Source organism: Diadema antillarum, unplaced genomic scaffold (genome assembly GCF_040938485.1).
Source record: "Diadema antillarum isolate AM-2024a unplaced genomic scaffold, OU_Dant_1.0 seq00000382_RagTag, whole genome shotgun sequence".
In the NCBI taxonomy this organism is placed as follows: domain Eukaryota; kingdom Metazoa; phylum Echinodermata; class Echinoidea; order Diadematoida; family Diadematidae; genus Diadema; species Diadema antillarum.
Window position 1 is genome coordinate 1,641,145 of NW_027271380.1, and position 72,089 is coordinate 1,713,233.

At 39.1% G+C, this 72,089-nt stretch overlaps 4 protein-coding genes across 4 annotated transcripts in view; 3 read left to right on the forward strand and 1 right to left on the reverse strand.

The window, feature by feature from the left end:
- Positions 1-11,392: 11,392 nt before the first annotated feature.
- Positions 11,393-13,419, reverse strand: LOC139731667 (methyltransferase-like protein 27). The gene is made up of 4 exons (XM_071642556.1): positions 13,402-13,419; positions 12,878-13,013; positions 11,808-11,900; positions 11,393-11,580 (listed from the first exon to the last, which is right to left on the reverse strand). Exons 1-4 carry the CDS (start codon positions 13,417-13,419, stop codon positions 11,393-11,395), a joined length of 435 nt encoding a protein of 144 aa, XP_071498657.1.
- A 4,507-nt stretch (positions 13,420-17,926) lies between these two features.
- Positions 17,927-20,202, forward strand: LOC139731668 (uncharacterized). The gene is made up of 3 exons (XM_071642557.1): positions 17,927-18,783; positions 19,375-19,533; positions 20,060-20,202. Exons 1-3 carry the CDS (start codon positions 18,753-18,755, stop codon positions 20,200-20,202), a joined length of 333 nt encoding a protein of 110 aa, XP_071498658.1. The 5' UTR covers positions 17,927-18,752.
- Positions 20,203-21,828: 1,626 nt separating this feature from the next.
- Positions 21,829-25,834, forward strand: LOC139731690 (uncharacterized). The gene is made up of 5 exons (XM_071642578.1): positions 21,829-21,999; positions 22,466-22,594; positions 23,405-23,536; positions 24,560-24,753; positions 25,371-25,834. Exons 2-5 carry the CDS (start codon positions 22,468-22,470, stop codon positions 25,629-25,631), a joined length of 714 nt encoding a protein of 237 aa, XP_071498679.1. The 5' UTR covers positions 21,829-21,999; positions 22,466-22,467; the 3' UTR covers positions 25,632-25,834.
- A 43,602-nt stretch (positions 25,835-69,436) lies between these two features.
- LOC139731599 (single-strand DNA endonuclease ASTE1-like) overlaps positions 69,437-72,089 on the forward strand; it is a 22,353-nt gene continuing 19,700 nt past the window's right edge. The window contains exon 1 of the mRNA XM_071642488.1: positions 69,437-69,529. The gene's annotated coding sequence lies outside the window, so the exon portion shown is untranslated. The remainder of the gene's footprint in view (positions 69,530-72,089) is intronic.

A 72,089-nucleotide genomic window follows, 5' to 3' on the forward strand; every position in this document is an offset into this window, starting at 1 on the left:
TTCCATATTTCGTGATGGTAATATGCATGATATTATGTAGGCTATGTTTTCATATATATATATTGTAACAAAGTGGTGTCATGATAGTGCGTGTACGCACGTTGTCTTAGAGTGTATGGGTACGGACGGGGCGTGCGTTTACACGCGCGCGGTATGAATAAGAGTCTGTACGGGAAGTGACAAATGGGCAGTTGCGTTCTAGCCACGGCCGGGTAAGGACAGTGTGTGGTTAGTCCGTATACGAGCAGTTGGTGGGATTGTGAAGGGTCGTGGGCAACTCCGTGATATGCTTTCCTCCGTTTTATTCGTTCATCTCCGAGAATAAAGGCAAGTAAAATGCTTGTGCCATATACAATTTAATTACCGTGGCAATAACCGGTGTGTTTATTTGTGATTTCTGGTACGTACGAATGCGGTGAGATATGAGAGAGAATTGAGTCCTTTGTATGCCAAGACAGGAGAGTCCCGACATCGATACACAACGGTCCCGGTTGTGTTACATTTGGTGGCAGCGGTGGGATCTGTCAGGCATATTGAGGGATTTTGATTGTATTAGTTCATATCGTTTGCAAGATTTTCCGATCTTACTCAAATTTCGTTATTCACTTCATTTACACGACGCCTAAAGGCGCCGTCACCGACATGTGCAATCTACTGCGTTAACTACAAGTCGCCGTAAAGCCTAGTCACCTACGTAGTACGCAAAGGTGTCTTCACCTCTACATCGTATTAGACGTATTCCCGTGAGGCTCGCCTGGAGTCACTTCACCAATATGTCACCTGCAGGCGCCTCTTCACCTACACGCCACCTGCAGGCGCCTCTTCACCTACACGCCACCTCCAGGCGCCTCTTCACCTACACGCCACCTGCAGGCGCCTCTTCACCTACACGCCTCCTTCAGACGCCTCTTCACCTACACGCCACCTGCAGGCGCCTCTTCACCTACACGCCTCCTGCAGACGCCTCTTCACCTACACGCCACCTGCAGGCGCCTCTTCACCTACACGCCACCTGCAGACGCCTCTTCACCTACACGCCACCTGCAGGCGCCTCTTCACCTACACGCCTCCTGCAGACGCCTCTTCACCTACACGCCACCTGCAGGCGCCTCTTCACCTACACGCCTCCTGCAGGCGCCTCTTTCACCTACACGCCACCTGCAGGCGCCTCTTCACCTACACGCCACCTCCAGGCGCCTCTTCAACTACACACCACCTGCAGGCGCCTCTTCACCTACACGCCACCTGCAGGCGCCTCTTCACCTACACGCCTCCTGCAGACGCCTCTTCACCTACATGCCACCTGCAGACGCCTCTTCACCTACACGCCACCTGCAGGCGCCTCTTCAACTACACGCCACCTGCAGGCGCCTCTTCAACTACACGCCACCTGCAGGCGCCTCTTCACCTAAGCTGGAACGATTGGAATTGGAGCAATCAACCGTCGAATTTCCGAGGGTACGTGAACGAGAACGGACACGTACTGTGAGCATATTTGACGACGGTGTCCTAGCGGATGAGAGACTTATCTCACCGATGTTTGAACATCACCGAGGACCTGCCGTTTCTTCTCGTGAGTGGAAAAAGACATCGACAGGTTTAAGGATGCCGGCACATAGCAGACGACCGCAACCACGTCAAGGAGAAAAACCTCACCACATGGAAAGACAGGTTTCTGATGCAACAAGAGTAGTTGCACAAGAAAGAAAACTTGACGAACCACACTTCGCACACACAACACCTTCAAAACCTAATATAATTCCGGACAGATTCGATGGGAAAACTCCTTGGAATGAATATATCGGCCATTTTGAAGCATGTCGAATGGCAAATGCTTGGGATGATGCCCAGGCGAAAGTATTCTTCGTTGCCAGCCTTAGGGGGCCTGCCCTGAAAACCCTCGGCGGGAAGATCAGTGAAACATCAGGCTTTTCATATCACGAACTGGTGGGCCTTCTAGAAAAGCGTTTCGGTCCCGGACAGCTAGCCGAAAATTATCTACTTGAACTGCGATACCGCCGTCAAGGGCCAAGAGAGACAATTCAGGAGTTGGGCCAAGCGGTAAGATAATTGTCCATGCTCGCCTATCCTGAATTACTAGAGGAAGCACAGGATCGTCTTGCGAGAACCCATTTTACGGAAGCAATCGAGGATCAGTCTGTCAGCGAGGGAGTCTTCCGTTCCAAGCCTACTTCACTGGACGAAGCCATTCAGGCTGCACTGGCTACCGACAATTTCTAAATATTGGAGGAACAAAGAACTGGAAGGAGATATAAATAATCCAGAGTCCTGGAAAGGAACTCATTGACAGAGATAGTCGAGCTGAGACAGGAACTGAAGTGGATCAGAGAAAGACTAGAGTCCAAACCACAAGCAAACAGGGAGTGGACAGGACAGCCGGGATGGAGCACACCAAGAACAGATCGGAGGTGCTTTAAGTGCCATGAAAAAGGGCATTTCCAACGAGACTGCCCGCAAAAGACAAGAAACAAGCTGAAGGAAGAACAGGTCAAAAATTCGGGAAACGAGGATCAGCCGACTCAGAGGCCCGAGAGGAGGCTGGATCAGAATTAGGGGCCAACAAATACCGTGAAACAATGAATGAGTTGCCAACAGTCCCAGAGATACAACCAACTGTTCGAACACGACCCGACGTGGCTCGCAGTGGCCTTTTCGTTGAAGTGGAAGTACGGGGTATCAAGACTATGCTACTGGTAGACACTGGTGCTACCGACACGATATTGTCGTCCACGCTGTATCACCGTATTCTAGAGTAAAAAGGCCACATTTGAATACCAACATCTCAGGAGTTCGGAATGCAGATGGTAGTGAGCTTTCAACACTAGGAAGTGGTTGGATCGAGCTTCGAATTGGGGCTTGTATCTCGTCATTGCAAGTTGTTTTCGGTAACACTGGCCAAATTGATGGAATACTCGGTATGGATTTCCTCCTTCAAAACCAGACAGGTTTAGATTTGAAGTCCAAGGAATTGAACCTGAAGGGCGAGAGAATCAGATGCACCAACGGACAAGGAACATCGTTCTGTGCGAGGGTAGTAGTTTTGGAAACTACCAGAATACCTGCTGGACACGAGGCACTAATTTCAGGTCACGTGAGGTCTAGCAAGGTCAGGACAGGCCTTGGTCTGATTGAGCCTGCGCACAATGAACTAGCTCGGAAAGGAATATTAGTGGCACGTGTACTAGTTGAGGCCGACGATACGACCCTGCCTATCCGAGTCTACAACCCAAGTAACAAAGAATGCGTTGTTCAGCAGGGTACCCTTGCTGGATTCATCACTCTTGTGACTGATGTTGAAGAGAAACAGACAGAACCCACAGATGCCGGAATGATTGAAGAGGTGCCTGAGCATCTAAGAGACCTCTACGAACGGGCCAAACAAGGAGTCGAAGGAACACACCACAACGATATCGCAAAACTCTTATGTGAATATCAGGATGTGTTTGCAAAATCTGACGTAGACATCGATGCACGAACAAAGTGCGACATGGAATTAACACAGGGGATCAACCACCTCTCAAGGAACGCCGCAGAAGATTTCCTCCAAAGGAACAAAGGGAAATCGATCGTCAAATCAAACAATTGCTAGACACTGGCATGATCGAGCCTTCTGATAGCCCGTGGGCTTCCAATGTAGTATTGGTGAATAAGAAGGGTGGCACGAAAAGGTTTTGCATTGACTACTGGCGTCTAAACAAGATCACGATCAAAGATGCATATCCCATTCCAAGAATAGACGATTCGTTGGATGCCCTTGGAGGATCGAAATGGTTTTCAACCCTCGATCTTGCCTCGGGCTACTGGCAGGTCGAGCTTGACGATGACGCGAAGAAAAAGTCGGCATTCGTTGTGAGAGGAGGTCTGTATTGTTGGAACGTAATGCCCTTTGGCCTTACGAATGCGCCCTCCACTTTGAAAGGTTGATGGAGCGTGTCTTGTCCGGGCTACACTGGGATCTTCTCTTGGTCTATTTGGACGATATCATCGTATATGCCAAGACCGTCGAAGAGGAACTACATCGTTTGGCGACAGTCTTCCAGCGCTTGAGAGAGTCTGGTCTAAAACTCAAGGCAAAAAAGTGTCACTTGTTCCAGGAAAGCGTCGTTTCAGCCCAAGGAATAGCCACGGACCCAGAGAAGGTCAGAGCGGTTAAAGAATGGCCAACTCCCACTACTGTGAAGGAAGTTCAAAAAAATTTTGGGACTTGCGTCATATTACCGCCGATTCATCGCGGGATTCTCCAACATCGCTCGTCCTCTACACAGACTGACCGAGAAACGTCAACCGTTTACATGGACCGAAGCTTGCGAGGCTGCTTTCACAGAGTTGAAAGCACGATTACAAGAGGCACCAATTTTGGCGTACCCAATTCCTGACTGTGAGTACATCTTAGACACTGATGCTAGTAACGAGGGCATAGGAGCCGTGCTTTCGCAGGTAATCAATGGGAAGGAAAGAGTCATTTCCTATGCTAGCAGGGCCCTTAACAAAGCCGAGAAGAACTATTGTACAACACGTAAGGAATTACTGGCTGTCGTTGTCTTCCTGAAACAGTTCCGGCCATATGTTTATGGCCAACGGACAACAATCAGGACGGACCATGGAGCTCTCACCTGGCTTCTGAACTTCCGAGATGTCCAAGGCCAGATGGCTCCAAGTCATCTCAGAGTATGACCTTGACATTGTGCATTGTGCGGGGAGGTCACATGCGAACGCTGACAGTCTTTCCAGGCGGCCGTGCAAGGATTGTACTCAGTGCAATAACATCAAAGGGGATTGTCCACAGCCAAACACAAGACATAAGGAGAGCCCGGTAGCAAACTCAGAATTCCACCAGCAGGTAAAGGCAGTCCACGTGGAGCCCTCCATCACACTCTCTGATTTCAGAGAGGCACAACTTGCCGACGACACGATCAGATGGGTAGTCGAGTGTAAAGAAAAGGAGGGTATCCGACCAGACTGGCCCAATGTAGAATTGCAGTCAAACATCGCAAAGTCATACTGGCGTATGTGGGACCAATTGGGAATGATACGAGGCGTCCTCCATCGGCGTTGGGAATCCGACAGTGGAGATGTCGTACAGTGGAAGATTATTCTTCCAGAGAAGTACCGGAAGCAAGTAGTGGCGGAACTGCATGCTGGTCATACAGGAGGGCACTTGGGGACTAAGAAAACAATCGCAAAAGTTCGCCTGAGGTATCACTGGCCAAAAATGGATGCAGACGTAAGATCAATCATTCGTATGTGCAACACATGTGCCATCAAGAAGTCTCCTGTCAGAACAAGACGCGCACCTCTACAACAACGATCAGTCGGGATGCCCATGGAACGCGTTGCCTTGGACGTCGTTGGTCCCTTCCCAGAGACAGAGAGAGGCAACAATATCTGTTAGTTGTGGGGGACTACTTCACAAAATGGGTAGAAGTATATCCCATCCCGGATCAATCGGCTACGACAGTGGCTGAGAAATCTGTCCATGAATTTGTATGCAGATTCGGAGTGCCGGAAGTATTGCACTCAGACCAAGGACGAAATTTCGAATCTCAAGTGTTTGCAGAGATGTGCTCTATCCTGGGAATCGACAAAACTCGCACAACGCCGTACAACCCGAAATCTGACAGGTTCATAGAGAGGCTCAACCGTACGCTCATATCCATGGTGTCCATGATGATCGACCCGACCAGAAAGCAGCGTGACTGGGACGAACAAGTTCCTCTGGCCGTATTTGGCTATCGATCCTCACCCCAGGAATCAACAGGAGAGTCACCGAATATGTTGATGTTAGGGCGTGAGGTACGTCTCCCCATTGATCTTACTATGGAAGCGACCAGGGAAGACGAAGAAATTGACACCGAAATGAAGTCGGACTATGCGTACGAGCTGAGGAAGAAGATGAGAGCAGCACATCAAAGAGCTAGAGTGAATTTAGCTAAAGCAGCTAGACACCAGAAACGGACATATGACAAGAGAGCGGAAAAGGATGGCTTACAAGTAGGGAAATTCGTGTGGTATTTCAACCCCGCAAAGACAAAGGGATTGTCTCCGAAACTACAGCGAAGATGGAAAGGGCCATATCTCGTGACACATAAGCTCTCCGACGTCGTGTACAGACTTCAAATGAAACCCAATGGCAAAATGGTAGTTGTTCACTCAGACCGGTTGAAGCCTTATCAAGGGGAACCGTTGGAATCCTGGATCGAAGAGCCGGAAGTAGAAACAAGCTACCTTCCCGGCGAGAAGGATGAGACAGAGAAAGAGATCAGAGAGGATATTCCGACATCACCAGACACCGAATTGGAAACGATACCCCCTGACCAAGAATCCGAACCGGATATCCCCACCCCAGCACCTAGGCGAATGCCTATCCCGGCACCACGTCGAAACCCTCCAAGGCAGAGAATGGCCCCAAAACGATTGGGCTTTTGAAATGTGGTGAATAAATGCCATGTTTGTGTTCCCTTTAGCTTACAAGTATAATACGTAGGTTGGGTTTTTTAATTGAAGGAACCAGCCTTGTTCCTTTCTTTCTGTTTTGATGCAGGTTCCCACGTTTCACTATGGGTGGAAACTTCAAGTGTTACACGTGCCAACAGTACTTCGGCCACCACCGAAGTCTCCAGAGACACATCGAAAGTCAGCATAGGCTTCCGAGGCGTTTTGAGTGCCACGAATGCAAGCGAAGCTACGGAAGGATCGACAACCTCCGGGCCCATGAAAAGACACACCGCGACATGCCAGCAGAGAAGAGTCCAACGGGTAGAGGGAGGAGCCCCCATAGGAGAATTCCCCATAGGAGGACCCCTAGAAGCCGGAGTCCGCGGAGGAGAAGCAGCCCACTGCGGAAGACTCGCGAGACTGGGGAGCAGAGGAGACTGGGTCGGTCCACAGCGACCCCAAAGCCAACACGGGAGGAGTCAGGCACGAGGGAGCGGCCCTCGAACGTCGACCAAACCGGAGATGCCTGCCCGGATGACGGATGTGGAGACCAGCTTGTGATCGGAGTGTCGCCCATTACCCGGCAGTATGTCGAAGAGGGGGGCAAAACACCTCTGTCTGGCAAAGCCAGAGGGATGTGGGCTCTACGACAGGCGGAACAACGGGCGGCGGATAGTACATCCGAGGATGTTACGGAGTCAGATGGCCCCGGCGATGTGCTTCCTGTGCTCCAAACTGACATCAGACGCGTCCAGCTCGGGAAAGACATCGGGAGCCTTGAGGCGCATCGCATGTTGATGGGACTGCCTGTTAGAGTAAGGGAGAACAGTACCACCACATGGTACGGCGCCCGGGGCATGAAAGTATTCCAGGAAGAAAAGGAGAGGGAGTACCGAATGGTTACGCACAACTCCGTTGAAGGCAACCGGCAAACCAGTGGCGCCACCAAACTTCACAAAGTCAACCGGGGGGAAATAGATGTGCCACTCACCACAGACGACCTGGAAGAAGAATGCAAAGGGAGGGTGAAAAGCATCAAACAAACAGTGAAGAGGGAGACCTTTCGGGAGGGAATCCTCGTCTGCCAAGAGGAAACCATCACAGACTTCGAAGTCGACCTGGAGGCCAGATTCCTGACAAAGGAGTGCCATTAAGTTCAGCGTGTTATGAATTTAAAAAAGCTGTAGTTAATTTTACTCTACCTTATGATTTGTGAATAGAGAAAACAAGAGCCTCTTTCGAAGTAGCGAAATCAAGAATAAAGTATGTTTCAATTTGTGTATTTTCTCGGCCAAAGTGAGACAATATTTATAACATGTTCTATCATGACAGTATAGCAATGATAAGGATTGTTTAAGTCGTGAGTTCAGATAAAGGAAGAGTTGAAAACGTTGATTATTTGTAACATCGATGTTCATGCTGGCTAAGCATTGGAGGTCAGAGAGTTATGTCTTAAGATACCCTCTGTCACAGAATACTAGAGGTCTGAAGGAAAGAGTTGTAATTGTGTAGTGTTTTCTGGCTTTTAAGTTAGAATACTGATTGCAACAAAAAAACAACACAAGGGATAAGTGATTATCAACTGTTAATGAGTATGCATTCCATGTAATATGACTCTCAAAATTGGAAATAAGTACATTCCTGTGTAGTGGTTTTCTTTTTCATTGAAGTTTGGCGCAAGATGAAAATTATTAATAGAGTAAGAAGTTATAAACTCCATCTTGTTTCTTTAACTTTAAAGGCTGACTTCTTATTTGAATATGCGACTTTACACTGAGTCGTTACCAAATTTTGCCACAGGTATGAAAGCCATATATCAGGTGGTGGTTTTGATGTTTGTTATGTTTTGCACTTAGTAAGATAAGTGATGTGTTTAAGCTTGCTCAGTGTGTTTTCCCATTAATCATTGACTTCTAAAGAGCGAGTTAGTTTTTGAAGAAAGCATAACATCTTGTTTAGGGAAAGTTATGAATTATGTATAGTTATACAGAAAGAAGCCAGATATATGAGAAGGCTGTCAGATAAAAGTTGTTTCACTGACAGGAAAGTAGTTTCATACCATCGCTTCTGTTATCGTTGTTATTTCACCGTCAGAGTACTGATTTGTTTTAGAGGGGGGTAGTGTAACAAAGTGGTGTCATGATAGTGCGTGTACGCACGTTGTCTTAGAGTGTATGGGTACGGACGGGGCGTGCGTTTACACGCGCGCGGTATGAATAAGAGTCTGTACGGGAAGTGACAAATGGGCAGTTGCGTTCTAGCCACGGCCGGGTAAGGACAGTGTGTGGTTAATCCGTATACGAGCAGTTGGTGGGATTGTGAAGGGTCGTGGGCAACTCCGTGATATGCTTTCCTCCGTTTTATTCGTTCATCTCCGAGAATAAAGGCAAGTAAAGTGCTTGTGCCATGTACAATTCAATTACCGTGGCAATAACCGGTGTGTTTATTTGTGATTTCTGGTACGTACGAATGCGGTGAGATATGAGAGAGAATTGAGTCCTTTGTATGCCAAGACAGGAGAGTCCCGACATCGATACACAACGATCCCGGTTGTGTTACAATATATATTATATATATATATATATATATATATATATATATATATATATATGTATTCATATATTATATATATTATACATAATATATATATATATTATATATATATTCATATTATATATATATATATATATATTATATATATATATATTATATATACATTCATATATATGTATATATATATAAGATTCCCCCAAATTTGTTACATTTAAATACAAACTCAGAAAATATTTACTTTCCATACTTATAATCTTAGATAATTTAAGTTGTTTTGATTCATGCTTGAGCTTTCACCTGTCCTGATGTCGCAGCACTTGGCGTGTTCTGTGTGCAGACTCCTCTTCTTTCTTCTCTCCTCTTCCTTTCCTGTCTTTTTTTCTTCGTAGACTTGTATTGTTACCGTCTTCTCTCCTCTCGGTACTGTCTCGCGTCTTACAGTGTATATACGTGTGGGTAATCGAATGTGTGTACGAACGTGTTGTCTTTGTCATATTTTCCCGGTACACGTGGTTCAGTGAGCAGTGTCCGGGCACTAGCATTGGTATTCTATATTTTTTTTCCCAACCGGTGTATCTCAAAATAATTACATGTATATTGTTATAGAATAGTATATAATTTACTCATTATTCATCAGCGATCCACGTCCGACAAGCTTTGCTTTTTAGTTGATCACTATTTTCCATAATCGAATTTATTTTCCGCTCGCCCACGAAGTATTTATACAGTGTTTTTCCTAAATATTGTACATGTTATATGTTGTTCTATAATTTGTCTCGTATATATATTACATGAATCTTTTGCAAACGTTTGAACAATATTTCATCACATGTATACTTTGTACTATGTTTTTTGATTTTCGATGATTGGAAATAAACTATGATTGAATTGAATTGAACTGAATATATATATATATATATATACATACATACAATAGGAATGAAACAAAAACAAAAAGCCTTTTGTTTTTGTTATTGTTATTGTTGTCTCGGGAAGATAGAGGCGAGAATATAGGCACGTTATTAAAGTAAATTGCAAAAGAGACACATATCATCTGGTATAACGCAATTTTAATACACGTCATTGTAGTATTTATACAAATATGTAAATATTGAGAAGTATCTATTACATGAAAACGGCCATGAAATGAAACTTATCGTGATTGTCGATTACTTACGAGTGGGACCATTTTGGCAGCATGAGATTACTCGTGAATATCACCTTCCCTTCAGGACAAAATGTTTTATCTTAAAAAAAAAATGCCAAAACAGCAAACACAACAACTTTTAGAAATCATTCTTCTGAACTCGTGAGCAATGAAATCGTCGGATGTCTGTTCGTGCTTACGCAACAAAATTGTTTACGAAGTTTAACCTAACTTGTTCGTGAATTAACATTGCTTTGTTTGGTTGTATCTCTTCCCTTTCGCCTTATACATCATGTGACATGAGAATCACCCCTTTCCCATTGACCTGCCTCCTTGACGTCATACTATATTTTTACAGTTGAAAAGTTGAACAGTTTTTGATGTCTGGTGATGAACTGGATTCTTAAACGATACTTTGTCGTTACACACTATAAAGAATATTGCAGTATTCTAAAGTAAAAGTAAGGTAAGTAGTTTCACTTTTTTCTGAATACGCGGTTCTATACTCATTTCACAGGAAATTTCAGATCAGTACGTACGTGGATGACGCATATCAATATCTCTGTTTAAGCCTATGATGGGGGGGGGGGGGGAAATAGAGGATGATTTCCAGAAAAAGTAACCCATTTATTTTCAAACATGTTTATAGACATGATTTTACACACACACACACACACACACACACATACACCCTCACACATACACGTATACAAAACTTTAACAGACTTATGACACTGGGACAAAGAAATCAAATCTAAATGTACCGAGTGAAAAACAACTGCTAATTTTCAGTGTAAACACGGCACAGTCGTCTGGTTAAAAAACAAAAAACAAAACGGAACTTGGTGGAATCTTTTCAAACTTGTGAACATTATGAGGTCTTTATAAATGAGAATGAGCATGTAGTGCTTTGACTTTTTGCAACAACAAACAAATCACGATCATCGATTACTTACGTTTATAACTCATTTCACAGGAATTTATAGACCAGTCTTTATCAATATCCCTGTTCCAGCGTATGATGACAGGAGGAAAATATGAGATTAAATCTCAGTCATTTTAGACATAATTCTACATCAAAAGAAGAACAACTTGCAGACCTGTGACACCAAGACAAGGAAATCACGTGACATTCAAACGTACCGAGAGAAAAAAAATCCAACTGCTATATTTCATCATTATTTTTAACTATTACTCGGATTTAAACCTTGGGAAGCTTCAATGCTTTTCTTTGCCTCATTTGACGCGTAGCGCGAAGATGATCCCTGCAAAGTCTTGAATGAATCCAAGGTAACGAAGTCGATACAGGTAATCGAAGTAGTCGTCTTCTACGAATCGGACGATGGCAGAATCAAGCTGACCCCGTCGGTACTCGGGCGCAGTGTGAATGTATTTCTCCCTCATCGCTATGAGGATGATGCCACCTGGACATAAAAAATGGAAAGGGAGAGTCAGTAAGTTAATATTATTCAGCAAAATTTCACGTTTGCAAAGTTACAGGTAGTCTCAGTTATACAACTAACATCGTCCCGGTTGTGTGATTTAGGAAATAATTATTTAAGTGTTTGTCCAACTTGTACTTTACTTGTTAGTGTGGAAATGTGGAAATTAATTAGGCAATTTCTTGACGATTTAGTAGCCGATGTTTTACCTGGTTTGACGACACGACGGAATTCTGGAAAGACGGCTTGGTTCACGTGGGAAGGCATAAATCCGCCAACGCAGAGGAGCGCATCAAATGAGTCTGGGGGAACGTATATAAATACTTTCCATTAAAAACAATCTGTCAAACGTCTGGAGTGGAAAGTCGTATGGTACCAGCAGCTTTCCACACAACATGCAAATGAATTGACAAGGTGCATCTTTATTATCGAAAAGGTCCCTCATAATTTGTGGTGTGAGTATATAGCGTGCTTTAGATCTGCGACGCTTATCCTACGACGAGGCTATAGTTTTTGGCGAAAGAAAAGTTGTTTTACGCATGCTGCACGAGACAGGTTTTCTTGCTGTCCCAGCCTGTCCAACTCCGGACGAGGCGCCTCATAGACGTATAGCCCCGTAGACATAGAGCTCGCTGGTATCATAATGTGCTATATCGAGTGCATTTTGTTTCCCAGAAAAATACAACGTGAAGAGAAATCATAGAACACAAAACAACAAACGAAGGGACGCCCACACCTGGTTTGTGTTAGGCTAAGTTCAGGAGTGAATAACAATATATGGCATATTTTTATACACTGTACTGCAGAATATGAATCTGGAAAGCGAAACAAAAGTGTGTAAAACAGATATCCTAACTGTGACGATAAAAATATATTGAATAATGTTCTTTCGGATCTCTTGCAGTACAGCGATTACTCGTTATTCCTTTTCCTGTTCACGAACAAAATGTACTTGATTCAATGTCACGCAATGATTGCTCTTTTACAAATTGTTCCTCGCCACCCCCCCCCCCCGATGCTTGCCATACAACGTGAGGCTTAGAGGAATTTTTGTAAACGTACATTGCTTTTAACATGTCTACATGTCATGTGCCATTAAAGTTCACAGGGCTCACTGATCTCAGATTCATGTTTTCGTATTTTTCCTTCTATTTGATTATCCTAATCATTAAACTTCAATTTCAGTTTCAACATTAACTGAGATTAGATATGTCATTAGTAATCTTTGTTTTGATTTTGTTCCGGCGTCGAATTTACACCTCTGAAATATTCAACCCACCGTCATCAAAAGGCAGCTTGTCCTTCATGACGTCACAGTTGTGCAAGCTGTCGTACAGACCGGTGAGTTTGGCCAGCTCCAGAGACTTGTCAGAAATGTCCACGCCCACGATATTTGTGAAACCCAGTTTCTTCAGCTGTTAACGGTAAATTAAAGGTATCATGTAAGTATCACTCCTTCGTATCATCGATTGTACGATAAAACTCGCATACGATGACAAGTTTAGAGAGTGAATGATTTGATCTCAAAAAAAAATTTGATTTTCAAACATGCTAAAAGTAAGTCCATCATCAGACAAAGCAAAATAAAACCTTTCCAATCACATACTTCACATGTTGCAAACAAGAAATATTGAATAATATCCCACATGCTATTATCATTTTCTTAGTATTTGTTTAGCAGGTTTAATTGCAAATTGAAAAGAATGGATAGAGCTCGTTTTCCATTCAAACTCTTCAAGCGCAACAAAAGAGCAATTCTCTCTGATAAAAACTCTTAGAAAACAGTCGGGGTTTCTGTCAAACCATCAGGCAAAATGCCATTCTGTTCAAGAGGCACCTCAAACAATGTCAAAGCAGATGGCACAATAACATAAGTTACGTTTAGACCATGGGATGACCCTCAAAATTCTGACTTTTCGTTGTCCGTCAGAGAGCTTGACCTGATTTTTCTTTAACAATTTCGTTAAAAATATACTGCATCCAAAAAGTTGTTGGCTTTTTTGCGAAAGTTGCGTTTGACTTCAAAAATGATTTTTAAAAAGCCACAGAGGAGCTTTGAATCAACATGAACGAGTTCACCAAAGACGTGTGTGCAGTGACATGCCTGAGCGGTCAGCCGTGTGCATCGGTGCATATGTGTGTGTGCGTGTGTTTGTGTGTGTGTTTGTGTGTGTGTGTATGTGTGTGTGTGTGTAATGTACAGCAGTCAATGGGGTTCACATCCTCTTTCAGTGTGTTTCATATCTTCATGCACGTACACTGAGTGTGTATTACTACAGGGATTAGTGTTGTGTATCATGGACTAGACTTTTGATGCACAATGAATGTAGTTTTGAAGTGTATTCTCTTCAAGAGGCTTCTTTTCTGATGTAATGTGTGATATATGTTCTCTCAGCTTTGTAAACAAATATTTTCATAAGAATCCTTTGAGTTGTTCACAGTATACAAGCATGCTTTTCAGTGGGCCTCTCAAGCAGTTCCTTTTTTTTCCTCCAAACATAACTTTTTGTTTCGCCAGTATGCATGTATGATTTTATTTGTTAACCATTATCAATCATATAAAGTTGAATTCATGCCTATGTTATAATTCCTGACTTATTCTGTGGAATGTTTTGCTGAAAAATAAAAGAGTGAAATAAATGAATTGCATGGATTTGAATCTGAAGTCCTCTAGCATGTCACAATTCTTTAGTATACATCAATGATACACAACTTGTAAACATGCAATTTTCAGTTCAGTTCGAAAGAAATTTTATTTCGAATGAAATCTTTTATCAATACATATTGATATACAATTTTTTATCAATACATATTCAAAGATTACGAAACTTACAATGATGGGGTGAATGGGGGTTTAGACAAAATTTTAGTCGATATGGAAACAAAGACGTGACTAGTTTTAGAAAGGAGGTACAACATGTAGTATATTCATGGAGCTATACATAGGCCTACTTTGTTGTAACTCTTGGCTCAACAACAATTTCAAGTAATGGTAGGACAGAATGTTTGGGATTGACCAGGGAGGTGATTAAATCACTCCAGATGGTCGTAAATCATGGTTTAACTGATTACACTTGGTCCTACAGTGTAAGTGAACATGGCTGGATGTTGTCTGATGTACAATGGGGTAAAGTAGCAGGCCTATACTCGAGGGATGATGGAGGTCGATGACTCACTGCAAGTGGAGAAAGAGTATTGGTGGAGGTCAATGATTTGCCGGAGAAAAAGATACAGTTCTGGTCATCATAGTGGGATGGATATGATGCACTGGTAAATGTGAAATTATGTGATAATATGCTCAACTATTTATTGAAGAAATAAGAAGTGATGTGACAACGACTTTCATTCAATGGATGGAAATAGTTTTCGCAAGCAGTGCCTAGTAAATTACTTTGGGTAGAAGATGTTTATAATTCCAGTTGCTTACATGTAATTTTAAGAATGACATTCAACACTTAGGAATGTTGTCAAGAAGGGTGCCGCATAGTTGTTGTATATCAAATAAATAAATACACAGAAACGATGTACACAATAACCAGCATTCCATTGATAGTATGGAGGTTTTGCAAAAGGACAACTGGGAAAACTATTCAAGACAGTTATGTAAAGTATAGGGTGAGTATTCCCATAAGTTCATCTGTTGGTTTGATTTGTCTAAGTATGTTATCTATGCCTTTGGTTGGACACTGTTTCATACTTAATGGTATTCCTAGCAAATAATGTCACTGTGTGTGCGTCTTTTTGTAACAAGAAGTGGCTGAAAGCATATACAATGTATGTGCTGAAGATTGAGCTTTTCCTTCACATTGATTTCAACAATATGTCAAGATATGTTCGCATTATTTAGCAGTGACAATACACATGGATAGGCCTTCACATGTAAATCGCGTATTTGCATACAATATGAGATTTATATCCCTGAATGTTCTTCACTTTACACCATATATAAGAGCTGTTGAACCAATTGGTTTAAAGAAGTGACTTTGTACTAAGAGTTTGTGCATATGCGACAGTGTAAAAAATTTGCATCTTGATGCAACCCTTTGCTTATCGCATAATAGACTTCTGTGACAAAATAGTTTTAAAGGTACATTAAAATTAAAAATCAGAGTTATTGTTTATGATACATACTATGAAAACACACTTTTTAGTTTGTGTTGCAAAGCAAAGTAGGCCTACACATTTAATGAATAGAACACAGAGGTGATGAATTGACACTATCCGGTAGAAGTGTAATTTCCATTTTATGATAGAATCGATTACTTTTTTGACAATTATTTCCTCTTTATTGCGATGTCGAACTTGCCATATCATGCCAGTAAAAGAATATCAAATTTGGATTTCCCATGTTCACAAACAAGCAGTAAGTAATCTCCATTAAAGGTACATCTGTAGAAAAGAAAAAAGAAAAAAAAGAAGAGTGTTCTTGAATGAGAAGATTAAGGAAACCACACATACGTCAATATAGCCTTTTTTTTTCTGTTTGCACTATCTATGTTTATATTTCTTGGGTGACCACTACGTTTATGTCCATTGAAGTATCTGATGATACATATGGACCACTTCGTGTGACTGAAATTGGGATCAGATTAAAGTGAAATGAAAGTGATTTGTAAACTGAAGTCTGTTTGTGCAATATAGCATTGGTATTCCGATGTGAAACATTTTGTGAGATCTCATTTCGTCGGCTCAATGGAAAAAGGGGTTAGCGCACCTTCGGGCTCAAATTTTCCAAGAAAATAAAAATTTGTCATTCGAAAGCAGATGGCATGAGCTACATTTTCATATCAACAGATATGTCAAATTCGATCTAATTTTGTAAAAAATCCCAAAAGAAAAAGGCGATAACGTGCCGTATGCACGTCTTTGTGGTAGCAAAAAGGGGTTAACGTGAATGCGCTCTTTCGCTTCTCTTGCCTAAAGCATGGTACGAGAAGCATAAAGGGGTTATCGTTCATGCACAACCACATAACGCTTTCTCGTAATTTCGCTTGCAATGCGTCCTGACAAGTGAAAAGGCGTTATCGTCGTTCTAACTGTACTGACGCGCGCGCGCGCGCCGCCTGAGATGAGCTAGCGCATCGGCTGCATGCTCAATATGCCATGTACATGTACAGTATGCATAATGGGTACGGTTAGTACGCAGAGTCTACCGGTATTAAAATTGACTTCAATATGATATCATTAATTGCATTGGACTGCTGAATTGAAGGACGTCAACTATCTCATACTCCGTAGATCTACCCGTGATCGACGACGAACGTCAGAGTTCAGACGAATCGGAAAAATGGTAAGGATAAACCTTAGTAGATCTAGATCGATCTAAGGGCCAAATCGTGAAATCAGCCACCACTCACCTCGCTCGTGCGCTCGCTCCGTATACAAAGTCGATGGGAGAGGGTAACGGGCAACAGCACTGACGAAATAAACGGCAGTGAATGGACTGGGGACTTATTTCACGATAATGCCGATCTAATTAAGTTAGACGACTTTATGTTAACACTATTTTAATTGCTGTTGGGGTTTTTTTTGTAGAATTAGCAGCATGATTCTCATAGGATTACTTACAATTTAGATTTGCTGGACCTCGATCTAGATCTAAGTTAGTAAGTAGTTAGATAGACCTAGACTATAATCTAGTCTGAGACTAAAGTTAGATCTGGTCTATAATTTTAATATTATAGAATATAGATATGTATAGATATGTATAGACCCTAGATCTAGATGTTAGTTTGGGCGCTAATTTAGTTTCGTATCCATGCTCATAATATATGTTCTCCCGAGTAGAATTTCACGAAATTTCTAGACCTAACATTTAGAGGCTCGACTCTAGATAGACCTAACACTAGTGGTTAGATCTAGATCTAAATAAGTTACACTCGCAGGAAATGTTCTCAAACATCAAGTCAGTCTTCCAAATTTTGAGCGAGATCGGATCACGGGTAGGGTCGATATCGGCTTCGAACTTAAGTCCTACATTGTCACGTCACTCGCATAGCCCCATTCATTATTTTGTGTAAAATCTAGATCTAGCGTTAGGTAATATTTCTAGATTCTAACGTTAGAGAGGCAAAATCGTGTTTCCGGCCCCATTACTTGAATCGATCATCGCGATATAAGAGACAGATTCACGGCCTAGGGTTAGGAAGATCGCGATAAGGAGGCAGACTCACGGCCTAGGTAGGGTTGGGGAAATCCTGATATACATGTAGGAGACTGATTCAAGGCCGAGGGTTAAGGAAATCGCGACATATTGATAGGTTAGGTTTAGGGTTATATAAAAGATGCACGGTGGATATCAGCCCCACCAATGTGGTAAGCGCGCAAACGCCGTTTGGTGGGGTCGTAAACACGAGTAGATCTATGATACTGTGCTCACCAGCCCCACTGCCGTATAAATCCTGTAGGCCCTAGCTGTAGTCTGTACAATTCACATCTGTTGGTTCTGAGCGCGATCAGTAATTTGATATAGAGAGTTATGATCGATCAGCATGTAAGGTCCCATATCATATGTATTTGTAGTGATGGGGCCTATTTCACGAGTAGATTGATCTATGCCTCTACTAGAGACTAGACAAGTAGACTCGTCTATCGCTAGCTATCTCGCGATACACAAAATACCGACTGTGGCTAAGTCAGTGGCTGTGCGAGCGATGACTCGTCGCAAGAATAGCCACTACCTCAATAATATGCTAAGTCTTTAGATCTACTGTAGTTTGAGTTTGTCTAGATCTCTATCTAGACGTGGAACACCATTCTATTTTTCTAAAAAAACGTCATTTGCATTGCGTAAACCCATCCATTTGTCCATTTGCATTTAACAAAACAAAAAATGACACTGGAGTGGACCGTAAGTACGTAACAGCACAAAAATATACAATTTTTTGGACAGCCATTATGACTGAATTTCATACCGTTTTCAGTATTCACGTTGCGTACATGACATGTCCAGCTGCCCTGAAAACTACCCTCTTTACTTGACCTTTTGGACAACCCTTAGATCTATACCATTTTCAGATTTACAGTGGGCTCGTGAATTCCATATAAAATATCAAATATATGTAAATCTTCTGTATCTGTATCCTCTTAAATCATTTTAGGACACCATTTAACTGTTACTGGAAGCCTCACAGTACAATCATATAGACGTCAGCATGGAAGGGCCTCTGGAGAACAAGTCTGATGGTAAGGGTGAAAATGCCATTTAAAATTGATCCATCGTTTGTTGCCAGATATATTCAATTTCAAATGTTAGGGGAGGGGAATGTTATATGACATTTCCATGTCATGATGTATAAGAATGCTATTCGCTCCGTCTTTTAATTTGTAATAATTTTGTAATATTTATAACATTTGTGATGTACTTTAGTATGCAGCTAAGTGGCTAAATGTAATTTAAAGTTAAACGGAATATCTATGTGTTTATTCCTTGGCATGAATGCAGATTAATATCTATTAATTTTAGAGCAAATAACTGAAATGAAGTTTGGCAGAAACTATTAACCCAATTACCGTACTCTAAAAGTACTCAAATACTTGTATGTTTCACTCATCCAGTTCACCCTGGACCTGAAACTGACTTGTTGATGTATGTTGAATGGAAAAGTAATAAATCCCGCTATTTTTACTTGCACATTCTCAAGTCTGCCTGAGCATAATTATAATAAAGGACTAGAGCTTGGTGAAACCTATCAAACTGCTTGTATTATAACTTGCTGAGAGAAAACATTCTAAATATTGCCAGTGTTTTTAGTGATTTATTGCATATTCTTTCAGAAATGAACCACACAGCCCAGCCCAGCCAACTTTTCGAAGGCCCACTTAGGGAACCTTGTACTACCGATGCCAAGAATGAATCAGTGCTTCATCGTGGTGACAAAGACGACAGCAGTGACGACGACGATGACTTGCCCCTAGCAGTATTGATTAAGCCAGGTATATACAGAAAAAACCCCAGCTACGGTAAAGTGGTAGAGAGTAACGTGTTTGTAAATTCCCTCTTAAAAAAAAAAAAAAAAAAAAAAAAATCATTGACAGATATGCAATTCCATTTTTAAATTACCTATCTTAATTCTTCAAGGTATGTTGATTACAACGAATTGCAGGATTGGAGTCGATCTCGTCAATTAAAATTTAATGTATAAATAAACATAGCCAACTTCCGTAATGCTGATGAGTTGCCCTTTGGTAGAATTTACTAAACAGGGTGTGTAATATACATAAATTAGCACTTATGTAGAAATAAGTGAGCGTGAAATTGAAAGTTCATTTAATCTACATTATCAGGGACAAGTTCATTATACCATTATTACTGCATATTCTAAAGTCTTCCTGAGCATGATTAAAATAAAGGACTAGAGCTTGGTCAAACCTGTCGAACTGCTTGTATTATAATTTGCTGAAACAAAACATTCTAAAAATTGCCTGTGTGTTTTTAGTGATTTGTTGCATACTCTTTCAGGAAAGAACCACATAACCCAGCCCAGACAACATGGTAGTGACAAAGACGTCAGTGGTGACAGTGGTGTTCACCCTGGACCTGAAACTGACCTCTTGATGTATGTGGAATGGAAAAGAGATAAATCCCGCAATGTCGTCAACTGAGTGAGGTGAAATGTATCGGACTTCCTCTACCAGGGAATACAATAGAAATGAAATGTGGTAAAAGGAGGAAGGACATCTGGAAGGCGACAATTATAGACACTGAGGAAATTTATGATGATGACTGCAGTGATGATGAAGCCCCAAGTACCAGCTCCTACATCGAAAAAGAAGAGGAGTCTCCTCGTGCTAATTCAACCCAACAAGGTTTGTAATGATTTGTGCGAGATTGTATTGGGGCATCCCATATCAACCGATGTATTTCTTTAAAATGATAGGATAACGAAAACAAAGGATTCAATATTAATGGAACTAATCTCAGTCACCTTCGGTGTGTTGATGTGATTGTCATAATTTGAAATACAACTAGCTGAGACTGAGATGTTGTCACAGCTTGATAAGGAGAGTAAAGTGTGTATTACAATTAATATGTTCAAAACAAAAGTCATCGGCCAGTGTTAAGTAAAAATAAGATTTGAAATGGTAGAACAAGAAATTTAATAAGAATCCAAAAAAGTTGATTGTTAAAACCAGAATTGTATAGTTCGAACAATAACATGTGTAAGGACCGAGTGCAATAATTTCCTGAACAATTAGAACACGTATGGTCTGTGTACCTTGGTTAACGTTGTGCTACTCTGCCAATATTTATTTACACACTTCTCTTCTGATATACTCTTTCAGAAATGAACCACACAGCCCAGCCCAGACAACTTTTCGAAGGCCCACTTAAGGAACTTTCTACTACCGATGCCAAGAATGAATCAGTGCTTCATCGTGGTGACAAAGACGACAGCAGTGACGACAACGATGACTTGCCCCTAGCAGTATTGATCAAGCCAGGTATATACAGAAAAAAAACCCAGCTACGGTAAAGTGGTAGAGAGTAACGTGCTTGTAATTTCCCTCTTTTAAAAAAAAAAAAAAAATCATTGACAGATATTCAATTCCATTAACATCAGGGACAAGTTCATTATACTATTTTGACTGCATATTCTGAAGTTCTTCCAGAGCATAATTATGATAAAGGACTAGAGCTTGGTCAAACCTATCGAACTGCTTGTATTATGATTTGCTGGAAGAAAACATTCTAAAAATTGCCATTGTTTTCGAGTGATTTGTTGCATACTCTTTCAGGAAAGAACCACATAACCCAGCCCAGACAACATGGTAGTGACAAAGACGACAGTGGTGACGACGACGACGACTTGCCCCTAGCAGAATTGATTAAGCCAGGTATGGAAAGGAAAATTTGAAATAAAAATTAAAACACATTGCACTATACCAATTTGTAATTGCCTAGCTTAAATCTTCCATGGATGTTGATCACAACAAAGTGCAGGTCTGGATTTGAGTCATTCTGGTCAATGAAATATGATAAAAATGAACATAACCAACTACCGTAATGCTGACGAGCTGCCCTTGGCAGAATTGACTGAACAAAGTGTGTTTATATAAATATAAATTAGCACACACATAAATTTAAATGAACGTGAGAATTTATCTGCATTATTTAAAATACTTTTAGGGACAGGTTCATTATAGTATTCTACTGCGTATTCTAAAGTCTTCCTGAGCATAATTATGATAAAAGACTAGAGCTTGGTCAAACCTATCGAACTGCTTGTATTATGATTTGCTGGAAGAAAACATTCTAAAAATTGCCATTGTTTTCGAGTGATTTGTTGCATACTCTTTCAGGAAAGAACCACATAACCCAGCCCAGACAACATGGTAGTGACAAAGACGACAGTGGTGACGACGACGACGACTTGCCCCTAGCAGAATTGATTAAGCCAGGTATGGAAAGGAAAATTTGAAATAAAAATTAAAACACATTGCACTATACCAATTTGTAATTGCCTAGCTTAAATCTTCCATGGATGTTGATCACAACAAAGTGCAGGTCTGGATTTGAGTCATTCTGGTCAATGAAATATGATAAAAATGAACATAACCAACTACCGTAATGCTGACGAGCTGTCCTTGGCAGAATTGACTGAACAAAGTGTGTTTATATAGATATAAATTAGCACACACATAAATTTAAATGAGCGTGAGAATTTATCTGCATTATTTAAAATACTTTTAGGGACAGGTTCATTATAGTATTCTACTGCGTATTCTAAAGTCTTCCTGTGACATAATTATAATAGATAACAAATGACTAGCACTTGGTCAAACCTATCCAATTGCTTGTATTATAATATACTTAAGAGGAAACATGAACTAAATGCTAGAGTTTTCTGTAACATTTTTTTTAAAGGAATGGATGACATTAACCAGGCCACTGAGCCCATGCAACTTTCTGAAGACTCAATTGAGAAATCAGTGGGAACAGCCAATGACAAGGATGGTGGAGATAAGTCACCTCTACCAGAATTGACCCCAAAAGGTACTCAATTAAGATTAAGAAATGTTAACCAACATATAACTTGCGAATAGCCTGAATGAGAGATTAAGAGTGGATATACGATGTTCAGAAATTATTATTGACAGAAGCACAACCGTTTCACAAGCATATGCCAGAGTTCCGGGAATTAGATAAATGTAAATGGCTTGAATTCAACTTGTCATGCTGCTTGAATAGAAATTATATATCTATTTCATTTACAAATAGGCCTGTATGACAGTATATGTCTTGACAAGAAAATATAATTGACACAAGTTCGGGTAATTCATCTACAATTTTGTTAGATTCCATTTATGATGATCCATTCGATGTCAAATCTGCAAACCCTAGTGATATAAATGTGATTATTGTATGGAGTCTGGAAACTGAATTAAGGAGCAAGATAGCCAAGCAGACACGATAAAGAATTCATGTATACGTTCTTACAGTTGGAATAAATATCACATGGTTATGATATCACCAACAAAATATTGTTCACATTTTGAAAGACAATGAAAGGAAATAAGTGGCACATGTAATTTTTCGATGGCTACCCCTTTTGTCTGGGGAAAGGGGCTTTCACAATTGGTTGTGCGATCGCTATTGCCATTATTTCTTGATAGTATACTTTGTACAGGATCGCAAGCAATCGCAAGCGATCACATGACCGATTGCGAAAGCCCCTTAATTAGCAGCAGTGCGTATGATAACAAATTGCTAGCACTGTGAAACCTATCCAATTGCTTTTATCATAATTTGTTGAAAAGGAAACATGAACTAAATGCTAGAGTTTTCTGTAACATTTTTTTAAAGGAATGGACCACATTTACCAGGCCACTGAGCCCATGCAATTTTCTGGAGACTCTATTGAGGAAGCGGTGGGAACAGATACTAATGACGAGGATGGTGGAGATGAGTCATCTCTACCAGAATTGACCCCAAAAGGTACTCAATTAAGATTAAGAATTGTCAACCAACATATACTTTGCGAATAGCCTGAATGAAAGATCAATAGTGGATATATATGATAAGAAATTATTATTGGCAGAACGCACAGCCGTTTTATGGGCATGTGCCAGAGTTTATGGGAATTAGAGAAATGTAAATGGCTTGAATTTAACTGGTCAGGTTGCTTGAATAGAAATTATATATTATTGCATTTACAAATGGGACTGTATGACAGTATGTGTCTTAAAAGAAAACAAAATCGACACAAATTCGGGTAATTCATCTACAATTTTGTTAAATTCCATTTATGACCATCCATTCGATGTCAAGTCTGCAAACCCTAGTGAAATAAAATTATTATTGTATGCAGTCCGGAAACTGAATTAAGGAGCAGGATAGCAAAGCAGACACGATACAGAATTCATGTATACGTTCTTACAGTTAAATAAATATCACATGGTTATAATATCAACAACAAAATCTTATTAAAATTTTGGAAGTGAATTAATATGAATAAGTGGCATATGTCATTTTCCAGTGCTACCCCATTTTTCTTGGTAACGACGGTGGGGTATTATTTGTGTGAAATATAATTTTATGTATTACTTAAGCCATGAGTTGGTAACAGTTAGTTAAAACAATGTTGGCTGTCACATTCTACGTAATTACCTAATTCATGGTCATAAGGGAATATTGATTTGAAAGTGTAAGATAAAACAACATACAAGTCCTCTCTAACATATCGGGCGAAGAGGTTATAATTTCATTAGTGTGAAAACATGAAAATGAATCTGTTGTCGAAGACTTGAAGTAAGCCATCTCCAAAATGGAAATGAGCCACGCCCCCTTAAAACACAAGTGAGCAATAAGGCAACTGACATTTGATAATGTGTTTGGAATCATTCAAAGTAATTAGTTGTTTTACTAAAAAGAGGCATTTGATCAATTGAATGGAAATATAAATGAAAAGTTAAAGTGATTGGAATTCGGCAACGAGTGTTAACTTGTTTTCCATTTTAGGTACTTTCTTGGATATAAGTCAAGCATTTCCTGAGTCGTTGTATGAACTGCAACAGGGCCTACCTATGTTCTGTTGTAATAGAGGATGTACTCGTGAAGTTTACCAGGAATGTATGACATGTTGGAAGCTGATCTGCTATGAACATTTTGTCGCAAAGGATCCTTGCAGTTGTCACGATGGCAAAGCTTGGGAGGTAAGAGTTAGCACGTTAAGTCTAAGCTTTAATTTAAAAATATCAAAAAGAAACTAAATACTAACAGTTCACCAATAATTCCGCGTGAGGTTTCACATACTTGACATAGTAGACAGACCTTGACATACTATTGTTATTTTCATGAACTTCTCATAAAAAATATTGTCATGGTGACTTACAGTAAGCTTGGAGCTCGTTATTCAATATACACATGCATACATGAACTTGAATGTGATAAACATTGCCAGTCAATATTTATTCTAATTCTTCAGAGACTGTACCACAACATATGATTATTTCTAATGTTTCTATGTTGTAATCAAAATCAAACAAAAACTTAAGTCAATGGAAATGAACTAATATTTCTAATATTGATTTCTTCTTGCGAACAAACTAATGCAGATAGCATAAGAACTAAACAAGAAATCTTCAACACTTCGTTCACATGTAAACGGAAATAGTGTCGGAATTGAAACCAGATATGTTTTGATGCATTGTGTGTGACTCGTACTAATTATAGATAATTAAAATTGCGTTTAGTTCTTTATGAGAATTACATTTCTGTTTGATTCTGATATATATATATATATTATATATATATAATTATATATATGTAGGATGTTACAGACTTCGAGCGAGAGCGAAGCGACCGTGAGCAGCAAGATCCAGAGGTCTCACTTAACCATGCAGACTTCGAGCGAGAGCGAAGAGACCGTGAGCAGCAAGATCCGGAGGTCTCACTTAACCATGCAGACTTCGAGCGAGAGCGAAGCGACCGTGAGCAGCCAGACCCGGAGGTCTCACTTAACCTTGATGATGCTGAACAGCAGAAGGTAATACGGATTTTTTTCTTCTCTTTCAAATATAAATCAGTGTGACAACAAGCAATCACACAATTAAAGACATATCGTCCTTTTTGCAGATCAGCAGAAAACCATCCAAACATCTGTAAACCCTAGAGCATGGTGGGCAGGTTGTATATTCAAAATGTGAAATAGTTAAATCATGTAAAATTCAAATAATGCACGTAAACAGTGCATGAGAGATAGTCTTGCTCAGACACTTGGAAGTTTTGTTTCTTGAAATAACAGTTATCTGTGTGTAATTTAAATTACAAAACACATTATGAACATAATGTACATTATAGAAGACATTATTCAATATTTTGTAAAAAGTAATTAAAAAGGACTGTGTCAGAGACTAATATATTTTTTCGAGGTTCGAAAAAAATAAATTCAAATTATAACGGTAGTTTGTACTTCACAAATGAAGACCCTACAGGTCTAAAAACTACACAAAGGTTTTTGTAACAGTGTCTTCTTCATTATATACCTTATTGTTTTACACCAATTGTATACACAAATTCAATGCAAAAGAGACATAATGTCTTTAAGGCTCTCCTTATCAATAAGTCCTCTAAATCACAAACTTATTAAAACAATCATATCAATTGTGCTTGTGTACTAGCATTTTGCTTATTTCTCCTGATGGCATAACGGCAATTGACTAAGCTCCGAAATTTAGCCAGGCAGAACGATAGCAGCCTCTTCCCGTGTTTTGAATAAAAGCGATATTTTTTATTCTTAATTCATAGATTTGTGAATTTATAACATAGTTCCCTGAAGACAGCATGGGCTTTCAGTTAAAACTATTAACATGTCATCACAGGCACCTTCAAAGCTTTTGAAAGGCTAATGAAAACTTTGCTAAAAATTTAACCCCCTTTTTGTATTCTCTGTTTCTTTTTGTTTTACTGAGTCCAGTTAGATATTCAGATAATGCTCTTACGTTGGCTTCTTGTCTCCATATATCACTCGAAGGATGAAATATATGAGACGGAGCAAGATCAAGGTGACCGTGACTCCCTCGAGCATCAAGAGGGTCAGCATACCCAACATGAAGATAACATGCACGAGGTTCAAGACAGTCAGTCTGAGGTGATTATATGATATGAAAGGTGTCATGAATTATGATAATATGAGCAGTATTTCAACAACAAAAATCTCTGTCAAATCATTATCTACACTTAGTAACTGCTTATTTCGGAAAGTGTGATTGGCTCTTCATACACGGGTTATGTACTGTAGTTCAATTACAGACTTGCAATAGCTTACAATCAAGTCCATTGCAAACGCGCCAGAAATTTAGTTTCTAAATTCTAAATTCCAAAATTCGCTACAACTTGGGGCACACAAGGATCAGACTGGTTCCACTGTATGGAATAATCTCCTTTTAGTTAGATAAACTTTGCTCTTCATCAGAGTCCTTTAAAAGTAGTTTAAAACTCACTTCTTTAATGCTACCTTTTGATTACCCATGCCTTGTATTAATAATTTACTTTCTATCTTACTCTTCTATTTTCGCGTGGAGCATTCTACAGAGTGGATTTGCCGCATTACAAATCTCATCAATCATTATTATCATTATTACTTACTGTTGCAGAATTTTAGGGAAACTAATATGAGAACTGCCTCGTGCCGTTTTTTCGACCTCTAATTTACGTCTGTAAACTCGCTGTAAAACGCATACGTTTTTAGACGCTAAACGGTTCAGTGTAGGACAGTACCTTTGTATTCACGAAACATGGCCCATATCTAATATTGACTTTTCACTTGCATATTGACATGTTTCTGTGGATTATTTTTGAACCTTCAGTATATTCCCACTTTTTTACAATAAACTTATGAAACAAATTTCCTTTTTACATTCTGTGTGCTACTTGTAGCAAGGAGAAAGAAAGAGTTAATCATGTGTTATTTTCTATTTCAGAAACGTGGGAGGAAGAGAAAACGGAATCCAGAAGAATGGAAGAAAAGACAGCAGTCAAGAAAACGTAATCGGGGAGAGGAATATGTTGTACGTAATAAAACAATCCCTGCCAGAAAGATAGGAAAGAAGTGTAACACAAAATGTCCCCATAAGTGCTTCTCTAAGTTCTCTGATGAAGACAGGAAAACATTGTTCGAGGATTACTGGAAAACGGGCTCCTACACCCGTCAGCGAGATTTTATTCATCACCATATTTCTCGGTCCAAAGCAATACCTAGAAAAAAGAGAAAAAGTCAGAAGCGAGTGCGTCACATGTACAAATACCATCTCCCGCTCACATCACAAAGGGAACGAGTGTGCAAACATTTCTTTCTCAGTACTTTGGGAATTGGTTCCAAGCTTATTGAGTATACATTGAAGAAGTATGAAGGCCCGTTTGCACGAGAAGACAGGAGGGGAAAGTTACCGTCAGTGAACAAAACTTCAGAAGAAGATGTTAAAAAAGTATGTGAACACATTGATTCATTTCCTGTTGTTGAATCACATTACTGTCGTGCGTCTTCAAAAAGGAAATATCTGGACCCTTCTTTAAGCGTTTCCAAGATGTACGCAATGTACGAATCGTCTGTATCGAAACCAGTTTCCTTCGCAGTGTATAGAAACATTTTCAATTCCCAATATAATTTGGGATTTCATCATCCGAAGAAAGATGAATGTAACACATGTGCTTCATTCAATAATTCAACTCCGGAAGAAAGGGAAGTTAAAGAGCAGAACTACAAGAAACACATTGCTGAAAAGGAAAGTGCAAGAGAAGAGAAACAAAGAGACAAGGAACGAGCAAAGATCGATCCAATCTTTAGCTCCTTTACTTTTGATCTTCAACAGGTCTTGACTACACCCTATGGCCAGACATCTTCGTTCTATTACAAGCGGAAAATGTCTACGTATAATTTCACTGTATACAACCAGGCTACTGCATGTGGAAATTGCTTTGTCTGGCATGAGACTACAGCGAAGCGGGGAGCATGTGAGATTGGCTCATGCCTCTTAAAGTTCATGCAGTCACTTGATCCTGATACCACACACATAAGTTTCTTTTCTGACTGCTGTGGAGGCCAAAATCGGAACAGAATTATAGCTTGCACTTTGCTATATGCAGTTCTGCACACTAATGTTGCCATCATTGACCATAAATTCTTGATCAGCGGACATACTCAAATGGAATGTGACGCGATGCATTCCTGCATCGAAAGGAACAAAAGGGGAGTGACAATCCATCACCCCGACCAGTGGATACCAGTTATTCAAACAGCAAGGAACAGGAATCGGTATGAAGTTACCCACATGACGAAAGAGGACTTCCTTGATCTGCGTCAGTTGACAACACCCTGTGTGAAGTACATGAAGAAAGACAGGGCTGGCAATCCCGTCAACTGGTTGAAAATTCGTCAGATCCGCGTACAGAGGACAGACCCCTCTGTCATCAAAATAAAGTATGATTTCAACGAAGACTTCGTAGAAGTTCGCGTCTCGGGCTCAAGTCGAAGAAATGACATGCGTTTGCCTCTGTTGTACAAGCAACATCTCGCCCTCTCAAGGGAAAAGAAGCAAGATTTGCTTAGTTTGTGCAAGGACAACATTATCCCATCGATGTATCACAGCTACTATGAAAACCTCACGACAGAGGTACAACAGTCTCAGAGTGATGAATCCGAGGAGGAGGAAAATGATGGACACATGCATCAAACATCCGAACAGTGAATCATATTGTAGGCCTACTGTTGTGGCTTGAACACAGACGACAGTACAAATACATATACAGCTGTAGTACTCTTGTGCATCGTTTGAATTCTACACATCTTGCGACTTTGACATTTCACAGACATGATCCAAATACTAGTATCATTAGTTGTATAGAGTGTTTGGTGTATTTAGGGAAGTCTGCAAAAGGACTTTCTAACTTTAAGGCGGAGATACACATACAGTATATAACATGAGCCAACCTGATGTCTGCATTAGAGCCTATTAGCATATGGAATGGAACTTTAGATTTCATACTGCCTTACTTTGGTAAAAGGAATCAAGAGACATACCATCCAAATTTGAGTAATTGACGTTTTTATATTACACCTAATGTGCTCTTCTTCCAAGTCAAATTTAATGCACAAACACTCACCTTGCTCAGAGATATAATAGGTTATACATTGTGATATTCCATTGATGCCCTTGCAAATTTGAGACACATTTTGGTCATTACAAGGAGTATCACTTTTGTCGCTTACTTCGTTTTGCCCAACTAGGGCACCACATTGAAGGGAGAATGCAATGACTTGGACTTGGACATTACTTAGATTGAACACGTAGGCCTGTACTTAGAAAATACAGTAAGTATGTACACATTTTTGGATGAATTAAAATGTATTCTAGGAATTCTGTTTTTCCATTGGTAATTCGAAATATTCAAAATTAAGTGCAAATAAGGACACTAACAATAATTACAGAAATACCTGGTATAATGTGTGCTTGTGTGACAATTGTATCATAATAAATTACAAAACGAATTGAATCGAATCTGCAAATCCTCAAACCTTGGGAAATTTGAATACATGTCTTCTTGTATTTCAAAATATTCCGATGAACTTGATGAGATTTGGGGTTTTTCGCCCAAAGTGAAGAAAATTTATGCTTAATTTACACCATTATCTTTATTTTTTGAAATGTAAGTATTGGAAGAATGTGACATGCCCTGCAAAATTACAAATGTGTTGTTTGAAAATTGATTTCTAAGTTGCAATTTGAAATGCCACGATTTCACTTTCTTAGACTACTTTCACAACATAACTAATAATTGTGATTAGCATTTTGATATTCTGCGATGCAATGACAGCAAGGAGAGCATGAATTCATATTAATGTAAATAAAGGCAAGAACAGTAAAAAAATGTCAACAAGTTTTGAAAAAGTATCATAGTTAGAGACGCGAGTATATACCTGGCAGAATGTCATCACAAGTCCTGCATAGATGCAACACTGTGTATTATTCGAAATGTATTAATCTAATTGTCGATTTCACTTTCGTAACTATATCTGCACAGCATGAACAAGAAAGTGAATAATATTTTGATATTTAGCATTGTTTCATATTTATGCCTCCGCCAACGAAGTGGCCGCAGGCGTTATGTTTTCGGGTCGTCCATCCGTGCGTATGTCCGTCCCATTTTGTTTTTTTCAATATCTCAAGAACCGTGATGGTTTGACATCAAACTTAGTATGAGGGTATATGGGGGGGGGGGGGGAATAATACTTTGGTTCGATTTTGGGGTCATTGGGTTAAAGGTCAAAGGTCACAGAGGTCATTTTGTGGAAAAATGAGGTAACTTTGAGAAAATAAATAAAATGAATTTAATTGTATTAACTGCCTTAAAGATGGTTCGTTCCTTGAATAGCTATGCAACATCGTAAGTTGATTAAAATGTAATTTTAGACAATCTGAAGCTTTCACGTTTGGAATCTTGATGTATACACGCAAAACATTATGCCGTTAAATTTCAAACGACCTTTTTTCATACCTCGAAACAAATATTAGTCTGTATTACAGTCCCTATTTGTAATTATGTAATGATGTGTGAAGTCCTTATTTTTACCATATTATTACAATATTTTCCAAAATATCTTCTACAATAATGAATAATATGTTCAACATTTGTTTTTTTTTTCAAATTATACACAGAAACCTATTATTTCAACAAATAAACATGTCAATTGTCTGAGCAAGAACTATCAATCATGTATTGTTTATGTGTATTATTTGAATTTCGCGTGACTTATCGACTTCAAATTTTGAATATATAGCTTAAAAGTGTCATGTCAGGTAGACCGATGCCGCAATTTAAATGTTAATTGGCTGTATATATATATATATATATATATATATATATAATAAACTCATTTGAACATACATGGTGTTTGATTTGATTTCATTGTTGGTATTTCATTGGTCAGCTACATTAGACCATTAAAGCACAAAGATAGCTTTGATAAATCTGAAAACCTTTGAAAAATACTTCTCAAAAAAAATTGTAGTATTAATTTTGATCATGATCATTGTGCCAAGTCATTGAGCAGTAGTAATTGCTCTAAATTTCTTCATTAATTTCTAAATAATTTATGTGAGTTATTTAAGAATGGTCTCGAGGGCATTCGAATGAATACATGCACATTATCAGCTATAGTTTACAAGGTGTAACTATGAATAAATCGTTAGTCTAATATTTGTTCAAAGCGTGAAAATTATTTAGAAACACTTGCGAGAATGTCTTAAGATATAAAGAGCAAGTTCTATTTTATTTTCTGTTTTTCATTCCCAAAAGTATCTCTGTGCTTAGTATCAGACCACATTTAAAATTTTCTCGTACAATATACATGTATTATCTATGCGTAACTCTTGATTATTTTTTCTTTAAAAATTATGAATTATGTACCAAATGAAATAACCAATGCTGCAAAATATTATCCCCTTTTGTCACGGGCAAAATATGTTGAAATAGCTTGCAGGAATTATCTAAAGGCAAAATAAGCTGCAAATCCTTAAATTGGCAACATAATTCTATACACTGTTGTAGGTGCAAATTGGCAACTTTTTCGATTGGAAAGGATTGCCACATGTTTTTATGCCATATTGTATACACAAAGCATACATTTTCATAGAATTGACTTAGAAATGAAGAAATTTATGTTGCTAATTTTAATACTAAAAAGCGATTGATGTCCTCTTAGGAATGTGGTCTGGTATGCATGGGGTTAATGCATTTCTCACAAATACAATATATTGAATCCTATAATTTAGAATTTTCCAGTAATAAAATGGGGATAAGGCCCCACTACAGTATATAAAAGACACGACTGATAAAGCCTAGCAGTTACGTTAAAATCACTATTGGGTACAGACAAACTTAATGCACACATGTTATGGAGTGACAGTACCCTTTCAACACCGTCAGTTCGTGCGATGTTAAATGGCAAGAAGGGGTTATCGACGCGCGCTTTAGCGTTAACCCCTTTTTGCCATTCAAAAGCACGCGAAGATATGGCTGTATTAAGGTTACTAATGGAAAAATTGTAATTACTCAAAGATTTAATGAGGATTATCGCTGAAAGTACTCTTGTAAAGTAATTAATCGTTAATCTACACTATATATAAGAAATGAAGGAATCAACCTTGATTAAACCCAATTTTGAAGCCAAAAAACCTTTAAAGTCGATTATCTCGAAAACTTTTTTCGCGCAGCCCCGCGTAGCTCGGATGCGTTAACCCCTTTTTCCATTGAGGCGACGATTTGACTTTAAAGTACCTTGTGCACTATTTTGCCTACAGGTGTTGCGAAAAGGTCTGATGTTGATAGAGATTATGATATTTATCGAGAGAGAGAGAGAGAGAGAGGGGGAGAGAGAAACAGAGACTGTGTGATTGAATAGTTTCCATTTTTTGAATAATAAGAGATCATATCAGCTGGCATTATGATTATGATTTATTTGTCATGACAACGACCAAGATCTGAGTATATACTTAATTTCAACCCTGGATAATGTGTGGATGTGGAAAAGCTTTAATTAAGCACTTAATCTGCAAGCCATTAGCACTGCAGTTTTTACTCTGTGTCATTAAGCTCTGATCACATGCAGCTTAACTTGGAAACATTTACATATGGACCCTTACCCATATAACCCTACTGGGCATTTTTCCGCCAGTGATCCAAATACGCAGACCAACGAAGACAGAAGAAATTACTGTATCTTACATAAATCAATTAAATTTACATAATCAAGTACAATCATGCAGGTAAGTGATTTAGTAACATTTATATTTGGAATCAGCACCCCAAATTTAACAACTGTGCAAATTTTCATTGTTCCACAAATGAAAACTCGCTCTGAAAGAACGAAATTGCTATGTTCTGCATAAATTAATCTAATTTGCATAATCAAGCACTGATACCAAGTTAACATGATGGCTGATGATTTTTCATCAATCATAAATGAAGTCAGCACCCAAGATAACTCCACTGTATGAATTTTCATTGGTCCAAACGCGTGATACCACGATGAAATAAAAATAATAGGAATTTTGCATAGAATAAATGAAATTTGCATGATTAAGCATTATTATAACAAGGCAATCGCCAAATTGTGTCTCGCCCATTCGCGTACAAGGAATTAATATTTTTTATAACTCCCAGAAGTTAATCGACCTGCTTATGACCTTTGACCTTGTGATGACCTTCAACACCCTAAGGGACATTTACCATCCAAGTTTGGTCACAAACGGACAAAGGGATCAAAAGTAATGAGCCATAATCGAAACGTGCCATAAAAACTTAACATTGGGCCCTAAAAATTTGTTGACCCCTTTCTGTGACCTTTGACCTCGTGATGACCTTTAACTCCCCAAGGGACATCTACCGTCCAAGTTTGGTCACAAACGGACATAGGGATCAAAAGTTATGAGCCACAATCAAAACGCGCCCTAAAAACATAACATTGGGCCCTAAAAGTTTGTTGACCCCTGTCTGTGACCTTTGACCTTGTGACGACCTTCACCTCCCCAAGGGACATCTTCCATCCAAGTTTGGTCACCAACGAACAAAGGGATCAAAAGTTATGAGCCATAAACGAAATGCTCCCTAAAAACTTAACATTAATTGGGCCCTAAAAGTTCGTTGCCCCTGTCTGTAACCTTTGACCTTGTGGTTACCTTCAATTTCCCAAGAGACATCTACCATCACCCAAGTTTGATTGCCATTGTAGCAACATGTGCTGAGTTACGTGTGATAAGAGAGTCTTGCAAGTAAACTTTAATGTATGACCTCAAATGACCTTTGACCTTATCCTGTGACCTCCAACGGCACCATAACATGAAGGTACCCCCAGTGCATCTATGACCCAAGTTAGGTTGTAATCCAAGCAACTTATGTGAAGTTATTTGTCCAAAGAGAGTCTTGCAGGTAAACTTTAACATAGAAAAGAGAGTCTTGCACATACTCTTTAATATATGACCTCAAATGACCTTTGACATCATCACATGACCTCTGACAACACCATAACATGAAGATACCCCTAGTGCTTCTATCACCCAAGTGTGGCTGCCATTGCTGTAACAGTTGCCAAGTTATGCATCATAAGAGAGTCTTGCAGGTAAACTTTAACATTTGCGACGGACGACGGACGGACGACGGACGGACGCCATTTGGATCCCTTAGTCTCGCCTTCACCTCCGGTGGGCGACACAAAAAGGGCACACATTTCTGACTAAATGACATTCATATATGGACTCAGCACACAGAAATTATTCCACTATGCTAATTTTCAGTGATCCAAATACAGACCCACCAAAATATCAAATTTTTGCATAAATTTGCATAATTAGGCACTAATATCATAAGAACGTGCATGTTGCTGACTTGGCAACATTGATATTTGGATTCAGCACCCAAAATTACTCTAATAAAACATATTTTCAGGTGGAGCCTAAATACGGACTACGAAACTAAAAAACTAGGCTGATTTTTCCATGTCATCCCATGGTCTAGTTCAGATGGTGATCCTTAGCTGACTTCAAGGATAAGCTCGTCGTAAAAAGGGACATTCCAGACGATTTTCATAATTTCACATCATGTAGTACATAAATCGACAACTCCATGTATAGATTTGTGGAATTTATTGTGGTTCTTGAGCAGAGAAGCAATACTTTGAACAACTTTAAACAAATTACACTGAACAAGGATGATGACATGGGGTTCACATATTTCAGAAATGTAGCAGTGTAATTCCATTGCAATACCGCTTGCTTGCGAGTTCACCTGTGTATAATCTATGTATGCCTTCTTCTTTTGTTCTGCTTCCTTGAGCCCCAACTCATGCACTCTTATGGTGACTCTGCCATGTCATCATCCTTGTTCATTGCAATTTGTTCTAAATTTTGAAAATACGCTTATTCTTCATCAAAATTATCACAAATTCAGAAACTATGTCCTCAGTATAACTAATTTATAGCTGTTCAAATGTACAAATCTGAAAATCATCCGGAGGTCTCCTTTAAGTATGGGGCACCAAGTGTCGCGTGGTCTCTTTCGTCACGAAATAGGTCATTTCGTAGCGAAATTATAATTTCATCGACGGAATTGTCTTTCTGTTGACGAAATGACCGATTACGCGACGGAAGACACCATGCGACACTTGGCGCCCCATAGGTAAGTACTATATAGCTTATCCTCAAAGATAATGATCACCGTCTGAACGTAACTATAGTTGTCTTTCTGTGTGGTCGTGATTTGGCGGGAATTTTCCAGAGTTTTCAGAGAAAGTTTTGCTCGCTCCTGGCTGGCTGAATTACAACGAATAGATTAGCTTCAGGAAAGACATGGTAGTTCTTTTTATATATATATTAAAGGGATCGTATAGTTTTGGTTGATACCTAAGCTCAGGTTCCAAACATTTTGGGGTGAAATAATGAGAAACCTCTTATAAAAAATGAAAGAGCATGTTATTCCATGAGGTATTCAACGTTTATCTGATGAAAATTGGTTTTGAAATGGCTAAGATACCCAAAACAGAGCAATCCTAATAAAAAGTGGGACCCAACTTTTATTACGATCGCTTTGTTTTACTTTGTTTTTGGATGTCTCAGCCATTCCAAAACCGATTTTCATCAAATAAACTTTGACCACGCGCGTTACGGGCTGAGAATATGTCCCCTGAAATCAGGATCTGTAAATCTCAGATTTACATGCCAAGGTCGAAGGTGAATAATTGATGTCAATGATATGTGTCTGGACTGTATTTTATCTACTTATCGGCGACGATTTGAGGACATTATATGCTACTTTGTGGTGTCATCTCTGGTGTGTGCCTGGAACTCATATCCGTGAACTGGTGCATCAGTCCCATCCATGGCAGCTGGTGTAAGAACCAACAGATACAAAGGTAACCCAGGAACTAAAACTTTCAAGTACAAATTACCGAAAGGTATTACAAATGACAGTATCTTGTATGCCCTTGTCCTCATAAAAACTGCTCACAAAATTGTGCCTGAAGGGCTGAATGGAACTGATTTCTATCTTGGGGAACTAACTCAAGTGTACCCCAACCTGAACATTAAAATTTGCCGCCATTTTGTCATATCGAGGGTCTCAATTCAAGCGACACCAATGACGATCCTAACACATCGACCCTTCACAATGACTCTATTGAGAATGATCCCGAGGAGAACGCAGTCAATCAAAGCGAGGACAATGGCGCTCCGCGGAATCAATGTCAGCTGTGAGATCTTCAGTGTGACTCCAATGAACGGATTTGTATGCGCTGCAGGTGCATCAATCAACGGGTAGACCAGCTTTCAATGGACCTGAAGAAAGTCCAACATGCCGTGGAAGCTCTACTTGACACCCCACGTAGTGATGCATCTACTACAACATCTCATCTCCCCCATTCATCCCCAGGCAGATCGAACACGCGGCAAACATCATCATCTTCACTCCACCCGCCAACTAGAACTCGGCCTCAGCATCCTCATCCAGTGTCCGGACATCATCCACAATTACCCAACAACAACAACTATCTCAACCAGCAACAACCAGTTCCATCCCATCAATACCAACAGGGAGGTGAGACAAATTCCTCTCACCTCCCTGATACCAACCTCCGAATCTTCCCACACATCAGACACACCCACTTGCTCTACAAAGAGGTGCCAGCGAACAACCCCATTTCGGTCGACCTCTCAACCAACCAACGAGAATGGCGACATCACCAATTCCACCACACATGGTCTTCAATGAACCACATCGACATCTCGACATCTGCGATACATGCCAAGCTATGCTTCCGTATTGCAAGCCCCACCCCAGATTCGCGGTGAGTCCCCATTGATGCCAAACTTTGGTTCGCCATTGAGTCACGGGAGCCTATACTACCTCCTAGGGTGTGAAAAGTGCGGTGAACCAAATCATCGTGCCTTGTCATGCAGACACACCTATCAGCTGCAATGTAGGACATGTGCAAACTACGGCCATAAGGAAAAGTTCTGCCAATTCTAGGTCCTTGGCCAAGAAGAGAGAGCCACTGAAGATAACGCTGACTCTGTACGCATCCCCACTCAGGTATTAGAACAGAAAACAATTAATCTCAGTGATAATAATGACGATTACATTGATGAGTATAGTAAATGTTACCTTAATTTATCAAATTGTAAGGGGTTAAAACTTGGTCATATAAATGTACGAAGTTTGTTTGATAAACTGGATGAAGTCCGATTTATGTTATCCAAAATTAAGTTTGATATTTTATGTATATCTGAAACATTGCTGCATGAAAGAATTCAAGATAATTTAATTCAAATCCCTGATTTTACGGTAATAAGACAAGATAGACGAAATAATCGGCGCGGAGGAGGAGTATGTATGTACATCCATACTTCGCTAACTTTTATGAAACGTGATGAGCTCTGTAATGATGTTCTTGAGGCTGTTTGGATTGAGTTACCACGGACAAAGTTTAACAAGTTGATTGTTGGTTGTCTTTATAGACCCCCAAATGCTGATAGTTTGTATATGGATATTCTATTTGATACTTTAGAAAGAATTATGACGGAAGATAAAGAACTTATAATCCTAGGGGATATGAATTATGATTATAAAAGAAATGATGTAATAAGTGATACCAGTAATCAAGTTAATGATATTGAGAATTTATTTATGATGACCCAACTTGTGAGTGAACCAACTAGGGTTACTGAAACCAGTTTGTAAATGCCTTGATCATGTATTGACTTCTATACCTGAATATCATGATTTTTGTGGAGTCGCAAAGATCTCCGTCAGTGACCATTATCTGATTTATACGTGTATGGTATTTCATAAGAAAGAGTATGGACATAATTTGATACATTTTCGTGATTATAGTAAGTCTGATTCTACTCATTTTATTGATGATTTAGAAAAGTGTAATATATTTCATTCAGAAAATGATATGGACGATAACATGGAAATGAAATGGAATAGATGGAAATCTACATTCATGGACATATGTGATAAGCATGCTCCGATTCAACAATGTAAGTTGAAACGAAGACATAATCCATGGATGACACCAGACATTATCAAGTTGATCTATGGAAAAGATTTTTTGAAAAAAAAAAAGTCTGTTTCTGTCAAAGCTTCAGAAGTCTTGTCAGAATATCGGAAAGTCAGAAATAAGTTATCTGAAGAAATTAGATTGAGTAAGAAACTGTATTTAGATAATGTCACTCGAAAGTATGGTAAAAATAGTAAAGTATTATGGAAGGAATTGAATAGAATTCGGGGTGACAATAAGCATATGTCTATTATACCTGGTGAACGTGATGGTGATGTTTTTTGTTAATGTTGGTGAAACAATATCTAGATTTTTTTAAAGACGAAGCTTTTAAATGGTATCACCCGCAGTGTATTCATTCTTTTCAATTCAATAGTATCGACTCAAATAGAATCTTTACATTACTATCGAATCTACCAACAGATAGTAGTATTGATGTGTTAGAAATGGATGCAAAACTATTGCAGGTTGCTGCACCAGTGATTTATACCTCTCTTTGTAGTTTGTTCAATGAAAGCTTGACAACTGGTCAAGTACCAGTAGAATGGAAGAAAGCAAGAACTACACCTGTTTACAAAGGCAAGGGTTCGAAGAATGACCCTACCAATTATCGGCCAATCTCTGTAGTTTGCCATATATCTAAACTCTTGGAAAAAGAGGTCCAAAAACAGTTTCTGAAATATCTCCAGAGCAACGATTTAATCAATATTGATCAATTCGCTTTCATTCCCGAACATTCAACGCAAACTTGTTTGCATCGTGTTGTGGATGACTGGTACGAAGCGTTTAACAACAATGAATGTGTAGTAGCCTGTTTTCTTGATATATCTAAATGTTTTGATAGTATTGATATGAATATTTTGTTTACCAAGCTTAAATGGTACGGAGTTCAGGAATATGAGTATAAATGGTTCTCCAGTTATTTACATGATCGAAGTCAAGCTGTCCGGGCGCATGGGTCTTTGTCAAAGTTCCGTGATATTAGAGTGGGTGTGCCCCAGGGTAGTATACTAAGACCCCTTTTATTTTTGTTATTTATGAATGATATAACTCAGTGTCTTAGATTTTCACTATGCAATATATATGCGGATGATGTGGTTATATATACCACCAGTAGGTATGTTGATGAAGCATCCTCACGTCTGCAGTCAGATCTGAATGATTTATATCTTTGGTATACTAGGAATAAGTTAAAGATCAACGTTGATAAAACCAAAGTGATGGTTTTGAGTATTTCCAAAAAATATGATCTGAATATTTGTATTAATGCTGAACGTATTGAGCAAGATCACAGTATTAGGTACTTAGGTATTGAAATTGATGATAAGTTATTATGAAATAATCATGTACGACAGTTAACGAAGCAGCTAGGTTGTAAAATTTATTTACTACAGAAAATGCGTAAGTTTGTCAATCAAAATGTGTTGAATTTTCTGTATCTCACTCTAATACAACCTTGCATAGATTATGCTTCTTCTGTGTGGGGCCATTGCTCTTCTAAATCACTGGATAATTTGTTACGTCTGCAAAAGAGAGCAGCAAGAGTGGTGAAAAGTAATTATGATTATGTTAATAGTCATGGTGTTGATCTTATCAAAGAATTTAAATGGAAATCATTTGAGCAACGACGAGATTATTTCTTGGCAACATTAATGTACAAATGTGTATATGGTTTAGCCCCCACTCGTATGGTTAATGAAATAGAAATGGTCTGTGACAGGCATTCTCATAACACTTGTTCAGCCGACTCACTCAATGTGGTCATTCCAAAACCAAATCTTGCATGTTTTCGCTTCTCAAGAGCACAAGTATGGAATTCACTACCAGACATTTTACAAAATGCCCGGACTGTTCAGAATTTTAAGCGTGTATATAAGCAGTTATATTTTTTGTAATATGTACATGTTGTTGTGACCATCTCAGCTGCAGAAAATCTTTCCTGTCGTTTTTATTCTAGTTATTGAAAATTATTTATCTTTGGGCTTTTTTTTTGTAACCTCTTTTCTGCGAGAGACAGCGAGGGAACATTATCATATCTCTTATATGCTTGTTAATATTATGATTATTCTTTGGTGTGTGTGTGTGTGTGTGTGTGTGTGTGTGGTGTATGTGTGTGTGCGCGCGTGTATGTGTATGTAAGTGTGTGTGTGTGTGCGCGCGCGTGTGAGTATGTGTGTGTGTGTGTATGTGTGTGTATGTGTGTGCGTGAGTGTGTATGTGTATGTGTATGTGTGTATGTGAGTGTGTGTGTGAGTGAGAGATTGGGTGGATATGAGTATTCTACTGTCATGTGCTCCCTTTGAAAAGAGTGACATCTATGCCGGCATTTATGCCAATATGAATTCTAATGCTTAGTCCAGATTTGTTTTTCTTTGTCTTTCTCTGCTGTCTTCTCGCCAAAGGAGTTGCAAAGCGAATTTTATAACATGAATTTTATATTGTTAATAATTAACTATTCATCTGATTTGATATTTCAATTACTGCAGCTGATTTGGATTTTATACTGATGACAATTCATTGTAATGACTGAATTTTTGTTTGTATTTTTATGTTTTATCTCAGGACCTTGATGAAAAACAGCTCATGCTGATCAAGCTATCCTGAATAAATATGTTTCAATGAAATAAAATAAAAATAAAATTCCTCTAAGAATGGTATGCTCTGTACTATTTTACAAGTGGTTTCTGAAAATCTTGCATAAAGTTAAAAGCCATCCTTACCTCTACCAATACTATACCATCCCTTTAAAGTATCGATTCTGTAGCTAGTGCTGTGCTTCTGTTTTTGTAAAATTTCACTAAATGCTTTATCGTTTGCTTGGCTTTTGTTTCGCTTTTCCATTCAATAGGCTTCACACTATCTTAACGTATAAAAGAAAAAAAATTCCTGGGCCCCATTTCATAAAAGATGTTATGCCGTCAACTCTTGCTGGAATGGCAACTTCCCATAACAACAACCAATCAGGAATCTTGATTCTTGTTGCCATGTCACAATTGCCATTCCAGCTGCAAGAGTTGCTATCGTATCAACTTTTTATGAAATGGGGCCCTGACCTCTTTGGCATCCATTCCGGTTCCACAGGGGCAGTCAAGTATTCGTGATCCGCTGTCTGGTAGTAGTTCCAGCAGTTTTTCGGCTCCAACCCGTGGGCCGGTGTACCCAGCCTGGCAAAGGTCCTATAAATAGGTAAATATTCATTCATTCATTCATTCTTTTATTTCATTTCATAATATTTTGATATATTTCATATATTTCAAAATATGACAATAAATGGAAGACAGACCTTGCGGAAATCTCTCTCTCTCTCTCTCTCTCTTTCTTTCTTTTTGTTTTTCTCGTATAATCTTATGGTAACAAAGATGACCTCGAAAATTCTCGATAGAGGAGTAATAATGGGAGTAGTTTCGGCATTGATAGTAACGATAGTACTATAAGGTCAGGTAACTTACCTGACCTTTAAATTCATGAAATTCTTCCGTCGAGATGTTTTCATTGCAACTGATTGACAAATTGCCCTACATCGACGTAAATAAGCACTGAATTGATCAGTGTTTTAGTAGTAGCCATGATAAAAAATCCTGCTCGAGTATGTACGCCCATGATTTTTTATCATGGCTACTACTAAAACACTGATCAATTCAGTGCTTATTTACGTCGATGTAGGGCAATTTGTCAATCAGTTGCAATTACCTGACCTTATAGTACTATCGGTACGAGTACTTTGAAAAGGTCGAAGAACTCATAGTAAAACATAGCATTAGGCCATATCATACGGTACTACAGTGAAATCCCGTTATAACCAGAAAGAAGTCATTGGTCCCTCAAATTTTCTTTCGTTTATAGCAAGATTTCGTTATAACAGAACAAATAAACAATTAAAAAAACAAAAACAAAGAGCGGATAATGTCACGGCCTGAATTTTTACTTCATTGTAACGGGAATTTTGCTATAAGCGGAATTTTGCCATAACCGTGTTCGTTATAAAGGTAGTGCACTGTATACCAACGCAGTCTTACAGAAAGTCACAAATAGATGCGCAGAATAAAAAAAAAAAGGTTTAATATCTAACACTGAATTATTCATGTTTACACTGTATTATTCCTTTGTTTATCACCTGATTACTTTGTCGTTTGTGCGTGTATGTTATATTAAAAGTCGTTGACATCTATTTTGAAATAAATGCGGAAAAGCATCTGTAAACAAGGCTAAACCTAACAAACTTGTACAACTTGTTTATTATGCCAAAAATGGCTTCATGTACTGCTGGCTTAACATAAATGTCACTCAGGTACCAATTCATGTTCTCTCTTGCCACTCTATAGCCTGAATTATAACGAGAGAACGCAGTCACCAAGTCCATTTGTCACTGAAGATCCATACCAGCAACGATTACACTGCTTCTCGTGTTAAATTGACACCAGACATGCCAGATGGTCGGTTTGTGCAGCGTGTGTGTCAGTGCTTAATTTCCATCCATTCTCGTATTTGTTTTCTACTGCATTTATATCGCCCATCCTCTTGCACAAAACTTGTACAACTAATATTCTCCCCCCAAACTGTCACAGTTACGTCTCTATTTACCAAAAGAAACCTTAATTACTCTGTATAATGCCATAGTTATGCCTCATTTAATGTACTGTAATGTAGCTTGGGGAAATACTTATAAGACTCATATAGATAAGTTGATTGTTCTTCAGAAAAAAGCTGTAAGGTATATTACAAATTCAAACTTTAGAAGTCCAAGTTTGCCATTGTTTATTCAACTTCATATTTTGCCATTTGAAAAATTAGTTATCTTGAGTTGCTTGATTTTTATGTTTAAGACACAAGGTGATCCGAAATCTTTCATGAAGGATGCGTTTGTGTTAAATTCTACCGTTCATGCTTATAATACGCATAAAAGTAATCTCATTCATCAACCCTTTGCAAGAACTCAAACTGCCCAAAATTCATTTGTATATGTTTGTATTAGAGAATGGAATAATTTGCCATTGAGAATTAGGTCAGCCTCATCACTATCCAACTTTAAACGTACATGTCGCATTTATCTTGAGGGAAATTTGTAAAACAAGAATGATCAGGGAAGCTGAATTTAAAAGTATAGTAAAATAGAAAGTATCTTTCTGCAATTTCATGTAAATTATATGTGTGTGCATGAGAGTTTTTGTGACACGTGTTTGTATGATTGAATGTGTGTATGTGCGCGTGTGTGTGTGTGTGTGCTTGTGTTGCATCTGTCCTATGTAAATATGTTACTATTATACTTCTTGTTAATATGTTTAAAACTTTAGTATGTTTTGCTTTGTTTTATATGTTTATCCGGGGCCCCTTTTTTACAAGCTCTGCTTCTTTTGGGGTCCCAAACCATTCATTATTCTTAATGCTGTATCCTTTTGTAAAATGTCAAATGTTTAATGAATTGGTTAAATAAACTTGAACTTGAACTTGAAAGAAGTGTCGTCCAGATACCGATTAGTGTTCTCTCATGCAACAAACCAACAATAATTACTCTAAGCATGTAATGGCAATCGCGCACGATGTCCGCAAGGCCTACTTCACTAGACAATGCTCATCAGCAAAGTCACGTACTGATTTTCACGCTTTCAGATTTGTCTTACCCTTTCCAATGCCATTTTACTATGGTTTTTCCCGACCTTTTCAGAATACATTTCGCATATATATAAAAGTGTCGTTTATGGGGAAAGTGGAGAAGGGGTGGGGGGGGGGGGGGTGGGAGGAGAAGAAATGTCGAGATTGGAGCGCAGTTCGTCCAATCACGAGATTATTCTTCTAGAGAGGTTACGAAGTCCAAGTGTGTGTATCATTTTGTCATTAACTCTAGACTGCCAGAGAAATCTAACCCTGAGTAAACTTTTTAAAGTAGTTCTGTGATAATGGTTACAATATGGAAGCGACCCAAGAGTCTTTGCGCATCAATTTGTTGTTTTGATTGTTGTTGTTGATATCATTGCTTTGTGTCTATGACGTTTGCAGGAACATATTACGTGTTGTCCAGAGACGCTTAGCACTTTTGAGCCATAGTCGAATAATAAATTGTCAATGCTATTGTCGACATTTGAGCAAGTCTAATCCGACTGTACTGCTCTTATCAAAGGTGAAGGCACTACTATATATGTGTTGCCCTATCAATTCAGAGCGTAAGGAACTGGGTGTAATTAGCCTGTAATAGTTATAGATAAAGAATTGAATATTGAATTCTAATTGTCATTCATATGTTTTCTAGGGAAAAAATAGCGTAATATTTTCCTGTATGAGAGTGCAGATGAGAAAACAAAATGGTTATTTTATACGACCGCAGCATCCTCTTTTACGAAGCCTCATTATTATGATTGTAAGCTAGTATTGGTTAAATTGATTCATGATCCCTATGATTCATGATCATTCCCTATTTTGATATTACAAACGGGTCGTTTTCGAGACAATGTTTTTCCTGAAGTTGTGCGCTAAAACTTTTTTGAAAGCAATTAATGGGACGTGCATATATTTCTAAAATAATAAGCAAACAATCAACGTTAGTGAAGGTGATGGGACAAACTATCACTTCCGAGGCGATCTGGATGTAGCTATCTTTCCGAAGCGCAGCTGAGGAGAGATAGCGTACACAATATGTAGATCGCCGAGGAAGTGATAGTTTGTCTCATTGCCTGAAACTAAAAGTTGATTATTTGCTTTATATTCCACATCTAGGGTCCTAGAAATTCCCATTTTATTCCACAATTGAAACCTCTTTAGCTGTCTTTAAGTATCCTTAGGGCTTAGGCTACCTGTGCGCGTAGATGACAAAACAATGAGTTTCCTGCGCGCACCGCGCGGCACCGAAGTGAAAGTGCGTTGCACTGTGTACACTTTGTACTATCAAGTGACCTAGGTCATTTGATAGTCCACAGTGCAACGCACTTTTATTTCGCGCGTACTCATCTTGCATTAGGACTGTGTGGACTGTGTGGAGATCAGCGAAACAAAAGGGACTATCAACATAGAGTGTAACGAACTTTTCTTCTCAGGTGATGTGATGGGCAAAACTACGCTTCATCACGTGATCAGCTCTGGACCAATCCTATTGCAACATTCTTAGTATGTGGAATATAAACAGAACTATCGGCTTTTGGGAAGACTGCCAGATTAATGTATCCAATTATGATAGGTCAATTGAAAAAAAAAAACCCACAGTAACAATAACTTCAGCACAAGATTTGAGGAGAAATAAGGAGTAAAGAAAGAAACAAAGAATCAGTACAGATACAGAAGGTGATCCGAGAGGATACTCGGATCACCTAACAAGAAACAAACATAAGATCACTTTAGACTTTGATGTTCTGACAGGGGTAGTGTTACCCATCAAACCCATAATATTTAATTAAAAAAAAAGCACAATCATATCTCAAATTTTCAGCGAAATCACCTTCCATTTCAGCTTTCTTGGTTTAAACGTCTACGACTACATCCGTTTCGAGATAACGAATCATAATGATATAATGGATATAAGTGACAAATACATATTCCACAATTTTGGAATGGGTTATTCTTGCTATATTGTAATCTGACCGTATGTATATTTCTGCTATCTTGCATATTCATTGGTTCGCGGTTGTGTCTTAAATTGTGCGTTCTGCGCTATTTCACAGGTAAAATGTGATTCGTCATCACAAAAATCATGTGAAATATCACAAAAACAATGTTTTGGTTTTTGGTAGATATGAATTCACTAAAGCTTTAAATTGATTTGTAATTTGCCCTTTGCCTTACTTCATTGTAAGGAAAATATTCTTTTAAAAAAATTGAATGTTAGAAGACTGTTATGGCTATACAGTATTGCTATAGTTGGCTTTTATACGTTTGATTGTTCTTTTTATAATCTCCGACTGTAAACGGGAAACGTGATGACTCACTGCAAATGCAGTGTCATTCAAAGGAACCTGCTATATCCCAGAAAAAGTAGGTCATAGCGACACATGAATATTGAGACCTGTCACATTCTACACGGCAAGAGAATACAAATGACTTGGCAGCTACTCACATGATTATGTGCGAAAGCGATGCTGATTCGTTATAGTCAAATGAGTTGATTAGAACGCGTAAAATAGGTAGAATCTATTCGTTTATATTGATTGATTGATTACCTTATTGTTCACAATGAATATTCTATGTACATTGGATATCACAACAAAATATACATCAAATTCATCACAGGTACACCACAGGTATATCACAGAATGCGACTGAAACTAACTCATATTAAAATACAACATCACATACACTGTATATAACGTGATACATCAGCCCAATGTTTTATACAACTATACAAAACTGTCATTTAATCACTTTTATACAATTATGCTAACTCATACTAAAATGTATTCATTAGTATCCTTCTCTGCATCATAACTATACACTAAACACTCTTGAAACTATACGACAGAGTATCGAGCGCCTTGGCGGACCATAAGCACGTGATAGGCGTGTTTATGGACCTCAGCAAGGCGTTCGATACTCTAGATCATGGTATCTTACTTTCCAAATTGCAGTATTATGGTGTACGGGGCGTCGCCCTTGATTGGTTTCGTAGTTACTTATCAAATAGATATCAATATACTGTTCACGATTCTCATTCATCTACTTTGCTTCCGTTAACATGTGGTGTCCCCCAAGGATCCATTTTAGGCCCGCTTTTATTCCTGATATATGTAAATGATTTGGTTATGTGTCAGATTCATTGTAATATATTCTCTTTGCCGATGATACCAATGTATTCTTTTCCCATGCGGATTACAATAGTCTTATTTCGAAACTGAATACTGAACTACCGAAATTGTCACGTTGGTTCCGGAGCAACGTGTTATCTCTCAACTTGTCGAAAACGAGTTTTATTCATTTCAAAGGTTATAGAAGAACAAATCATGATCCAGAAAATAATGTGTTACTTATAGATAATATTGCAATTGAACAAAAATCATGTATAAAATTTTTGGCTATTGTTATTAATGAATATTTAAATTGGTCTGATCATGTCAGACATATATCAAATCCTATTGCACGCAATATTGGTGTTCTACGTAAATTACGGTATTTTCTTCCGGTAGAAACTCTTTTTGTATTGTATAACTCACTCGTTTTGCCATATATAAATTATTGCAACATTGTCTGGGGAACTTCATACAGTAGTACAAATTCAATATTTTTGCTCCAAAAGAAAGCCATGCGTATTTGTGCTGGGACTGATTATAGAGCTCACACAGACCCAATATTTCAAAAGCATAAAATTCTGAAAATTGATGACATTAATTTTTTACAGACTGCTACCTTCATGTTTCGCTACAACATTCAGTGTTTACCTTCTTATTTCATGAATATTTTCCAACTCAATAAACAAGTCCACTCCTACCCTACAAGAAATGCCTCCAATATTCATCTTATAAATCCCAGAACTTGTTTAGCTAAAAAATCAATTCGGCACACTGGCCCAGACGTATGGAATTCTTTACCATCTCAGTCCCGTGCAATTCGCACGATTGGTTCCTTTAAAAGATTTGTTAAACATATGCTTGTTGCTAAATATCAGTGACTTAATTAACATATCCAGAACATGAATTTCTTTTGTTACTTGAAGCATCTTCATTCTATGTTGTACTCTGCCTTCTGTTGTAGGCATGCCATGGAATGTTTCTCTATTGTTATATACAGATGTAACTGGTCCGTACGTTGCTACACCCAGCCGTTACCTGGCAACAGGGTGTATGCACCTGCAATAGTGTTGTATTTGCACAGTGTGTTATTGTACAGTGAACGAGGGTCTTTCTATTTCTCTCTCTCTCTCTCTCTCTCCTGTTCTTTCTCACCATCTTTCATTATCTCTGTCCCCTTCTTCTTTGTTTTTCTTTCTTAGCATCACCTGCGTACATATCCGTGTATGTTTTGTTGTATAACTGTTTTTGTTGTGTAAAACTAGTTTGGCTTGTTGTAGTTAAAAGAAACCTGTACTGACATTTTCTACTTGTCTGATAATTCTAATCTACATTTTTTGATGCCTACAACTGGAAAGAGAGGATTCTAAAACCCAGGATAAGCCTGTAATGATTTTTTGAAAAAAAAAATGAAAACGAGCAAGCCAAGGAACGATCCACACAATTTGGCATACGTCACAGGTGCCAACCACAGAACTCTTACACATAGAAGAATCACTCGCCACCCGTTTTGTCGCCGTCGCTCGACTCATTGTCACGTGACGTCCGCCATTTTGCTTAGCGGAACTTTTTTTGCGTGCAAATCCCAGCAGACGCTATCCACATACAGTGACTGCATGTTGTACCGTGTTTTTCTGACCCTGAGCGAGGCATTAAAATGCCGTATTGTGCGGCTGTAAACTGCACAAATCACTTGACAAAAGGATTTGGAAACAGGTAAGTTTGACACCAAGCCATGATGAGAATAACAAGTAATTAATTCCCCAAGTAACGTTACAATTAGGCGGATCGGTCGTATGTTGGCTTTCTTGTGAGCGCAGTAGCAAAGGTAGTCCCAGACACTGGATTTTGTGTTTGCCGTCGACATATCTGTTTACCACCAACCACCAAAATATGCAAAATAAAAAAGATCAAGTAGGCCTAATTTAGGCCCTGGGGCTATACACTCTGTACGTTGTGTGTCGGGGCAAGCAGCTTTGTACATGAAAAAAAAGTACTATCTATTTATGTAAATTTGAGCTTAGGTGTAAACTTTACACGTAGATTTATTCTTGTCTATAGCTAGAGTAGTAGAGTCACAGTACCAGTGGTGGGTCAGTGTCAGTGACAAAACTACAGTCGTTTAGATACTAGATTGTCTAGACTGACTGTGTATTCTAGTATTAAAGTAGAGTAATAGTAGTAGTAGTGGTAGTAGTACGAACAGTTGTAGGGTAGACTGAAGTTCCAATGATATTGATAATACTGAATGAATCTAACTATTCTAGTATATTACTCAAACTACAGTTGTACTTACTTTATACTAGGTAATGTCAGTGTCACGTCAGTACTGAGTTTATAGATTCTAGTTTCTGCCCAATTTCTGGTAACCTTTATCTGTTTATTTTTACTTCTGTCTGAATTAGCTAGACCTGACTGATGCGTAACTCACTAACTGTTATATTTGCGCTGACATGTAAGTCTCTTCTTACAACAAAGTTAGTGGTGAGGATATAAACTGTCAGCTGCCGGTGCCTTGTTATTAATCTTATCAGGAGCTTTCCATGACCATGTCCATGCATGCAATCATCATCATGCTTGCCATAGTTGTATTGTAGGTACACATATTTTATGATTATGAATATGAGGTCTATACAAATCTGATATGGTAATAATTTTCACATGTATCATATGTTCTCTGTGTGTTAAAAATCCTAGATTTCCAAGAAGGGGTGTTGCTCTTCGCCAAAGATGTATTGTGAACATGAGAAGAGACCACTGGATTCCCAAACCATACTCTACCTTGTGTTCTGACCACTTTGAAGAGAAGTACTTCGATCGCACCGGCCAGATAACAAGGCTGTGGGCAGATGCTGTACCAACTTTATTCAACTTTCCACAACATCTCATGAGGGTACATGCAGAAGAATAAATTTTAATTTTGCATGTTAGGTGTTTGAAATTTGAATTTTAGTTTTGAAATCCGTCCAACCAGGAGCAGACATATACCCTTGTGTGTATGTCTGCTTCAGAAACGGATTTTAATCTACCATCACATCGCATCCTGGTCGCTGATGAAGAATGCGATGACTAACCTGTTTTGTGTCTTGTTTCTAAATAATGCGCTTTCCTCGCCAGGATAAAGCGTTTTGAGGTCTATTGCCAGTTTAAGTTTTTATCTCATTCACTTCTGTTCTTTCAAACTACACTACTTTGTATATTGCAGGATTTCATTTTAAATGGTGCTTAACCTAACAAGAGCAAGTGCAATTTTGCACTACAAGTGTATATGAATGTATTGCCTTTGTTATCATTGCCAAGAATGTCTTTCATATTCTTGCCAGACAGTGTCCATTATTCATGGATTTATTTTCATGTTGTTGCCACATTGCCAATTTAATGCATGTTTATGAAACATTGCTTTCGCAATATGCAATATTTGTCATACATGTATTTGCGAGACTTGTCTTGCCTACATATTGTTGCCATGTTAACATTTCGTACTATACCATAGTATGTTTTCACACTCATAAGGATTTCATTTTGAATTGCGCTTGAAGCGAACAAGTGCAAGTGAAATCATGGATTATACAGTATTGCATTTGATATTTTTTTAAATATTCTTGCCAGTGTCCATTATTTATGGTTTTATTTTGCTGCCATATTGTATGCTAAGTGATTGCACATGCATTTGCTTTCATGATATACAAGACATGTAGTTGTCATATTTGTGACACTTGTTTTGCCTACATGTAAATTGAGATACAGTGTAGTATGTTTTCACACTCTTTAGACTTTGAATTTCGTTTGAAGCAAACGGGTGCGTGTGAAATCTTGCATTGTACAGATGTTCATGTATTGCCTTTAGTTGATATTGTTATGCCAAGAATGCATTTGATATTCTTGCCCGACAGTGTTCATTATTTATGGATTTTATGTTGTTGCTATATTGCATGATAGTTGATTATACAGGCATTTGCTTTCGTGATATACAACATTTGTTGTATATATCCGTGATACTTGTTTTGCTTACAAAGTACAAGTGAAATCTTACATTTACAAATGTATTGCCTTTAATACTGTTGCCAGGAATGCCTTTGGTGTTCTTTTCAGTGTCCATAATTCGTATATTTATATTGCCATAGTGCATGCGGATCAACACAATATGTTTTCATACTATACCATTGTGCGTTTTTACACTCATTAGGATTTTCTTTTTGAATCACGCTTGAAGCTATCAAGGGCAAGTGAAATTGTGCACTATATTGATGTATTGCCTTAGATAATCTTGCCAGACAGTGTTCATTATTCATGAATTTTACGTTGTTGCCCTATTGCATGTACATTATAGATGTATATATGCATTTGCTTTTGTGATTACAATAGTTGTCACAAATTTGTGACACTGGTGGTCTTGCCTATCATTTGCATAATATGTTCCTGACGCCTGTGATTATAGCCACCGTATTAGGTATGATAATGGTACGTGTACTTCAAGCAAATGGTATATCACTGTACTGTGGTTGATTCTCAGCAATCAACTTTGACCTTGATGAATGTCAAATAAAATTATTATTGTAAAAAATCAGGAAAATCAACTCTGTCCAACTTAACTTCCTGTTTTTTTGTGGGAAGACAATCTTGAAAGGAGTTCATGCTTGTAACGTGTGTGTGAGTGTGTGAATGCATATATATATATATATATATATATATATATATATATATATATATACATACATAGATAATTATATATATATATATATATATATATATATATATATATATACATATATTGAGTACCGGGTAGTCTACATGTTGGTGCAGCAATATCATGATATCGAAAGTAAAACAGGAACCAAGTTCATGTTGATCACCAACAATTTATTTACAGCACACAAATATTTTAGCGATTCGCTCTTTCTCAAGTGTTGCAAATCGCTCAAAAATTGGTGTGGTGAAATAAATTGTCGGTGATTAGCATGAACTCGATTTCTGTTTTATTTCATGTATACAGATATGCAGTGTATATGTGCCTATAGGCCTATTGCTTCCTATACCAATATGTGCAATAGTGATAACTACATTGTACTACACACTACTAATGATAATGATAACAGCAGGAATATAGAAAATTAAGGTGATGTTGTCTTCCAAATTTCTAATATGTTGAACGAGTATAAGTCAGATGGGGAAGATGTATTACATGATCATATCCACAAATCATTGATTTTTACAACTGGACTGACTGGAAATTTAATTTGACCTGTTTAATGGGAGAAAAATCAAAAGCACGAACACACATCTTCTTACAATATCATTGGAGGGGAAAAAATGCAAGACATAGGGTTGAGAGGGGAATCAGAAAAATGGCAGGACACAGACAAGGACAGGCGCGCGTCTTAGATTATTTCATACCAAATCAATACCTAAGCAGATCACGTCTCCGAAGTCAAATAGATCTATCCGAAAGGGGAAAAAACACCTGTTTCAATACAGACAACTTTCAGGGAAGAGTGTGAAATAAATAACATAAATGAGTACATGAATCTGTGGTCAACGCTGGATTGAGAAGTACCAGTTTGACAGTTTACAAGTTCAAGTAAATATCTAGGGCCAGGCGCGCCGGAAGCAGTTTTGGATTGGGGGGGGGGGGGGGGGGGGGCAAACATTGGAGGGGGGCTCAAGATTAGACCATGCATATGTTACACAATATACACATACACACACACACACACACACACACATCTATTATATATATATGTATATATATATATATATATATATATATAATATATATATATATATATATATATATATGCGTGTGTGTGTGTAAAGTGGCGTACGGTGGGTCGAAACATGGGTGGAACCATAAAGTAATTTTGACGGTCTATGCTTGTGCGTGTGTGCGTGAGCAATAATGGGACTACAATATACATTACGGAATGTGATACATTCAACAACGCAGTCATTGAGGAACATTGTAAGTTTTCCTTACATGCATGGATTATGGAATGACGGTGTGAAACGATCGACAAATTATATACTGTCAGCAACATAAGGTGAATGGCATAACAATAAAATGCGAGCGAGCGAAAATTTTGATATTCTACAGTTCCAAAACTGGAGTTTTAATTGTAGCTATATATTTCGCTTTGGAAATAAATGGGGGCGCATCGGGCGCAACTGCCGGCAATTATTGGCAGCAACATTAGGAGAATGGCATAACGATTCAATGCGAGCGAGCAAAGCGAGCGAGCTTGAGAATTTTGACATTTTACAGTCCAAAAACTCCCGTTTGTAGCTATATCTTTCGCTTTGGAAATTAAGGGGGGGGGGCATCGGGCGCAACTGCTGGCGATTACTGGCAGCAACATTAGGAGAGTGGCATAACGATTCAATGCGAGCGAGCGAAGCGAGCGAGCTTGAAAATTTTGACATTTTACAGTCCCAAAACTCCCGTTTGTAGCTATATTTATCTTTCGCTTTGGAAATTAAGGGGTGGGGACATCGGGCGCAACTACTGGCAATTGCTGTCAGCAACATTAGGAGAATGGCATAACGATTCAATGCGAGCGAGCGAAGCGAGCGAGCTTGAAAATTTTGACATTCTAGAGTCCAACAACTGCCGTCGTGTAGCTATGTTTTTCGCTTTAGAAATTAAGGGGGAGACGCACCGGGCTCAACTGCTGGATGCGAGCGAGCGAGCTTGAAAATTTTGACATTTTACAGTCCAAAAGCTGCCGTTTGTAGCCATATTTTTTCCCTTTTATTCATATATATATATATATATGTATTTATTTTATTTTCTTTGTTTATTCATTTATTTTTATTATTATTATTATTATTATGATTATGATTATATATTTTTTTTTTTGGGGGGGGAGGGCTTTTTGGGGGGGCAAAAATGCGTTTTGCCCCCCCCCCCCCACTTCCGGCGCCTATGTCTAGGGCTATAGCGGCTGTCATACTGTCCGATCAGTGAGTTGACCGTACCGTCCTCGCGAGGAGCTGCGGAGGTTACTGAGGTTCCGCTAAGCAACATGGCGGCGTGTGCACTGAGGCGTCACATCCGGGGCGCGCGGTGGCGACACCGAGCTCAGCGGGTTGTGAATGGGTGTGATTCTTCTATGTGTAAGAGTTCTGTGGTGCCAACCTCAAAACGAACTAGAAAGGTTCTACACATGTCAATTTACTGATGAAATCTCACACGAAGTACTGCAAAAACTGTTATTTAGTAAAATTGCAATATGGAGCTGAAATAAACATGTTAAACAATATTTATTAATTTTTAAAAGGAATCTCTTCAAAAGCTGTTTATTTAGATCAAATTTGTGGGGAATATTCCAGATATGCAAAATGAAATTGGCATCATTGTCCGAACGTGCTGCCCATAGAAAACTGTGTGTAAGTAACGTTGCACTAGACTAACTATGCATTGATGATGAGCGATAATGGTTCAACATCACAGTTCAAACTATCTAACGAAGATGAGGACTGAGTGATTCTTAAAATCTAAATCCAAAAAATACTAGTAGTCAACGGCAATCACGGTTTACGCCTAGTTAGAAGAAAACGGCACTCAGTACATATAGACTCTGGACTAGAACTAGGACTAGGACTAGTGAGCAGTCAAGGACCGAGAAGATTCTACTCGCCGCTCCGTCGACAGCTGTACGTGCACAGCGCTAATAATAGGCACAGCGTAAACGTTTAGTATGCAATATTATACTAATGATGCACAGGATAGAGTGTGTTAGTGAAGGTGCGGCGCGCTCGAGAGTATTGACAATGGTGCGACATGCACGAGGCGCAGCCGAGTGCATGTTTGCAACCGTTGTCAATACTCGAGAGTGAGCCGCACCTTCACTAACGCCAAGAAATAATCCTGTGCATCATTAGTTTTATAAAATGGGTCGAAAACTAACAGCATTATTCACGTACCTTTGTGGGTCAATACCAGTCAGCTACATGTAGCACTCGCTCAAAAGTCAAGATGTCCGAAGATGTTCGTCCCAAACATTTACGCACGTCGCACTCGGAAATCCCGCACACTCACCTAGTACTGTACGTACGTATAAGAGTATACGTACGCCACGTACTGTTATGCACAAGAAAGGCCGCCGGCTGTTGTGGCAGCCCGCGGCCCGAACTAGAAGTTGTTTACAGGATTGACAGCGCGTATAGTAGCGCGTGACGCACTTGTAACAACTGATTGAGTGCGCACTGCTAGTGTAAAACATTGTGACGTACGTCAGGCCAGGGAGGTGGAAGACAGACTCTTCTTAGTGCTTACCTGAAGAAAATAATGCACGCACACGTGACTCATTTCAGCGCTTCCAATTGGCTACATTCTTGAACCCATTTTATAAAAATACATACCCCGAATGGCCCTGCTGCCAGAACTTGAAGAAAGTCCAGACGAAAGTCCAGACTCCAAGGTCTAGCGTTGCCGCTAGAGGCCCTTGTGCTGCAGGCCCTGTTGTTTCTGTGCTGAATTTTGCAGGTAAGGTATCTGCTTTATGGATTTTTAATGCTTTTGTGGTCGAGATATATCTCATGGTGGTCGTATTAACACCAAGGACTAACTTAGATCTAGTTTTAGTAGGACCCATACCTCGGAAGAGTGGCCCGACCACGTAGATACAAAAAGTGCCACCGCTTCGCGATCCAAGCGCTGGTGTAGGCATAGTGCTAGAGTACCTCCGTATCCATGTAGATATCTCAAAATTCACCCAACCAAATTGCACCAAAATCACAAGAAGTATTTTATGACTCATGTCCACTTGCTCACGCTAATTGGAACCAAATCGCAAGTTGAGAAGCGTAAGTGAAGTTGTCGACTTTCCTGTCGTCGCTATAAACAATCTGCTCTCTGTACGACTAAACAAGAGTGATCGCTGCGTCGTAGCCCTACTTGCCTGCACACGCACAGACTGAAGTTAGCCATCTAATATCATATCAATGAAAAATAAAGTTCGTAAATCACACAAACCGCTAAAATCATGACATTTTTAAATTTAGTTCCCGCGTAAATTCCCCGTTCGCACAGCACTAGTCGGCTAACTTCAGTTCTAGATTGTGCATATCGCGTTTACCAAGATCTCTCGCGAAGAGTGAGGTTTTTTTTTAGTGACAACTTGAAATTCGGCGTCAATATTGATATTTCTCGATTACCGATTTCGTTCAAATATAATACGGTATTTTGAAATATGCTTAGAAGTATATCCTGTAATTTTGGTGCGATTTGGTTCAGCGAAATTTGAGACAGCTTGGATAGCTTTGGATAGGACAGTACACAAGTGCCGCCTGCTAGCTAAATTGGCCTTAAGCGTCGTCTGCTACTCGGCACGATTTAACGCACGCGTATGCGAGGGCTTGTAGTCAGTGAAACATTTGGCACCTGTGACATCACGACATCCGGGCTCGTCAGCTCATTAGCATAATTCTCGCCCAAAAATTTCCATTTTCAACATGAAATTACGGACTAAATCGTTATGAAATTTTGATTCTGTTTGCACCGCTGGGTCTTTTAGAATTAAAAGAACAACATATAAAAAAAATAAAAAAACCGGTACAATGCCCTTTTAAGTAAACCGACAGTTGGTTGAAACTGTTTATTTATTTATCTGTGTATGAGGCCCCAATATCAAGCTCGGCTTACTGGGGATCCTCCTGTAGTGTACCTTGACTTTTTGTTTATCATCATTGTGTCTTCGTTCTTTGTCACAATGATTTGATTACCTGTCATGTGCAAAATCAGCCATGAATTATTATGAATCATGTCTTTATTTCTGAAAATGATCAGAGTTGATTATATTGTGCCGTACAGAAACAATAAATGAAATGAAAATAAACCATATCTCATCTATATATCCCAATTCATTATGATATTTTCCACTGTATAAGCTTCACTAACCTCAAAACTTTTAACCATCCCCAACTTCACCAAATACCAAAACTTATCCGTCATCTTTTGATAAAACATGAACATGCAATTATTTGACTCTTCAAGAGCCCGCATACACGAGTAGGGCCTATATTGAAATTCCAGCTCATTCATCGAGAAATATAATACTTCGATACATCCAACCATGTCTAAAATTTCAGGAATCTTCCTCACCGTGTATTGATACGTCATTGGATCCTTGATTGTACTCCGCTGAGAGAACATTGTCTAATATTATTGTCGAGTTTGTCACAAAGCCGTTACGTGTATCAAATTGTTACTTTCTGATATCTTTGTATTGGTATCTAACATTCCTTTAAGGCCCTGTCACACCTTTCCGGGCAAGCCTGGCGTGTGAGATGCGACGAATAATTTTGCGACCCGGAGGTCCCCGCGGATGGTCCACATATGACAGTACCTAACACTTATCTCTCCCGCATCTCGCCCGTTTACCAGCAGCCGAGTTTAGGCCCTGTTACACCTTACCGAGGAAGCTACGAAGGCTTGTTGCGTGAATTGCAGGGATTTTTTCCAGCATGCAGGAAAATTGGGCGAGTTTGCAAGCGTTTTATCTGCTGGACCCGTGCTGCTTACGTTCTACTTATACGAGCATTCCGTGTGACCTGCGTGTCAGGATCATGGCTTGAGCGTGAGGGGTGACAACTCCGTGAAGGAATCCCTCTGAAGGACTTAAATACTAGTATGACAGAGGTCTCACAGAATTTCATTATCTTGGCTGCAGCGGACTCTCAACTAACCAGCAGAAAGGCAGTACCTGACCCTCATTATTCACGCAATTTGCTCGTATAGCTCGCTCCACGCCCGTAGAACTGACCAGCCTGTACAGGGGTGTTTTACGTATCGACACAATTTCTTGCCGGTAAAACACCTGTATTATGCTCGTAGAATGGTTGCCGATGACGCGCGTGCCAGGAACATAGACACAGTCCACGGGGAACGGTAATTTTAGCGGGTTAATTGCCTGTGGCTTGCTGCTGCTATGGGCCTCCTACTGGTGTTCTGCGTGGACCTTTGCTGGCAATCCCAGCGACTCACCCGGAACAAATTTTGAGCATGATTAAAACTTGGCTGTGGGTAAATCGGACTTGCGTGCGCAACACCTGGCAACTACGGGGGAGATACGTAGTAGGTACTGTCGGGTACATGCCATCTGTCGGTAAAATTATCCCCCGTAAGTCAACAGCAAGGCTAGCTCGAAAAGGTTTGACAGGCACTTGAGCATGGTCAAAACCTGTTCCGGTGAGTCACGGCGACTGCCCGCAGAGGTCCACACAGAACACCAGAAGGAGGCTTGTAGCGGCCGCACCTCCCAGGCAACTCCCAGGCAGGTACCACGCAGTTGTAACGCAGGTACTCCGCAGTGCCCATCTGTCGTCCGTAAAAAGAACGTAACTAGTAACACGCATCCAGCAGGTAAAACGCACGCGAAATTAGCCCAAATCCTTGTCTGCCCGCAAAAAAAGAAAAAGAAAAAAATCTAGCGTGATGGAAAATCCTTACACGCAACAAGCCCGGGTAGCTTACCCGGAAAGGTGTGACAGGGCCTTTAAACACGGCTCTGCAAGACACACACCCACAGGTAACTCAAAGAGACGATTTTCTAGAGAAATATTCACGACATTGAAGTTTGAATGAATATTTTTTTATAAACATAAAACAGCAACTAACCTGGTTATACGTATCCGACCAAGAGTCATACGCTTCTTGAATTTGCATGGTATTCATGATGGGCATGACCATATCTCTGTCAGCCGAGGTACAAGTAGAAAAAAATGCGTCCATTTGTTCGTTCATTGTTGTATGAATTTACGTTCGGCCCTGAGACGATAAAATCAACAGAAATGCCCCGAGTTTGCAGACGGTGAGTTTTCCTAATCACGGACTCTCTCAAAGGACTGCATACGAGAGTTTTCCTTGCGGTGGTTTCTTCTCTCTTTGCTTTACATCTCCGTGTATCCCTCAAATATAATATAGTATATCCATCCGGGTGCCGCAGAAAGCTCAAGCTCTGTGTGTGTGTGTGTGTGTGTGTGTGTATGCGTGCGTATGCGCGCGCGCGTGTGTGTATGTGTGTGTGTGTGTGTGTGTGCGTGCGCGCTTGTGTGCTTGTGGACGTACCGTGCCCCAGGATTATTTGAATAATAATAACTCTATTATCTTCCATTTACATTGGTTTGCGGTTGTGCCTTCAATTGTTCGTTCTGCGCCATTTCACAGGTGGAATGTGAATCGTCATCACAAAAGTATTGTGAAATAGCAGGAAAACTTTTTTTTTTTTTTGGTTTTTGGTAGATACGAATTCAATATGTAACCCTTACCTCCTCTATAGGTTTAAGCTATAGATTTGGTTTAGGTTTTGGTTTGTCTGTTATTGCCTTAATTATGGAAATGTGTAAAGTTATATGTTTACACTAGTTGACTGGTCATCATTATTAATTCTCTCACATAAACCACCACCACATCCATCACAATCACTCCAGCATGCGCTATATGAACTCCTTACACTAAATGAAGACAACAGACATTTGATTTACGTGGATGCCACATTATATTAGGGTCTTGCAAATCTGATAGGTTGAAACCATCATTTTGGTGTATCTTAATTATTTCCTTAATTACTCATGCAAATTAAAGATGCTTAATATGGAGGTGAATTATAAAACCCTAAACTTCATTTGTGCTATTCACGGTACCGTGCGCGGAGTCCATTGTCCGTTAAAAGTATAGTACAACTTTCATGACACCTTCTAGGGTCTATTAAGATTCTATCCAAAGTGCTTGGACGCAAATTGGTATGATATCACAAGACTTTTTAAGTTGGTATCTCGTTAGTCTGAAAACTATACTCTCTAAAAAAAATAGAGTGAAAATTTTCACTCTAAAAAGAGTGAATACAAAAAAGAGTGAATTTCAAGTGAAATTGGAGTGAATTTTGAGTGAAAATGCTCATTTTCACTCATTTTGGAGTGACGTCAGGGATCACTCGAAGATTTTGGAGTGATCCCTGACGTCACTCCAAAATGAGTGAAAATGAGCATTTTCACTCAAAATTCACTCCAATTGCACTTGAAATTCACTCTTTTTTGTATTCACTCTTTTTAGAGTGAAAATTTTCACTCGATTTTTTTTAGAGAGTAGGTTGCAACTCTACTCTCCGCAACATCTCTACGACGCACGTCTCCTGGAGACGAGCCCAATCTCCAGGATTCGCAGGAGAATCGAACATTTCCGATTTTTGCTGAGACTATTTCAGTCTTCCAGCTTGTCTCCGAGACGTCTCTGCGAAGTCTCCATCACTGTGGCCATGTCATGGGGACTAAAATTTGTCTGCAACATCTTCGAGATGTCCCAGCATCTTGTGGAGACCGTAATAACATAATGGCGACGAAAGGGAGAAATCGCTGAGATAAGACGTCTCTGATAAGTCCCTGCGACTGCAAAAGCTGCGCCAACAGCCCCGTGACTTCCAAGCAAATAAGTTGTCCCTTTGTTTGAAGACGTCTTGGACGTCGCCCTGGAAATCGCGTTAGTAGTGACAGCGAAAATAATTTCTTCGAGACGCTGGCATTGCGACAATGTCTCCTCCTGTCAGATAGGCCCTCAATCCCCTCCCCCCCCCCCCCCCCCCACTTTAAGTTTGCAGCAATATCAAACTACTGACCATGGCTCGTCTGACACCTGCTGTACATTGTGCATTTCACCTTCATTCATTCATTCATTCATTTATTTCATTATTTTTTTCCATTTCCATGTTTTCCACCTCCCAATGCATGCCTTAAAACTGCTGCAGTGCAGAAGAATGAAATTTGCTACTGAAGCATTGCGGAGAGTGGCTGATAGTACTAGTAATTGCCAAGTACCTGTGCCATCTTTCCTCCAACTCCACTCCCTGAAGTCAGGGATCGCATCACATAGGGTGGTTTCTGATGATCTGCTCCCACGTTATGACGAGATGATGCCTACCCTCGTTGACGCAGGCTGCCCCATAAACCTTGTTGCTCATCAGTTCTTGCTGGACATGAGCACGATTATTTAAGTAGTTAATGTGACAGTGAGCTGACCCATACTACTTAGGCATTTTGCATGCCACATCAAAGCAAGTCTAAAGTAATGTCGCACCCTGTCAGTGCCTGATGTTGGGCTCTGGAATAGAGGTATGCTGTACAGGAAAGAGCTGAAAAGGCCTTTATCTTTTCAATACCGCGACCCACCCGTAACTCCCTCATATTATCAAAGGGATTAAAAAAAAAGCACACTACCGAAAATGTGATGTTATGCTCATCCGTGCGATTGTATACTGTTTTCAGAAAATGCTTTCAGAAAACATCATGTCATCCTTTGTAAGGATATCTTTGCTTAGATCGCATCTAAGTTGTTGGAAAGCTGAAGGGTTGTGAGATCACAATTCCTGTTGGATATTTCCGTCTCGAATCAGGTGCTCATTTATTCTTGGATATCTGTGCGCTGATAAATGAGGGCAGTTCTTTATTTTTCAATATTAATTTTCAGGAAGCCGCTACGCTCTTCCAATCATAATTTGAGATTTGAGTGGTGCCATCACCATCTCTTGTCAGAGGACTTCACAGTGTTTCTGCGCAAAAAATGTTAAGATTATTTTCTTTAGGATCAGTATCCCATACAACATCAGTAGGTGTTCAGTTTCCCTAGTCATTTGCGCTTTCAGTAAAGAAACGGTTTCGTTTGATAAAAAGAGAATAAAAAAAGATAAGAAAAACCATTCAGCTGAATTGTCTTCACCTACTCAGATACGATACTGTCATTAAAGGACTTTAATGATCGAATTTAGTTAACTGCCCCTAGAATACTGTCTGACCTGGATTGAGGAGCTCGATTCCCCGTAAGCAAGGGAGAGCAGGCATACACCAATTTCAGCAGGAGGAGAATCATATCGCTTGCCAGCTGGAAAGTTATATAATTGACCATGAAAGGTGACGAGGTGGCTCAGTCGGTAGCGTATGGCTTGCGGTCTAAAGACTTGTGTTCCGGCGCGGGTTCGAATCCCACTTATCTCAAGTCTAGCTGAGCAATGGTGTGTGTTGTCATACCGTCCCTTCTAGTAGAGGCACAACACTTTGCACCTCATCACTTGGATATAAGAATCACAAACCCAGACACATGAAAAGATCCCGAATTGGCATTCCTTTATCGGAAAACTCAAGGTGTATAAACCGGTAAAGTGGTCCACCCCAAGTACATACAACTGACCAGCTAGTTGCATACGGGCTATCCAGCTATCTCCTCAGAAGGAAACACGAAGACAAAATAAGATTAGGCGTGTTTATTACCCTCTTTGCCATTACACCCTGATTCGGCACCTTGGAATAGGATGGCGGCCGTATTTAAGCATGTATATATATATATATATATATGTGACAGTGCACCTCAAAACGAACATAAAGTCGCACACACTGATTTTGCGTGAGGACTGAAAATAAGTGAAACGGGTCAACCTAGCCGAACTTGACTTTTTCATATTTTCTGAAAGAGCGGGTCTTCTTTTATATTATGCTAAAATTTGGTATCATAAAATGGGCAGGAAAGTGTGTTTTTTTAGCAGCTTATCTCGAACATTTTTAGTAGAATAGTGTGATTAGGTGTGTCTTTAGAATCCTTTTTTTCATTTCTGAAAAACCTTGTCCACACTCTTCACTTTCAACTCTAATAACTTTTGAAAGGATAGTGCTACTGCTTCGAAAGTTGGCATTAATTATGGACAGAATGTGTTAATGAGGCATGCTCAATTTCAATTTAATCTGATAATCCCTTCATTGTTGTTACTCTGGTGGTTTACTTCCTGTTTTTGGTCCCATTCATCGCACAGCCAGTACGGTTTGGTAAGATTAAGCGCTTTAATAGACACTGTACTTCAGAGCCTCTTTTCTCAGTTCACACTTTTCCTGAGTTTGTGCTTTCTTTCTAATATTTAGATAGGTTAGAAGAGTCCATTTGATTTGAGTTATACATCATTTTAAAGCTTAAAGTCTGCTCTTTCAGAATATTGTCTTAACTACAAATTCATGTCTGGCGACTGTTTTTGCTTGTTTTGAGGTGCAGGGTCACATTTATATATATATATATATATATATATATATATATATTGAAACAAAGAAAGGAAAGACTGACCAGAAACAATTAATAGTGAAAACTTTGAGCAAAGAAAATGAGAAAAGAAAACGAAACAGATGGAAGCCCATCTTCTGTGCTCAAAATTTCAACATAATTATGTATATATATATATATATATATATGTATATATATATATCTTAAAAATTTTTTTTTTCATTTATTTGTCATAATCATTATTGATATGGAACCCCTCTTGGCCCTAATTGACCATTGAAGGAGTATGGAAGAGATGACAAATGGTACAAAATAGGGGTACCAGTGAATTGCAGTTGAATGCTCACAGACGCCATTTCGAAAAATGCACAAAATGCCTGATTTGACCCTTATTTGACCTTTAAAGTGACCTTGAGAGGTGATAGTGACCTTGAATTGCAGAAATGATATTTAGAATCAAATTCTCTAACCCCGTAAAATCTTCCACATGGGATTCATGACATTAATCAACCTTTTCAATTTGTTACTGCAGTTGACCTTTAACCCGGATGGCGGCCATATTGGATTCCACCAATATGGCGGCCCCACGGGTTTTTAGTCTTGGCGCCCATCAAAAATTGAAAGAGTATGGTACAAGGAACCTGTGAACCAAATTTGGTGCTTTTGGAAGAATCTGAACCAAACAACCAATTTTGAGCCCTTAGGCCCCCAACTATTAAGCATAAGAGGATCACCAACTTCTCAAAACATTTCTACTGGTTCTACAGTCTAATAGACCTGTCATTATCCAGTCATTGCTAGACGAGACAATTATTGGAAGGTATAAGTTCTAAGTAATTCCACAATCACTCTTCATCTCATAATTTCATGGCCCTCCTCATTCTCACTAACAAAGGTTCATTTTCATACCCATGCCTTAGAAATCCACAAAACTGAGCCAAATAATCGGCCTGAAAGTTGAAATACTGAGCAGTCATTTCTATCTGACACAGAGACCACATCACGGAAAGAAAAGAAACAAAGGGTTCATCAAAGATGCCATGGGAGCTGTCACCCGTCACTCACAACGAGGAAACAGATAGCCTCATTCCATTTTATGTATTAGATGCTACTTCAAGAGCAACGGGAAAATCAGAGATATTGATGATTATTACGTATACACTGACATTTCAATTCTCCTGATGGATCTTGTAAGTTTGCTTTACTTACTGCATTGCATGATGTCTGCTCCATCACTGGAAAATTGTTAAAAATTATAAAAGTACAATTGACATTATTGAGAGATTACTAGTATGTTCTGCAGTTTGTTGTGAAAAAAACAACTATAAAGGTCTGCTTTTTCATGCCTTTCATGGTGCTGGCTGAAGTTGAAAATTTGAGGATGTCTCAAAGAGCAGATGGACCAAGAAGTATCTGAACCTGGAATCATGCAGAATGTGAAATGACACAGTCCATGTCTTCCAGAAGTTTTGCGTGGATGACTTCAACCAGGACAATCTCCCGCTTTACCCTAGTAGAGTCTTGATACAACACATCGAGAGAGCAAACCTCGTCAACTCTCACAACCTAATTTGTGCCTCTACTACAGGGAAATATGATATATTACGTTGTAGCTATTTCCAGAGGGTATCCATAAACTGTTAAATTAAATACTTGGAGCTTCCTACACCAACGAAATGCAAAAGTCATTGTTTCTGGAAGAATTTTATAGAACCAATCCTCCCCGTGTACAGCCTTAAAGTGCTGCGACTTCAAAAACTCATGCAGGGAATAAGCCTAGAAGACATTATATCTATTAAAGTGACTATCCCACAATTTTTTAGAATAATAGGGCTAATATTGTAAACTCACAACCAAATCGTCTAAACGGGGCATTTAGTCACTCAGACACAGTTATTAAGGGGTTATTTTGAAAGTCATTTGTTTTGACGTCAGAATCACATGATTTCCCATTCACTATTTTTACCTAAACGCTACGCTTTCAAAGGAATGTTTCCCATGGCTCCCATTTTGCATTTCAACATGGCAGTGTACCTACGGGACAGGAAGTAGTCCCGCCTACACAATTCACTGAAGTGATTGACTTACACATGAGTGTTCCAGCGTGCTTGGGTTTGCAGTTTAATGATCTTACAGTACCAAATATGGTCGAAATCCATCTTGAATTTCAAGAGTGGCGGCCAATGCGAATAATCCATTATTACAGAATGTATAGGCCCTGTGTATGTGTTTTTAAAAGAATGTACACTGTAAGCCACCATAGACATTAATTGCTTGTAACCAGAGATATTAGATGAAAAGCAGCCATTTTGAATGTTAAGATGGTCGCCTCGAAAGTGATCTGCAATTTCAGGGAGGGGAAAAGTGCATCTGAATGTTCAACATTATAAGCCTGGTTTATGTCCGAAATGTGAATTTTGTTTATTGCTTACAACAGCCCCTAGAAACATGAGATATTGGTCAAAATATACGTTTTGGTATGGCGGCCATTTTGAATTTCAAGATGGCCACCTTCAATATCAAAATGAACCATCGTTTCAGAAAAAGATGTTTCAGAATGTCTGATAGCATACGCATGCTCTTTGTCCCGAATTACAACCTTACTCAATGTATACGATATGAGATACAGGACCAATTACATTTGTTATGGTGGCCATTTTGAATTTCAAGATGGCCGCCAATGAAATAATCCATCATTTAAAAAAAAAAATGTATATGTTAGTATGCCTGACATCACAAGCATGCTTTTTACCCCGAATTTATACTTTCCATAATGCTTACAACCTTAGATATGGGTAAAATATATTGTTATGGCGGCCATTTTGAATTTCAAGATGGCTGCCTAAAAATTGTATAATACTATCTACAGTATCAGACAATGGTGTACCAGAATGTCTGACATCATAAACATGCTTTTTTCATCAAATTTGAGCCTTCTATGATGCTCACATTATGAGAATTGGGTCAAAATACAGTTTGCTATGGCGGCCATTTTGAAATTCAAAATGGCGGCTGAAGACGTGGTTGGAAAACATGGAACCAAAGTTTTTTGGATTCAGCACCCCCAAATTGACCAAGTTAGCCAAAAAAAAATCAATTTTGGCACGAAAATCTCACGGGATCCAATATTTCGACATAGTAGACTGTACTATTATGAAAATGTGAAAATACATTGGTAATTTAATAGTGCTTCATAGTAAATATCGTTCACTGTAAAACTAAAACTAGATATAATAATATTAATATGAAGAGTCAAGAAGCTGATTAACTATATGGAATATACGCTAACGCAAAAAGTTTGAAAGTGTTTGGTATCGACAGCAGAAAGATGATTGATATCCTCCTAATTGATCTGATTGGCTCATTACGGAGGTACTGCAGTGCTTTAAAAATATAATGTGGGATAATATAGGGTCAAAATGGAAAAGTTGCAAAATTGCCAAAGTTTGGTGAATTATCCTGATGTATTCTTTGTTAATGAGCGAGTTCTACAGCGTCAGTTTTGTTGTAGTGCATTCTAACATCAACATTCAAACATGGAATCAAACAAAGCACACAAGCATCGACAAGTAAATAAACATGATGAACATAAAAAAAAAACAGGACTGCAGCCATTTCATCTCGCAGAACTTGTAATTCATCACTCATTAGCACAACAAGACCATCAAAAGAAAAAGAAGTGGCAGGGACTTGATTATTGACATGATTGTTCATCTTTTTTTTTTTTTTGGCCATTCATACAGGGATCTTCATCAATGTTGATTGAGATGACCATGTAGTCATTGCTGCATTGCTCCTCTCTTTAAGTGCTTTTATGGAGATGGGTAGCGTGGAAGCGAATTCTCACAGTCTAATAACCCATGTATATTGTAACTTCTCACAACACTTAATTGTTTAGACAGACATGCGTCTGCGCCTTTTATTTTATATGGTTTGCTTCTGAAAAAATAAGGGGACAATCTTATAGACATAAACTTTTGATCCCATTTCATAGAGAGTGCCTTTCCTATATATCATTTCGACTTTGATTGTTGCAATGGCATCACACGACAGAGCTTTTGTATTTTCAGAATTCAAATAGAACAATCTGATGCACACTCGTGTGGAATAATGGTAAAATTGGCCCCAAAATGTGCGAGTCTAAATCTATGGAAAGGAAGTGAGCGGGGAAAGGGTAAATTAAAAGAAAATGAGGGAACGTTTGTCAATGAATGTACATGTAGTTGAACTGAAGTGACCGGAATATGATGATGCACACTTTTAGATGAAATATTCTGAAATTTGTCAATCCCCCAAGTGTATAGGCCTACCAAAATTATGTGTGGAAGGGGACCTAACGGGGGAGGGTGTGGGAGATTTTGGATTTTCAGAATTGAAATTCAACAATCTGATGCACAATCAATGAAATAATTGGAAAGTTTTCTATCAAAAAGCAAGATGATATTCCTCATTTCTGGAATTGCTGGGGACAAAGTGATATGTTTGCCTCCCTTGTTCTCCGGGACAGATGCAATTTATTGCATACGAGGGATTGCTTTAGACGTCAAATGAAGTTATCTTGTAAACACATTTTTGGATGGAATTTGGGAAGCTGTCAATCCCCCAAGACTTTTAGTGTAGGCCCTACTAAATTTATGAAGGGAAACCAAACAGGGAAAGGGTGAATTGAAAGATATCTCCTCCCACCTGAAGGAACTTTTTTTTTTGTAATTTAAGTGAAGTCAGGGATATCTGGTCCACACTTTTTGGTTTTGTGAAATCTGTTTAAGTGTATTGGAGAAGGACCAAACGGGGGAGGGTGTGGGAAGGGGTATTCCCCTCCCACGTGAGAGAGATTTTGTATTTTCAGAATTGAAATACAGCAATTTGGTGCACACTTTGGACAAAATATTTGGACAGTTTTCTATCAAAAGAGCAAGAAAATCCTCTAATATCGGGATTTATTAGGGAATAATCGGGTCGGGAAATTCTCTATCATACTATTTTTGTCCCCCCCCCCCATAATTTCATCTCTTATTAGAGGGGCAACTGCCTCCTCCCCTCCCCACCTCCTCCCCTCTCCCCCCCCCCCCCCTCCCCCCTCCCCCACCAAATCGACGCCCCTGTTGTCTTTGGTCTACAGTGCCTCCAGTCTCTTCAGCTCCTCTCATTGGCTATATAGCATGCCTAGACATTGCAGCGTTTCACTTTTTGAGACCGTGTGATGTGGGTACCCGTACCGTACGCGAACACAGTACAGTGTGCCTCGATGATGCCGAATGAATGCGAAGCAATCAAATAAATACTATTATTATCCATACAGAGGATTTTTAGAGCCCAGATACAAGTGTTATTTTGTCAACGCACCTCATAACCTCTGACCCACTTAGAAAGTTTGTTGAGCTCGACCAATATTTTTTGCCGAGGCGACCAATATTCAAAATATTGGACGGCAAGAGGGGGATTCCCCCAAAGTTTTTTATAAACTGCACCGTGATTGGTTGAGATATACGAGATGACCCGAAATATGAAAGTAAAAACGTCTGTGATTGGTCAATCACGATTTAACTAAAATAGCGTTTTTCCTAAAATTATGTGTTTATAGAAACAAATTTCATATATCAATCAGTTAAAATTGTACATCAAAATACACAGATCACTGTTTATCTGGGAATGAAGTGGATTAACTTGCCCTGAAGAGTGTGCCATACCCCATGTCAGGATCAAGTACAGTGGGAGACCATACAGCACTCAGAGACAGGGTAGGTAGAAATATTCTTTGCTAAAATCCTCCGTAGGATAATAATGATATTATTGGATGTCCTATTTGCGGTTAATTCAAGGAAATATTGGACTCGCTAAGCAAAATATTGGACTCGTCTTCGACTCGTCCAATATTTGTGCATAGCTCGTCCAATATTTCCTTGTATTAACCTCAAGGCCATCCAATATTAGTATCACAACACTGCAATCTGGGATGGGAGTGCGGCGGAGCTCACCTCCTGACGTACGTACCCTGGACTATGTACATCACGCGTACTGTGTAAATATTGTATCCGACTTCAAAAGTTGGTAGCTGAGGAGGCAATCAAGAATCACCCTAGCTGCTGGATTGGCGGAAGAGACGCTTACTCTACTTCCCGTTTGATTGTGTACAACATTCAGCATTCGTGAGTACGATTTTTATCTCTTCCCAACCTTTCTTATAAACTAAGTACTGTACGACAGGACCTGGCTGGCGCTGGCTGGCTAGTGTAGTTGCTTGAGCTTCCCCGGGACACCGCACGAGCTAATTTCACCCACTACGGCACTGCAAGTCAACACACCGTATCAGCAGGGCGTTTGTGTCTAGATCCTGCGTGGTCGTCGGCCGTTGGGCTACATGTGCTGGTGTCTGGCCATGGTGTGCGCGTGTGTCTGGCTCATCATTTTTATGCACTAGTTCTAGTCTATGATTATATCACCAAACGGTAATTGTCAATCAAAACCAGTGTGCTGATTTGACATTATGACAATCATATTGTTAATGATATACAATTAGGCATTACAAATAATACACAGGTGAGAGTGCGTTGATAGTGGAGATGTAGCGCACTCGAGCCGAGGGTATTTTACTACACAATTGTGAAACATGCACGAGGCGAAGCCGAGTTGCATGTTGCACTACATACATTGTAAATACCCGAGAGTGAGCTGCATCTCCACTAACGTCACAAACTCAAACCTGTATTATTTGTGTAACATTGCAAAAGTGCAGCAGTAAAGTTGTCCCCAGTATATTTGACCCTGCAGATGCCCCCTCCTGAGATGCACCCCCCCTCATTAAGAGTGGAGCAGTCTGCAAGTAGCTTAATTTGCATATTTAATCCCAAGCCAGCTAAGAGCTGCTAGAGAGTTCTTTGTGGGTGCACAAAGACCCCAAATTTGCCATTGTTCTAGCTGCTCTACCAAGGTGAACATCTCCCACAGAGCATCTCCTCAAATCTGAAATTTGCCCAACAAATCTGCAGCCTGAAGATATGTTTCTGTATCTTTTATTGATTTCCTGTTAGTTCCATTCACAGAGTATAAATACTGAAAGTTGTATACTTGTTTGACTTGATTTAGAGGTAATATTTCAAGTATTGATGATGAAAGTTTCCAACTCATGCAAGTTTGAGTGGTGTACTGTATAACTTGTGCATAGTTATATGTTATATGACTGAAGGTAACAAGTTTAATAACAAAATTGAACTTGTGTGTTAGTTATATATTAGTAATATGTTACATAGTAGTACATATTTGTAGCTAGAGTATGCGTATGTAGTTAAAGAAACTTTTGAAGAGTTTGGTGAGTTGTCTCATAGCTATACCATGCTATGTTGCAAGGAACTTCGAGATGCAAGAACAAAGGACTAGTTGTTTGTACTTGATGCTAAGCTGTGTGTGGCTGTGTGTATGAAAGAGAGTGTGTAGATATTCCACCTCATAGGGCAGTGTGTAGCCCTACTGGTTACTACATGGAAGCGAGCATATGCAAATTAGATGGAAGTTTGGATGTGAGTGGAGAGTGCAAGCTGGCAGAGAGAGAAAGAGTGAGGTGGAGAGGGAGAGACAGAATGAGACAGAGAGAGAGAGAGAGAGAGAGAGGGAGAGATTGGTTACCTCAGTGTGCATGTGTGTAGGAAGGCGTTGTATATACATTGTACATATATGTTTATGTGAAGGTAATAGGACATAGTGCAGAGTGCAATGGCACAGAGTGCAGTGACTTTGTGTGCCTACTCTCGCTGACCAGTCCCTCTTGTTACGATGGCAACGAGATAAGACTCAGTAGAGCCAAGGAAGGCGTGCACTATGTACACATGCACTGTATGGCTGAATACTTTGTTACCTTAGTTCTCCTTGTTTAAGTAGAGTTGTGGAAAGGTGATGTAAATAATTTCTCGGATATTAGTTTGCCAATTATCTCATTTAGTATTTTAGATGCCACATATGTACCTTAGTTGCATATTTATCATTCATTTAGTAGGAATACAGAATAAGATTAGCCATTTATGTATTCATGAAGCAAATTCAAGATGCATGGCTTTTGGTCAAAGAAATAGTATGAACTTGGATTTATGGCTTTTGTAGCATTTCTTAACTTACTGCTATTGTGTATTCTTCAGACAAACTGAATTGTTTAACAACTTATTTGGTTTACAACATATGAAACTATAATCTCCAAAACAGTGGTATATTGTGAGCTAATTTCAGTTACAGTTTTGATGTTCTTTTACCACTTTCAGTTAGCCCATATGTTTATTGTTTCATGATGTGTTATTAATTTACTAGGTTCTGCAAACATGGAGCCAGCAGAATTTCTGTAATTCTGTAACTGGACATTCACTTGCCAGTTACTGTACATTCCTTATGAGCACAGGCTAGGTGGCCAGGGTGAGTCTCATAAAGATGTTTTGTTGATTTATTAGATCATTTGTGTCAACATGTATTTTCCAGACAGTGAGTAGAGTTTCTGTAATTCTATACTTGTCTATGTTTCAGTTGGATTATCTTTAATCCAGAGCTATGGTTATTTCTATGGTTTTAATGGTTTCTCATGCTTTACTTGCATTTAGCTATGATGAATGGGAAATAGTGTTAGTATGGAGAGACTAGTTGATGTGTCAGACTACAAAGATACAATCATTATGGAATATTTAATATAATGTATTGGTAAACATTGTTAATGCCTAGTTTACAGTTTAC

Coding starts and splice junctions, on each gene's coding strand:
- LOC139731668 (XM_071642557.1), top strand. CDS start 18,753: ATGGAAGGGCCTCTGGAGAACAAGTCTGATG. Junction 18,784..19,374: donor TCTGGAGAACAAGTCTGATG/GTAAGGGTGAAA, acceptor ATATTCTTTCAG/AAATGAACCACACAGCCCAG. Junction 19,534..20,059: donor AGCAGTATTGATTAAGCCAG/GTATATACAGAA, acceptor ATACTCTTTCAG/GAAAGAACCACATAACCCAG.
- LOC139731690 (XM_071642578.1), top strand. CDS start 22,468: ATGGATGACATTAACCAGGCCACTGAGCCCATGCAACTTTCTGAAGAC. Junction 22,595..23,404: donor ACCAGAATTGACCCCAAAAG/GTACTCAATTAA, acceptor ATTTTTTTAAAG/GAATGGACCACATTTACCAG. Junction 24,754..25,370: donor ACGATGGCAAAGCTTGGGAG/GTAAGAGTTAGC, acceptor ATATATATGTAG/GATGTTACAGACTTCGAGCG.
- LOC139731667 (XM_071642556.1), bottom strand. Junction 11,901..12,877: donor CAAGCTGCCTTTTGATGACG/GTGGGTTGAATA, acceptor ACGTTCCCCCAG/ACTCATTTGATGCGCTCCTC. Junction 11,581..11,807: donor CCGTCGTGTCGTCAAACCAG/GTAAAACATCGG, acceptor TTTTATGTCCAG/GTGGCATCATCCTCATAGCG.